Consider the following 72,089-nt stretch of genomic DNA (forward strand, 5'->3'; position numbering starts at 1 on the left):
CGAGGCACATAGATCCAAATGACATGGAAAGTGCTTGAACATGAACTTGTGTTTTCATTAGAGCCAGTGCTGACATTAATCTGTGCACTTCAATGTGTGCTATTGAGAGAGCAGTAAATACACTACAGCTCTTCTGCAGTCAGGCTTTCACTTTCAAAAACAGCATTGTGTCAGCCTACCGAATCCAGCATTCGCTTTGTGTGTTTGTCCTAGGGCTGATTTGACATCAGTGCAGCAAGGTGCTGCTAAGGTGTGTCTGTGTGAATGCAGCTTTTGGCAAAATGGAGTATATATTTTTTTCTTCCTAACCCCTCTCCCCCCCTCCGCCCTCATGGGAGGTCAACTTTATTTTTCAATTTACAGTAATTATGTGCAAAAGCCTCTGAGAGGGAAAGGGTGTAACAAAACCAAAAACCAAATTAAGCAAACAAATTGTGATGAAACAAGTAGAAATGAGTAATCTCTTCTGGAATAGCCCTGTGGTAGAAAATGATCGGCACGAGGCTCAAGGGCGGCAGGCTGAGATAAATCACTATCGCTTGTTGCAGCGAACCACTCAACAGCCTGAAGCTGAATCATGCGTATCTGTGCCAAGGCTAACTGCGTAACGTCTTCAGCAGAAACACCAGTGTAGGAGTCTTCATACCATCAGCTGACACTAAGCAGATCGCAGTGGGAGCTGCCACTCTCAATCAGAAATAAGAGTTGAGGTGCAATAAATGCCTTGGGAGTCTGCTTAGCAGGCAACTATCACCAATGATCTCTGAAGTTAAAGCCTATTCTTCCTAGGGTTCTTGGGAAACATCTGCGATGAACCCAGCTGCATGGTATTGCATGTTAACATGAACATGAACATGAACATGAACATGAACATGAATGCTGATGCGGATGCGAATATGATTATTATTATTATTACTATTATTATTACTATTATTAGTAATTATTATTAATAATAATGCAAGGCTGCAATTATAGGGTTCCATGCATACAACCCAAAAACATGAACACAGACAAGACAGACAAATCAGCAGTGATTGTGTGAGGACCAGACAGACAGTTAGTAAGTTAAGGCTAGTCTTGTGTTAAGCAATGACCTTTGAAATGCTTATGAATCAATGACAACATAAATCAGCTCTTTTCCCCCAGAACCTCGGCAGCAGGATCTTTGTTTGTTTGACAAATTGCATTCCCTGTGAGCAACCATAAATATCATCCAGATTGCATAAAAATGGTCCGGATTACACTGACAGCTCCTAGTTAGCTGACCGCTCACATCTTGGAGATGGCAGCTTCAGGATTTGATCTGGTAACCTTGTGTTGCGATGGCCTGCTAATCATCCACTAAGCCACTCCCCAATTCAGCATGATGGAAGGTGGAGGTGGAAGTGGTCAAACAGGCAAAGTCGAAGGTCTCAGAAAGAAAATTATGTATTTTAATTTTATTATATAATAATATAAATATTATATTTTCACATTGTCAATTCATTAGGACAGTTCCATGTACTGTATGCTTGATTTTTTGGACAACTTTTGACATTTTTACGAATGGTCATAAATCATCTTTTTTCAACAGTTCAGGAGGACAATGCCCTGGGATCAAGTTTACCATTTGTGGAATCAATACAGTACGACTCATCTCTCCATTAATCAACCTCAAAATGGTTTTACTGACATAAACACCGCTCCGATTCCACCAACAGCTCATGACAGAGATGGTAACTTTAGGACCGAGACTTGCACATCAAAGGCCTGATCCTGAATCAAAACAATTAAGTAGTTTGCAACAATTATTTTGATTGGGTACAGTATGTTTCTGTATCATAGTCTTCTGAAGCCATATAGCAACTTTGATGCAAATAGAACCAATAATAAAAGCCTTAAGGGAAAAAAAAACGGGCAGTAAATCAAGATGGCAGTCCCAATGGCAAAGTTAAAGGTCTGGAACGCCTTGCGCTATGAAAGTTGTGGACCAAAACATAAATATACTGTATGCATTATCACTCCAATGAGATACCTTCCCAGAGAAGTGAGGGGCCATAGGAACCAAATATGGTATTTCGAGGAATGTAGTTTCTGAGCTATAGATACTTTTATTGAAGAAAAATAAATAATTCCAGCCAAATAAAGTAGGGTTCCAGCACTACATGCTTGGAACCCTAAATATCCTCCAGAGAAACTACCGTCTTTAAACATGATTTGAGATAAATTACCTGTTGTATGTAATCATAGATCTGCTGTACAGCCTGGGTTTTTGAAAGGTAATCAAAAGATGAAGAGACAACCATGCTAAAATAAAATTAAATTCTGGGAGTACATTTGTACAATCTGAAAGTAGTTCTGCAGTCCAACTTCATGAACAAAAGCCTTGTGGCCAAGTTGAATCTGAAGGCAGAACTTGCCACAAGGGGTCGTAATTACATCAGCTACAGAGTCTGGCATCCACACAAAACACTGCTTAAAACCCTCAAACCAAAGACCACAAACAAATGCAACACAAATTAATTTTATGTATTTTTTTATTTATGATTATCATCATTATGAAATATTAAAACAGTTTGAACAATCATCTGCAAAAAATCTTAAATCAATTTATAGAAACAAACAACCAAATATTTTTTAAATTATATAAATAGATGTTTTCAAACACCAGCAGTAAAAGATAGACTTGTGATTACTGATATTGTGTAGCCAATGCAAACTGATACAAACTCATGCAAAGCATTTTAAATATGAAACTGTATTTATAAACTCATCGTCATTCTCAGAAAAGCAAAGTTCAAACAAACCAAGAATAAGAACATGCGTTTTCATCATCACTAGTATATAACTGGTAAAACAAGGAACAGTATATTCTTTCAATAAAGCAAGCACATCATTTATTTTATCTTAAATATATCCTCAACTGTCTTCGTATTTTACATTATGTACAGGTTAATGCATATCAGTTAAAATTCAGTCATCATACAATCTTCTAGTCCTACGTTCAATATTTTTTACAGTATAATTTAGTTTCATATATTTGGCTTCTTTAAAGGTGCAGTGCCTCTTCCCTGCATTGCCAGACTGTAAACGGGACATGTCAACACCATTAACCCCCCCCCAAAAAAAAACACAATTTTATATTTACAGTATCTTACTGTGGACTAGATGGTGTGTAAACAAAGGATGCCTTTTAACATCCATTTTTTTCTTCTTTTTTTTGCTGTGAAGTTATTTTTCCCACCTGGGTTTGGAAATTCCTGGGGTAGGAAAGCAATGTGACTCCACACTATGCCTATTAGTGTAAACAGTACTAAATCTAAAACAGAATCTGGTATGACTTTTTTTTTTTAAGAAAAGAAAAACACATTTAAAAAGAGTCTTAGATGTTTTATGTACTGACTCTGACATGTCCGACAGACCTCTGCTCTCACTGTTAAGGGCATCGGCTTGCCGGCTATAAGCAAGAGTTTCGCAAGGCACTGCACATTTAAAAACAACTAAAATGATTTCTTAGTAAAAACCGCTCCCTTTTTTTATCCTCATCTGTGCATCGCACATAAGAACCTAATGATTCCAGAGGAACAGAGCGTTACGTCCCTCTTTCGAAGCTCCAGCTATGAAATGTGGGCTTGTAAAAGTGCTGAACATTAAGGACCTCGTGTTAGTGGCAAATTAAAACATTTACTCATTTGCTATAAGGGCCGTTACTCCTAAAACAACTGGGCACCAGGCTACAGTTACAATAGTTAAGAGAATTCTAGGGCCCATTTGACAGTGCACGACTAGCTAGCATATTCGCTATCCCCGCAAATTTGCTGCTATAACCTATCGTCGCTATACTGAAAATAAACATTTTTCCGAGAAGTCAGGCTGGACAGTTGTAGGGGTGTTCTGCTCCAGGCCTGGCATAAAGAGGCCTTGATTTCACATTGGTGCGTCTAATTACGCAATGGCACAAATTTAGCATTCTGATTGGATGATCTCTACCATTGTCCAATATGCCCCCGAACTCAGGGCCTTTGCGTCTTTCTAATCCGACCCTACAACCCTACCGGATCCAAATCACACATTTCAATTCCTTTTTTTTTTCCATAAAAACAAGGTTGCACAGGCATTTACACAGTATTACTGGGCTACAAAGGGAAAGCTGTTACACTTACATGCAGCCAACACGTCCTCATGCAAGGAGGAATGGTAAAATGCCTGATTTGGGCAATTCCTCTGAACAGCCCCGTATTCAAACCACAACCTCCCCCCCACCCCCCAAAATAACATATGACCACACTTTGAAAGACTTGTAGCCTTGGGCAGTTGTCATGATTATCACCAACGTGCCCTCAGTGCAGAGTAACTATACTGCATCAGCTCTCACTTCTGTTCTGAGTGGTCAAAGTCTTCCTCTCCAATTCTTAGAAGGGATCTGACCAACTCCACTACCACGCCCAAAAACGTGGTTTAGCTTCAAATAGAGGATAATCTGGGCTTGTGAATTTGAGTTCCATCGGTCTTCAGAAGGAGATTAAGACACAAAGACCTTTAAAGTTCACCTAAAAATGTAATTAGACTGAATGAAGTTTCATAGAGATTTGACCAGTTTTCTAGATATTCGTAGCAGCTTGCCCGGATACAACAAACCTCAAAGGGTCCATAGCTTTTTTGGCCTCAAAGTGCCAAAATTCATTCAATTTAAGGTCTCTTTCAAAATATAATGCCACGGTTACTAACAAACATCTACAGAGCTTAATTTGTGCACGTTATCACTGAAAACTACTTTCTACAAAGTACTGCACCTGTGTGTATATCCACGCAGTCTCAAACCAGCATTCTGGGGCAGTGTGTCAACATTTTTAAAACAGTGAACAATTTTGAACAATGTTTTGAAATAATATTGACAGAGTGTAATTTTTTGCTGCGTTGAGGCCACAAATGCTATGGACCCTTTGAAGTCCATTGTATGAGGGTGAACTCAAGCCAATACCTAGAAAAGTAATCAAATCTTACTGAAACTATCTGGATGGATAAATAGTACTCTGCATGAAAACATTTCATTTGTCCCTTCAAAGTTCACTGTCCCTTTAAGAATTCAGGGGAAGGAACATTGGATCTCTCTGTGACACGCTACTCAGACGTCTTGTTCCAAGTCCAACCCCAGAGCGTCGGCCAATCACCCAATTAACCCAGAGGAGGCAAAGAGCGAAGCTGAAAGTCAAAACTGTGAAGTACAGGCAGGAGCCCTAAACCCTGTTCATCAGACTCTGAACCAAGGGTAGCTGACCCTGCTCTGGGAGTACTGGTCTCCAGTGCCGCAGCACGAGGCTACACTGACCCAGCATCGTAATTCGGGGTGTCGATGGAAGATTCAAAAATAAAAACCAAACAAAAAGGCATTGCTGGTAGACCTGACCCCTGACCTACAGCTGAATTCTCAGCTGTCTGCGAATGCCAAGCCTCCGTGAGCCCCAGAGTCCTCTCCAGGGCGGGGCAGTTTGCTGGCCGTCAGGCCATCCCCGGGCTGTCAGCGGCGGGCTCTCACCAAGGCCAAGGCGGCAGCCATCACTGGACACCATCGCCCAGCATGCAATTCAAGTGGGAGCTACACAGGACCAGCTAACAGAGGCAGACATGAAGAAACCGCAAGGAACTTCCTGACCACCGTCAAAATGCCCTGCGTCTGAGATGTTCTGAGATGTTCCTCATAATTAATACATTGATATATTATCAAATGCATACTGCAACCAAGAGGACTGACACAGTTATTCCACCGATGCTTCCAAACAGAAAGCCCATTCATCTTGAAGTGCTGTGTGGTATTTGAGTGGTGAACTATCGCTGTCATGTTTCATGATTACACAGAAATCCCCCAAACAGTAACAACAGAGTGCTTGCTAACTACTGGCGTCGGTTTCCACTGAAAGTCTGTTTAAATGACCAGGAAATGTGTCCCTCCACACCAAGACCGAGATTCACGGTCGTTTTTAAAGATTTCTGAACTTTTACTTGCAGTCATGTAATAAAATGCCCATAGAAACAGTCTGATTGAGAAGCATTAAATCTTTTCTTTTCTTCTGTTGTGGGAATTAAGACTAATTGTGTTCTTCAGTCATTTTACTCAATGTGTCAAACGTTCAATTAGTGTCAGTCATTCATCAAAGTGAATTGATGTATTTTTCAGGGTAAACGTAGAGTATTAGAAAACATGCCTCAAAAAGTCAATTCAATAAATATATAATGTTAATGACATCAATAATTCATATTTATAGAATATATGGATATATAGGTTTGTATATGCATACCTCAAAAGTACAATACATTCTGAAAAAGCTGCGGTCTGGTCTTGTTTTGCGAAGCAAAAAAACAAAACAAAAAAAAAAAAGATTGTTGAAAATCCCAGAAATTAACAAATGTAATGCAAGGTGTAAGGAGGTCAGTCTTTTTTTCCCTGCTTTTGCGCTCTGCTCTGGATGAAGAGGGAAAACAAGGCTGCGAGTCTATTCCCTCTGTACTGTTCTCTCCCTCCCTGGGACAGGACACTGGTATGAAGGCAGCGGTGATGGAGGTGGAGGTGGAGGAGAGCGTGAGGGCACGTGCAGGTGTGAGGGGTCCCCTCTCCAGGCATGCAGGAGTGGAAGTGGGCCGCGTGGGCGGGTGAAGGAGTGTACGCTGGAAGGAGGAGAGGCGCTGGGGGCCTTGTGGTTTCGTGGTTTCATGGGGAGCAGAGGCAGAAGGACGGGGGCAGAGAGGGGGCTGTGTGGTTTTCAGTGCAGTCGCATGGAGGCAGCGGGCCAGCTATTTCTGTGTGTGTGTGTGTAAATATACATGTCAGTGTGCATGTGTGTGTGTATGTGCGTGGCCTCAGCCTTCACCATCCTCTGCTCTGCGGTCCCTGGCTGAGGATGGAGGGATGCAGGAGGAGAAGGAGGAGGAGGAGGAGGAGGAGGGGGGCTCTAGGTGGTGAGGCCTCTCTTCTGCATTCTCTCCAGCTCTTTGCTCTGCTTGAGCTCCTTGATCCTGAAGAGAAGAGATCAGCTGACCGTTAGAGGCCCTCCACACAAAAACAACCTGTATACTATTCACACAAACACGCCAACAAACCAGCTTTCACAAAAACAACCTGTATACTATTCACACAAACACACCAACAAACCAGCTTTCACAAAAACAACCTGTATACTATTCACACAAACACACCAACAAACCAGCTTTCACAAAAACAACCTGTATACTATTCACACAAACACACAAACAAACCAGCTTTCACAAGAACAACCTGTATACTATTCACACAAACACACCAACAAACCATCTTTCACAAAAATAACCTGCTTACTATTCACACAAACACACCAACAAACCATCTTTTACAAGAACAACCTGTATACTATTCACACAAACACACCAACAAACCAGCTTTCACAATAACAACCTGCTTTACTTTTCACACAAACACACCAACAAACCAGCTTTCACAAAAATAACCTGCTTACTATTCACACAAACACACCAACAAACCATCTTTTACAAGAACAACCTGTATACTATTCACACAAACACACCAACAAACCAGCTTTCACAATAACAACCTGTATACTATTCACACAAACACACAAACAAACCAGCTTTCACAAGAACAACCTGTATACTATTCACACAAACACACCAACAAACCATCTTTCACAAAAATAACCTGCTTACTATTCACACAAACACACCAACAAACCATCTTTTACAAGAACAACCTGTATACTATTCACACAAACACACCAACAAACCAGCTTTCACAATAACAACCTGCTTTACTTTTCACACAAACACACCAACAAACCAGCTTTCACAAAAATAACCTGCTTACTATTCACACAAACACACCAACAAACCATCTTTTACAAGAACAACCTGTATACTATTCACACAAACACACCAACAAACCAGCTTTCACAATAACAACCTGCTTTACTTTTCACACAAACACACCAACAAACCAGCTTTCACAAAAATAACCTGCTTACTATTCACACAAACACACCAACAAACCATCTTTTACAAGAACAACCTGTATACTATTCACACAAACACACCAACAAACCAGCTTTCACAATAACAACCTGCTTTACTTTTCACACAAACACACCATCAAACCAGCTTTCACAATAACAACCTGTATACTATTCACAAAAACAACCTGCTTTACTATTCACACAAACACACCAACAAACCGGGTTTCACAGAACAACCTGCTTACTATTCACACAAACACACCAACCAGCTTTCAAAGAAACAACCTTTGTACTATAAACACAACCACACCAACCAGCTTTCAAAGAAACAACCTTTATACTATAAACACAACCACACCAACTAGCTTTCACAGAAACAACCTATATACTATAAACACAACCACACCAACCAGCTTTCACAGAAACGACCTGCTAACTATTCACACAAACCAGCTTTTGCAGAAACAATCCACTAGCTATTCACAAAAACACACCAACTGGCATGCATGGGCCCTCCACAGAGGAGAAAGCTGCTTAAAAATACAGTTCACACAAGCACAGGCATCTGAAAGTGCATGACCCCAGAGGCGGGCCAGCGGTTACCTGTGTCGACAGCGGCGGAGGAACCTCATAATCTTGCGTGCCGCCTGGTCCTGCTTCTTCGTCAGAAACGATCCCCTGAAAGAGGATGACAGACAGAAAGAGATTGTTTAGCTGCACTACAGCTGCTGGGTAACACTCTAACCAGCGAAGGAGCCGCCTGACAGGCTCGGCTTTAATGAAACGTGTGTTAATCGTGTCTGCAAAATCTCTGGACTCAGAAACGTTGGGGGATTTATGTGTGGGATTTGTGGAGAGACTTCGCAGTGTAAACTGAACACTGCCTAAACCGGGCTGGCTTGCATTCTGAGGCTTGCCCCTCTACACTCGCCCCCCCCCCCCCCCCCCCTCTCCCCTTCCCCCTGCCCTCTGCTGTCTGTTTCCATCCCCTCTTCCTCCTCCAGGGGATTTCCTCCACGGAGAAAACTTTGGCGAGCACCATAATGCAGAAATATCCGAGCACTGAAGAGGAAAGCGGGGGGGAAAAAAGGGAAAATGGGCACTAGTTCAATGCCAACAACGAGGGGTGACCCTACGTGCGACCGCTAGTGCTAGCCCAATAATGGAGAGCACCAAAGACCCTTTCCATGCCAGGAAAAACTCTGCTCTCTGGGTGTGGCTGCTCCTGCTCCCTTTGTGTTTGTTCCAAGTGCTATCAGCACATTTGCTGTGACTGAACTCTCTCCCTCCCTCAATTAGCTGCGCTAGCCCATTCATTTGCTATGTGACCCACCTTCACTGTGCTAGCCCATTCATTTGCCATGTGACCCACCTTCACTGTGCTAGCCCATTCATTTGCTATGTGACCCACCTTCACTGTGCTAGCCCATCCATTTGCCATGTGACCCACCTTCACTGTGCTAGCCCATTCATTTGCCATGTGACCCACCTTCACTGTGCTAGCCCATTCATTTGCTATGTGACCCACCTTCACTGTGCTAGCCCATTCATTTGCCATGTGACCCACCTTCACTGTGCTAGCCCATTCATTTGCTATGTGACCCACCTTCACTGTGCTAGCCCATCCATTTGCCATGTGACCCACCTTCACTGTGCTAGCCCATTCATTTGCTATGTGACCCACCTTCACTGTGCTAGCCCATTCATTTGCTATGTGACCCACCTTCACTGTGCTAGCCCATCCATTTGCCATGTGACCCACCTTCACTGTGCTAGCCCATCCATTTGCCATGTGACCCACCTTCACTGTGCTAGCCCATTCATTTGCCATGTGACCCACCTTCACTGTGCTAGCCCATTCATTTGCTATGTGACCCACCTTCACTGTGCTAGCCCATTCATTTGCTGTGTAACTGCCCCCTTCACTGTGCTAGCCCATTCCTATGCTGTTTGACCCACCCTTCACTGTGCTAGCCCATTCCTATGCCTTTTGACCCACCCTTCCCTGTGCTAGCCCATTCCTATGCTGTTTGACCCACTCTTCCCTGTGCTAGCCCATTCATTTGCTGTGTAACTGCCCCCTCCACTGTGCCAGCCCATTCTTTTGTTGTTTGACCCCCCCCCCCCCCCCCCCCCCCAGTGGGCCCATTGGCTGTGATGCTGTGCAGAGCTGAGCACGCTCTGTGGGTCTCCCTCACTTGATCTTGGTGTTGAGGGCGCTGGGCCCGCGGTGGCCCTGCTTCAGACGCTCGTACTCCTTGTAGCTGCGGTAGTACTGCTGGATCAGCACCGCTGCCCGCCGGGACTGCTGGAACTTCTTCTGCTCGTAGTAGCTGCGGAACTTGCTCTGGATCAAGATGGCCGCCTGAGTCATCTTCTTATACAGGGCATACTGAGGCCGGGGAGGTGGGTGAGGGGGGAAATCATTAGCTAGCACCCTACACAGCACTACGAGATCACACACTGCCATTCTCTGCTATCCTCTCGTTCTGTCCATGGAGTATGCACAAGCACGCACGCACACACGCGCACACACACACGCACGCACACACAGAAACACACGTACACACACTCGCGCACGCACACACACTCGCGCACGCACACACACTCACACACACACACACACAAGAAAGAACACATATACTCATGCGAAGAACACGAACGCAAAGAATGCCAAGGCATCGAGAGAACAGACATCATAGAAATCAGTGCCTTTAGGTGACTACCATTCAGAGCATATTGTATGAACATAAACAAGCTCTCACACATAGAACCATATGTACAAGAGGCAGTTAAAACCACTGCAAAAGATGCTAAAGAAGGCAGCACAACCTCCTACAGGGCCTACATCAGGGGTCGGCAACCCTGGTCCTGGAGAGCCACAGGGTGTGCCGGCTTTCGTCTCCACCTTAAAATAAGCGACCGATTCAGACCCAAGAAACCAGGTGAGGTGAGTTAACTGTGTAATCAACGGCTTTCATTGATCAATTAATGCCAAGTAACAACGAAAGCCAGCATACCCTGCGGCTCTCCAGGACAAGGGTTGCCGACCCCTGGCCTACATTATAAAGGACCAGAGCAGGGACTCTTTGGGGCACAGTTAGGACACTGTGTACGGTCCATTGCCGCGCACCAGTTTGTGTGTCTAAGCCAAGCACCCTCTAACCCTGCAGTTCACAGACAGCTGAGGAGGCAGAAAGCGGCTATAGAGGTCAGACATTACCTTCAGTGCTATCCATGTTAGCTAGCGAGAGGAATTAAAGAGGTGGAGGGGAGAAAGAGAGACAGGGAGCGTTAGTCTGGGTTAGTCGCACACAGAGCAACAAGGTGTTGGCGAGCGCAGACGAACACCGAGCTGAACCGGCAACCGGCCAATCAGCAGCATGCAGGCAGAGAACAACTCTTAACACCCCGTACACCGGACTGAAAAATCAGAGGTTAATGCCTAACATAAAAAGGGTCATTCCATGAATGGGAGTTGGACCATTCCAATTTTGCTCAAACTTTGTGTCAACGTTCTCTATATATTCAAGAAAGAACATCCAAAGTATTAGCCTCATTGGATTTGTCATTTGAGAGATATTGGTATCGGATATTTGTCTGTGGCAAACAGTCATTCTCTATAAAAAAGACATTTTAAACCTAAAACAAACCGCTTATTTGAATATACACCTATACTCTTAGGCTGCCTGTTACCTAAAACTAGCACACAGTCCTGCTAACAGTTTCAGAAGAGAATTGAAAGGACTGCAGCTGACTAATCTTGGAAGAACGTGACTGCAGTAAACACCGTACTTACTCAAAATACACCGCTCATTCAAATGCGCTGCTTGTGTAAAGTCCTTGGGGATAATGCGCGAAACTACGGAAAAGGAACGGGAGAAGCTCTATCCTATTTGGGAACAATGCGGAGGACCAGAGAGGAAAAGTAATCCTGTGACGGAGACCTTGCGGAATGAATGTGTGGCTGAGCGGAGCCGGGGGGAAAGAGCAGCGCAGTGCTGCGTTATCACCAGCAGGGGGAGATAGAGAGCGCGCTCAGGTTCACAGAGCGAGCGGATGAGCGGGAGGCTGTGATCTCACTGCACCTGTTTGTACTTCCTGTAGCACCTCTGAATGACCGCCGCGGCCATGTCCTGCTGTTCCTTCAACCTCCGGCCCTGGAGCAGAGAGAGGGGGAAGAGAGAGAGAAGGAAGGAGGAGGGACAGAGAAATGGGGGAAGAGTGAATGGGAGGAGGGAGAGGCCAGGGAGAGGGGGTGCAGGATAAAACATTGCATTAGAACTTATATTGTTATATTTGACCATTAGAAGAGTATGTTTCTTTTTAACGTTTAACGTCAAAGTCAGTGTTTTACTCCAGTAACTCCATAACTTTCAATTACCAGTAGAGATTGTTACCAGCATTCAGTTAAGACCATTCTAATCACCTATTTGTGATCTCACACCTTAAAGGGTTATACAAGACTTATATTTCTGCATTTTTTTTAGACTGAAGCCGTATTTAAGTTATGCCTCTATCGTGTGAACTGAATACTAAAATGCACATATAACATTTGCTACAGCACACACAATATTCCATACTGACATCTTTGGGGTATAAGAGCATGAAGGTGCGGTTGAGATTATATGCTGCTCACATGGGCGTACTGGGCAATAAGATGGCAGCCTCACCATCAGAGCACTGAGTGGCTGCAGACGACTGTGCTGCACTTTGGGTTTTTTTAAGTCTGGGGCAAACTTACTGGCCAGCAGCCCTGGGGCTTGCGCTTCAAGGATATCCCGGAAACCACATGACCGGATTACTCTATGACAGTGTTTCTTAACCTATGGGCGGTGGCAGTGTACGAGGTGGGTCCTGAAATGAGTCTGTAGTCTGTAGTCACAGAGACGTACGCTAGTATGTCTACGTGACGGGTCCCTGGAAGGTACCGAATTTCACATTTCGGTCTTTTCTAAAATGGGCCCGGATATTAAAGCGTTTAAGAAGCAGCAAGTCTGGGAAAACGGAGATGTGTCCGGACCTTGTATCTGCGGAAGGCGTTCTGGATGATGCGGGCGGCCTCGTACAGCTCCCTCTGCTCGCTGTCAGTCAGGGTGAGCAGGGCGAAGTCGCGCTCCATGCGGCCGTTGGCCGAGGCGTTGAGGAACTCGGCCCAGGCCGCGCTGCTGGGGGGGCGGAGCCGCTGCAGGGCCAGGGCGCTGAGGGGCGAGGGGGGCTGGGGGGAGCGCGACGACGGCGGCGGGGTCGGGCACACACACCTGCCCCGCCCGGGGAGAGGAAGAGAGGCCAGCTGGGTTACGCGCCTAGGGTAACATTCACACACGCAAATACATATATACAGACACACAGACAGACACAGACACATATATATACACACACACATGCACACACGCAAATATATACACACACACATAGACAGACACACACACACACACACACACACATATATATATATATATATATATATACACACAGAGAAAAATGTGGGAAGATTTGCACAAAGGTGCAATGGGAAGGAAGAGACAAAAAATCAGAGGGCCCAAACTAGGCCCCTGTGGAACCACTGCTACAGAGAAAATAAGTAGATTTGCAGCAGGCGCACATGAAAATGGTTATGTCTACTACCACAAACCCCACATTAAAAAGATACATGCTACTCTTGCAAAAGAAATCTCATTTTTGCATGTTAAGCTTATCCGAGGGAATAACAAAATATATCAGAGTAAAACACAGAGATGAAGTGATTACTACACATACCAGGGAAAAGCACAGTAAGAGTAGGGCTGATTTATACTCCGTCGGGTGACCATCGCAGCGATGTGATGCACAGTGACACTTGGTTTATAATTAATTAATTAAATACATTTACAATTAAACCATGAATATAGTCAATGTCGGGAAATGTTAAGAATTCAGGAAAATTCTGGGATTTCAGTCAAGCGACAAAGTATAACCCAGCCTTCATACAAAGACACATAGGGAGAGGAACAGTGACACCTAAAGACACAGCACCAGATGGCCAGTACCTGGGCGGAGACAGGGCGGGCAAAGCGTCCACGGTGTCCAGATACGTGGCCAGCCAGGGCATGGTGTCGTGTATGGCAGTGTTGTCTCTCCTCTCCCTCAGTGGAGACTCCGGCCCTCTGGGGAACTCCTCCTGCTTGATCCGTTCCGGCGTGGCCTCGATGATCTGCTCAGCTAGGGTTGCCATGTCAACCTGGGATGGATGCAGCGAGTATTGCTTCATACGGCTGGAGTGTACATGTATCAAATGAGTGTTTATGTGTCGGTATTACTGCAATTTCTTGTTTGTATGGTTCATATGTACAAGCATATGTAACTTTTACTGAAAAGCAGTATGTCGGTTTTTACTGGTGGGTATGAGTGTATGAGTTTGTACAGGTGTGTATGAGTTTGTACAGATGTGTATGAGTTTGTACAGTGAGTGTATGAGTTTGTACAGGTGTGTATGAGTTTGTACAGGTGTATATGAGTTTGTACAGTGAGTGTATGAGTTTGTACAGTGAGTGTATAAGTTTGTACAGCATGTGTATGAGTTTGTACAGGTGTGTATGAGTTTGTACAGGTGTGTATGAGTTTGTACATGTGTGTATGAGTTTGTACAGGTGTGTATGAGTTTGTACAGGTGTGTATGAGTTTGTACAGGTGTGTATGAGTTCGTACAGTGAGTGTATGAGTTTGTACAGCATGTGTATGAGTCTGTACAGGTGTGTATGAGTTCGTACAGGTGTGTATAAGTTTGCACAGGTGTGTATGAGTTTGTACAGGTGTGTATGAGTCTGAACAGGTGTGTATGAGTTTGTACAGGTGTGTGTATGAGTTTGTACAGGTGTGTATGAATTTGAATAGGTGTGTATGAGTTTGTACAGGGTGTGTATGAGTTTATACAGGTGTGTATGAGTCTGTACAGGTGTTTATGAGTTTGTACAGGTGTGTATGAGTCTGTACAGGTGTGTATGAGTTTGTACAGGTGTGTGTATGAGTTTGCGCAGGTGTGAATGAGTTTGTACAGGTGTGAATGAGTTTGTACAGGTGTATATGAATTTGTACAGGTGTGTATGAGTTTGTACAGTGAGTGTATGAGTTTGTACAACATGTGTATGAGTTTGTACAGCATGTGTATGAGTCTGTACAGGTGTGTATGAGTTCGTACAGGTGTGTATAAGTTTGTACAGGTGTGTGTATGAGTTTGTACAGTTGTGTATGAATTTGAATAGGTGTGTATGAGTTCGTACAGGGTGAGTATGAGTTTGTACAGGTGTGTATGAGTTTGTACAGGTGTGAATGAGTTTGTACAGGTGTGAATGAGTTTGTACAGGTGTGTATGAATTTGAATAGGTGTGTATGAGTTTGAATAGGTGTGTATGAGTATGTACAGGTGCGTATGAATTTGAGTAGGTGTGTATGAGTTTGTACAGGTGTGTATGAGTTTGTACAGGTGTGTATAAGTTTGTACAGGTGTGTATGAGTTCGTACAGATGTGTATAAGTTTGTACAGGTGTGTATGAGTTTGTACAGGTGTGTATGAGTCTGTACAGGTGTGTATGAGTCTGAACAGGTGTGTATGAGTTTGTACAGGTGTGGGTATGAGTTTGTACAGGTGTGTATGAATTTGAATAGGTGTGTATGAGTTTGTACAGGGTGTGTATGAGTTTATACAGGTGTGTATGAGTCTGTACAGGTGTTTATGAGTTTGTACAGGTGTGTATGAGTCTGTACAGGTGTGTATGAGTCTGTACAGGTGTGTATGAGTTTGTACAGGTGTGTGTATGAGTTTGCACAGGTGTGAATGAGTTTGTACAGGTGTGTATGAGTTTGTACAGGTGTATATGAATTTGTACAGGTGTGTATGAGTTCGTACAGGTGTGTATGAGTTCGTACAGTGAGTGTATGAGTTTGTACAGCATGTGTATGAGTTTGTATAGCATGTGTATGAGTTTGTACAGCATGTGTATGAGTTCGTACAGGTGTGTATAAGTTTGTACAGGTGTGTGTATGAGTTTGTACAGGTGTGTATGAGTTTGTACAGGTGTGTATGAGTTTGTACAGGTGTGTATGAATTTGAATAGGTGTGTATGAGTTCGTACAGGGTGAGTATGAGTTTGTACAGGTGTGTATGAGTTTGTACAGGTGTGTATGAGTTTGTACAGGTGTGAATGAGTTTGTACAGATGTGTATGAGTTTGAATAGGTGTGTATGAGTTTGTACAGGTGTGTATGAGTTTGTACAGGTGTGTATGAATTTGAATAGGTGTGTATGAGTTTGAATAGGTGTGTATGAGTATGTACAGGTGCGTATGAATTTGAATAGGTGTGTATGAGTTTGTACAGGTGTGTATGAGTTTGTACAGGTGTGTATGAGTTTGAATAGGTGTGTATGAATTTGTACAGATATGTATGAGTATGTACAGGTGTGTATGAGTATGAACAGGTGTGTATGAGTATGTACAGGTGTGTATGAGTATGTACAGGTGTGTATGCGTTCGTACAGGGTGTGTATGAGTTTGTACAGGTGTCTATGAATTTGTACAGGTGTGTATGAGTTTGTACAGATATGTATGAGTATGTACAGGTGTGTATGAATTTGAATAGGTGTGTATGAGTTTGAATAGGTGTGTATGAGTATGTACAGGTGTGTATGAATTTGAATAGGTGTGTATGAGTTCGTACAAGGTGTGTATGAGTTTGTACAGGTGTGTATGAGTTTGTACGGTGTACGTATCTCACCTGCAGGTCTTCCACAGCGGGCAGGTAATCCTCGTTCTCGGCGTTCTCGCTGTAGCTCAGGAGCTCGGCCTCGAAGGTGGAGTGTCGGGACAGGGGGGCCCCGGGCGGGGGTGGAGAGCAGGCGGGCTCGTACTCCATCAGGAAGGCCGGCTCGTGGGGACTGGCTGACAGGCTGGGGTCCCCCTCATCACAGGCATCGCCCCAGGGGGGCAGGGAGAGGGGGAGCTGGAGAGACGGGGACGGAGAGGAGAGGGGGAGGGAGGAGGGGGACGAGGAGGCCGACAGGGAGGGGTCCGAGGTGTCCATGGGGTCCGGGGGGCTGTACAGGGGCGAGCCCAGGGGCACGGAGCCGCTGGAGTAGGCCGAGCTGGGAGAGGGCGAGGGGGGGTCGCTGGGGGACGGGATACTGCTGGAGGAGCTCAGGCCTGAAACGGAAAGAGGAAAGAGAGAAGGACGATAAAGGGATGAAGCGGAGGGAGAGAGGGGGGTGTAAAGTAGTGTTAGTAAAAACAGAAGGAAGGATAAATTGAGAAGATTGATTCTAAATTTCCTTGTTCAAACTGTCCAGAATTCATATGAGAACGTCATTAAGTGTATTGGCAGTTAAAATTGGGGGAATGAGGGTAGCTATATTCCAGATATGTAACATGAGGATACTGGATAAACTTGGAAAGGAAACTCATTTCATTGGTAGCCCGAAAAGAAAATTACAACCTACTCATATATTACCCATATTTCTGTTCTTACAGGCCTATATCATCTCATCCAGTTAAACTGAGGTCTTGACTCACTGTGGTCAAATCCCATGACACTCATCGCAAAGAGTAGTGTCCTGGCTAAATTCCATACCCGGCTCTCTCAACGGAACACCTAATCATCCCCCAATCTAATTGGCTTAAAAAAAAAGTTCACTCCCACTCCATCTGATGTCTGGTGAGTGTTCTGACACAAAATGGCTGCCGTTGCATCACCCAGGTGGATGCTACACATCGGTGGCAGAGATTTTGACTTTCCCCCTCATTACAGTAAAGTGCTTCGCATGTGAGAAAAGCACTACATAAATGCAAGGGATGATGAATTAATTATTAATGTATTACCAGTGTCGGGGCTGGTGGAGAGAGGGGAGGGGGGGAGGTGGGGCGGTGGAGTAGGACGAGGCTGCTCCTGGGTGTTGGTGTGGCCCCAGTCAGCCCCCTCGGCCCCCGACCGGCCCCGGCCCTCAGGGGCCACGCCCTGGGTGTGCAGCTCCTCCAGGCAGCGGGCCAGGCGGGTGTGGCCCCGCGAGCGTGCCACGGCTAACGGGAGGCGCCCCAGAGAGTCCGGGATCCCCAGTGCCAGGCTGTTCCACCGGTACAGGAGCACCGCTGCCCCCTGGTGGCCCAGAGCGCATGCCCACATCTGGAGGAAGAGAGAGAGAAAAGGAATATTGGCAATGGGAAAAGGTAAAGGAAATACAGAGCGGGAAGGAAAGATTATGGGAGAGGAAAGAGGGACTAGAAGTTAGATGGGGTAAAGAAGTCATTAAATGTAATGAGTGCTGCAGGTGAACTCACCAAAGGAGTGCAGGAGAAGTGATCCACGTTGAGAGGGTCCACCTCTTGCTCAAGATCCAAACTGTCCGAGTTCACGGTCCTGACAGGGAGAGAAGGAGCCTTCACACATACTGTATTCTTTGAGTTCACTTCCTCAATCCTGTCAAGAGCTCAATCAGCCGGTTTCATATAAACACACATATGAATGTGTCTGTGTCTATGTATGTACGTACAGTGCATTTTGGACAGTTGGTACAACTTCTGTCCTTTTGGCTCTGTAGTCCAGCACATTGGATTTGAAATTAGACAATGGCAGCAAATGTGAGGTTAAAGTGCAGACTGTCCCCTTTATTTATATCCATATCGGGTGATGCATGTAGGAATCCCTTGTTATACAAAGCCCCCCCCATTTGAGGGGATCAAAAGTAATTGGACGGTTGGCTTCTCAGCTGTTTCTGATTTGCCAGGTGTATGCACTGGATCATTGCCTTGCAGTGGGATGAAGCATGGTTCAATGACATTGGAGGCGTTCGATTGAACTTGAGCAGATAAGATGCTTCTGTACACTTCAGAATGAATTCTGCTGCTGCTATCAGCAGTTACATTATCACCACTATATTTCACAGATGACAGAGGGGGCTTTGATTCTAGGGCAGTTTGTTTTAACCTCCACACTTTGCTCTTGCCATCACACAGAGAGAAGTCAAACTTCAAGTCTCATCTGTCCGCGGTCATGTTTCTTTTTATTTCTCAGCCTCACAATGGCTTCCTTGACTGTCATTGATAAATCCCAATAACCCAAAGACTACAAAGGCAATCAAAACAGCTGAGAAATGAAAGGGATGAAATTCCTACACGGATCACCCGATAAGAATGTAAATACCCTCAAATTAAAGGCGAGTCTGAACTTTAGCCTCACATTCATCCATTCTTTTCAAATCCAATGTGCTTGAGTACAGAGCCAAATGAACAGAAACTGTTCACTGTATTGGTGTGAGCGCATATGCATGTGTATGTGTGCGTGTGTGTGTGTTTGTGTATATATATGTGTGTACACACCTCCAGTGTATAAGGGTGTGTATGAGCTGGGTGTGTGTGTGTACGTACCTCCAGTGTATGAGGGTGTGTATGAGCTGTGCGTGTGTGTGTGTACATACCTCCAGTGTATGAAGGTGTGTATGAGCTGTGTGTGTGTGTGTGTGTGTGTGTGTGTGTGTGTGTGTGTGTGTGTGTGTGTGTGTGTGTGCGTACCTCCAGTGTATGAGGGTGTGTATGAGCTGGGTGTGAGTGTGTGTGTGTGTGTACGTACCTCCAGTGTATGAGGGTGTGTATGAGCTGGGTGGGTGTGTGTGTGTGTGTGTGTGTGTGTGTGTGTGTGTGTGTGTGTGTGTACGTACCTCCTGTGTATGAGGGTGTGTGTGTGTGTGAGTGTGTGTGTACGTACCTCCAGTGTATGAGGGTGTGTATGAGCTGGGTGTGTGTGTGTGTGTGTGTGTGTGTGTGTGTACGTACCTCCTGTGTATGAGGGTGTGTATGAGCTGAGTGTGTGTGTGTGTGTACGTACCTCCAGTGTATGAGCTGGGTGTGTGTGTGTGTGTGTGTGTGTGTGTGTGTGTGTGTGTACGTACCTCCAGTGTATGAGGGTGTGTATGAGCTGGGTGTATCCCTGCGCAGCTGCCAGGTGTAACAGGGTCATTCCTCTGTGGCGGACGGAGCGGAGCAGTCTCTCCCCTCCTCCACCCCACCGGCCTCCCGCCATCATGCGCTCACACAGCCCCACGATGCGCCGCTCGAACCAGGGCCCCGACTGAGAGAGGAGACAGCCATGGCGCCCGCCGTGAGCACAGGAGACACCACAATGGACACGGAGCCAGTGGCCAAGGTGCGTGACCGGACCCAGCCCCAGTGAAGCCACAATAAGATCCGTTCAGCAATTAACCTAAATTGGCCCCGGCCTAATCTAATCAAATCTAAGTCACTTTGGATAACAAGCATCAGCTTCTGTCTGCAGAACTGCTGCTGACTAAGTGTTTTATGTTTTTGGCACCATTCTCTGAAAACTCTAGAGACTGTTGTGCGTGAAAATCCCAGGAGATCTGAGATACTCAAATCACCCTGTCTGGCACCAACCATCATTCCACGGTCAGTCATTTAGATCACATTTCTTCCCCATTCTGACACTTGGTCAGAAAAACAGCCAAACCTCTTGACCATGTCTGCATGCTGTTATGCATTTAGTTGCTGCCACATGATAGGCTGATTAAAAACTTGCATTAACAAGCTGGTGTCTACCTAATAAAGTGCTCAGTGAGTGTATATTACAGTCTCACAGATCAGCATGGAATCCTTGTGATCATATGCCAAAAGCATATGCCATATACAGGCAGCCATTGATTCAAGGCTGTGTCAAATTCACCCCTGTTTCTCAATCTTTCCACCCCCCCCTCATATCATTTCATTTCTCTCCCTCCCCTTCCCTATTTTCAGCCCCACCCTTTTTCACCCCTTTCTTTTTTTTCTCACTTACTCCGCTTTCACTCACACAGTCGGATGAGTAAAGGTAGTTTTCCACTGCAGACAGCCTGATGGGAAACATTACATCTCCCCCCCTCTCCTCCTCCTCTCCCCCCCTCTCCCCCTCCTCCTCCCTCCCGGTTTTCCCCTCCCTCCCGGCTCTGGCACACATAGCTCTTCCGTGTTCCCAACCCTGCCATCCGCACCTCTGACGCATGAAGAGGCGGCTAAAAATGTTCAACCGGCGGAGGGGTGGCATGGAGGGGGGGCGGGGGTAACTCAGAGGGGGGGCAGGGAATGCCAGGCGGAGAGAGGGAAAGGGTGGAAAATATAATGGGGGCTGAAAGGGGGAGGGGGGGGGGGTCATGCACAGGGGGGCAAGTTATTAAGGGATTTGAAAGGGTTTAAATTAGCCATGTTCTGGAGGCGGTGACGCTAGCACACTGACCTCTCAGTCCGCCCCTCCCCCCTCCCCCCTCCCTCACACGCTATTTTAACACTTCCACTTGAGGTCCGGTAGCACTCCCTCACAGCGAAATTACGTGGAAAACTATGGGGACGGATTGGGAGCGCTATCTCGTTCAGGGAAACGGACCCATGGAAAACCACGGTGTTATCTGTATGGAAAATGCATTTCAATGTCCTCTGTCAACCAGGGCCGAGCAAGGCTGTCTCCTTCTGCATATGGAGTTTCTTCTTGTTGTAACCCCGTACCAGAACTGTGGCCTGTCTCACAAACCAGGATTACAGAGTCAGCTGGATAACCACACAGAGTAAAACCCAGAATCTGGAACATGGACTGAAGTAAAAAGAGCTGTTCCGGATTTTACTCCGCACAATTATCCAGTTAACTCGGTAGTCCTGCTTTGTGACACAGGGCCTTACTTTCCTCCTATCAGCTCCTTCCTGAATTTCTACTCCCCAATATCATATCAGTGCTCTAAACCTGTCCCGTTCACATCCCACACGCAGTGTGTTTCAGTACCTGTGTCTGAGGCCGGTCCTCTATCCCAGCCGCTGGCTGTAGGGCTGTGTTCTGAGAGCTCTGTTGCTGGTGCTGCTGTTGTTGGTGTTGTTGCTGCTGTTGTTGCTGTTGCTGCTGTTGCTGCTGAATGTTGGCTGCGGTCATTTCCGCCATCCTCTTCTCCATCTGCTCCAGACGCTCCAGTATGGACATGCGGAACTGGTTATCTGAAAACAGCCAGGTCAGTCAGAGAGGGCAGAGCTAAGGCATTCAGGTGTCAGACCACAACTACGCGACTAGAACCTTCTTAACTGAACATTCTCACTTTAATGTAAGATTCACTATTAGTCTGGTCATTGAAAGTAATTCCAGAACATTGATGCACAACTTTGAAAGAACATGAAAAACTACTCTTCAAAGCACCATGACATCTCAGTCACGGAAAGGCTGGCTAAGTTTGTACTTGTACAAGTTTGTTGTTATAATTTGGCTTCACAGTGATCCGAGTGAGTGCATGATCACAGCAACATGCAGGGTTCAAGGTCACAGGTAGACCCCAGTTACAGTCAGATAGCACATGGCCATCTTAACCACAGACACACAAGTACAGGCTCACTGTATGGGACACAGTTAGTTAGTTAGGGCATATTAAGGGTTTATAAAATGAAAATCTTTTATGAACTATCTAAAAATAAAAATAGTTTTTGCTAAAGTATTTTGACACAATACGAGGGAAGCCCAGTCAGTTGGAAAGTGCAGAGCTGACTAGAGCCACAGGCTCCTCAGAGACTGAAAGAGCCGCAGTCAGGAGACGCACAGTCACAGTCTGAGAGAAGCAGAAGGCAGGGTTACAGTCAGAGGATGCAGCGTCACAGCGCGGAGACAAGTGACAGACGCATTTCAGTCACACTTACCAGCGCTCAGCCTGCGACCGATCAAGCTTAGCAGCACGCACGCTAACACCAGGCTCCGAAATTCACATAGACCTCCACACAGACAGCTCAATCAGAGGCTAGCCCTCCGCTATGTATCATTTCAATGCCCTGCTTGAATGCCAAGCACATATTGGCACATATGCTACTGCGCCTAGCGAGGCTGCCAAAAACACTGAGAGGACTTCACCACTAATGGAAAATGTAAAACAGGAACCTCCGCTCAAAGATCACAGCAAGGTAAAACATCTGATAAAATGTGACCTTTCTCTGCTGTGGAAAAATAACAGGTGATGTGATCTGAGCCACATCTTGGAATATTGGCACCCATTGGTATTCCCCATAATACACCCATAATATGTAGTATATATGCTGTGCTGTATTCTATTTGTGAAGTGCATTTATATTTCAGCCATTTAGAAGATGCACTGCAAAAGCAATTTTAGGGTTATATTTAGACTTAAAATCTTATTCCTAAATAAGACAAAAAATATTGCCAATGACCAGCAAAGAGATGCAGAGAGAAAATATTGCCAATGAGGAGCGAATTTCAAAAGATTTACCAACTGGGTAAGAAAATGTAATTTGTTAAGCAAACAGTAACTTAAAATAAGCTATGTAATATTGCATGTTCTAATAATTGTGAGAAAAATAAGACTTTAAGACTCCTTATAAGACTAAAACACTTAAGACTGACTTCTTTTTTTCAGTGTGCTCTAATCTACAGAGGCTTCCGGAGCGCATATTATTTTACATATAATCCATTTATACAGAAGCAGCTCATGTTTACTACCTTGCTAAGGGACACAATAGCAATGCTGCACCTGGTAATGGCATTCCTGTCCTTTGGGGATCTGGCAGACACCCTGGCTTCTCTGGGCCCGAATTTAGAGTGAAGGTCATGATGAATATTGTATTAATGCTGCATGGTGGAAATGCTGTTTGATGTGGGGAGGGGCAGAATTACATTTCAACTGGGAGACGGTATCAACAAATGCATCATTGGATTTACTTCTACTGATGAATTATTTGATAAACGTACTTAATTTGGGACTTAGCTGAAAATATGGGAATTTAGTAAGTCCGATATGCTTAATACGATGGTGTGTGTGACCACTGTCCATAATTTTATTAAGCAGTCACTTTTCACAGGTAAGGAACTACATCAATAGTTTCAGTAAGTCAGAGACCATTTAACTTCACACCAGCAATTCATTTTTCAGTTGCCATTCACCCTTGGATAACGAGGTGCACTTGATGCATGGTTTTATCCATTTGACTATACGGAAGGGTTGCTGTCTTTGCTTCGGCCAGAGGAAAACGCTTGGACATTCTAAACAGAAGACCGAGATATCCCCTTAAAGTACTGACTGATGTATTCAGGTGTACGTTGTGCATGGTGTATTTCTAAGTGGTATAGGGTTTGTGTGAGCTGAACAAGCATAGAACCACTTGCTGCTTTGGACACTGATTTACAGAAAGGGATCCCAAACACAGCTCCTCTACCCGATCCACTCAAACCCCCTCCTGGGCTCTCACTCCGTAGCATGGAGACGGAAAATATCTCACAACCCCTCCCCACCCCGGGGCCAACCTCAGTCACTCCTCATCCACGGCCACACGAGACACTTGGGAAGGGGGCTTCCCAATATAACACCAAACCTGGAGTCTTCTGGCTCACAGAGCGGACCAAAGCAGAACCTCATCACCCAGTATGGCACTCAACAACATCCACGGCCAGGCGCCTGGTGATCGGACCCTTAAATCACAACCTCACAACGACCGGGACAAAGGTCCACTGCACACACAAACTTGGACAAAGTCACTCAAACCGACGTCGGTCATGCCTACCTACGGCATCTTTGTCTTTTGCCTTCTCCATCTCAGCTGAAATCAATCCTGACCCCCAGACTCCTCTAATCGAGTGTTTTAAGCGATGAGGGAGGGTGAGAGGGAGGGAGGAAGAGAGGGGAGGGGATGGTGGGGTGGGGTTGGGAATCCCAGAGCAGTCCCAAAAAGACGCCTTTCAGTTTACTGCCACATCGTGTCTCTATCCTCTTTGTCGTTCTCCTCAATATTTTTCTCGCTCTCCCTTACGACCAAGTATTCAACTGTTTATGGATGCTGAAACATGTGAAGATCATCTCGACAGTGAGACGTCAGGGCAGGACCAGAGGACAAGGAAAAGGTACATGGATCTGTGGTTAACAAATAGTTTTGGGGGGAAATAGACTCAGTTTCGGTTATTGAGTCCTCAATGGGACGTAAATGGGACAGAATGCGTATTCCACAATTAGCGCATTTTGCAACACTAATTGTTCTGCACTCTGTTACATGTGCAGCTGCGAGCTGTTAGTACATGAGCATTATCAGGGCTTGCGAACATTTTCTAGCAATGGGGAGAGGGAGGGAGGAGTGGAAGGGATAGATATTAGACCACAATGAGGTGAAAAAGACATATAGGTATAGGATGTGAGAAGCAGGAAGATGAGAGCCGACAGGACAAGGGACAGCACGGACTGGAACACCTGGGAACAAAGAACCAACCGATCTCAGCTGTCTTCCCCAAAATCTGGAATCCCCTTCAGACCTGCCCTGCCCCCATGGCCTCAGCCCGGAAAGACGCGGAACAAGAACACGCGTGCCGGCATCCCGGCCAACCAGCACAGGCAGGGCAAGCACATGCGACCGGCACGGCTCAATGGGGCAAATCCCTCGGCTTAAGGGGGAATGGGGCAGTAGAATCCGTCTGGGAATCCCGACCAAACAGAAAGAGAGCACCCCGGAGAGAGAAACAGGGAGAGGGAGAGGGAGAAACAGCTGAAGAGGAGGAGGTGGCGGAAGGGGACGTGCCAAAAAGTAGAAAAAAAGCTCCGGAACAAAGTAAGAAAATGTCCAAAAAAGCAGTTTCAAATGGGTATTCCTGCTGGCTGGTATCCGAAGAAAAGGTTAGTTTGGATCCAATGGCGACAGCTCTACCAATTGGAAAGTCCCAACTCTGGAGGCAACTGGAGACTCTCCCCTGGCCCTGAAGTCGGTGTGGCTCAAACCTGACCCACTAATGCATCTTACATTCCTGGCAGCCGGGGCTTGGACTGAGCTGGGAGGGACGGGACAAGGGACAGCCAGCAGGGGATGAAAGACAGAGAGAGAGAGAGAGAGAGAGCGAGAGAGAGAGGGAGGGAGGGAGGCAGAGTGAGCAAGAGCGAGAAACCACGCGAGAGACAGTGAGAGCAAGAGAGAGAGAGGGCGCAACTGCACGCACACACGCAACCCCACAACCGGAGAGAGAGGGAGAGACAGAGGAGGAGAGAGACGGAGATTGTGAAGGAGAGACAGTGTACTGCTGGGGGGCCCTGAGGAGGTGTCGGCGGAGTAGAGGGATTTAGGACTGAAAGGGTTAGCGAAGATAAGAGTGAGACAAAGGGGGAAAAAAGCAGAGGGAGAAGTGTAAAGATATCTATGGTGCATTCAGATAAAGCTAGACGCTGACGTCTTTGGCCCCTCTCCACCCCCCCACCCCCCTTTCTCTGGGGTTTAAATAGGTTTAGCGGTGGGTCAGGAATAGCAACAGGCTGAGCTGTACACTTCATCTACACACACCGACATACCTGCCACACTCACTGACTCCTTCTGACGCGTGCGCGCGCACACACACACACACACACACTCAACAATTCAAATCAAATGCATACACTCAGGATGTATCATAGCATTAGAATTAGATAAACTATGATTCACTCCAGTCCAATCATAGCATTGAAATAATTAAACAATTCTGAAGCTATGAATAGTATGGTTTTAAACAACAACCTTTCCATGTATTAATTTGCCATGGTTTACCTCTCTACTCACCCCAACTAGTGAAATTTTTTTTTTTGCTGGTTTACCTGGAGCAATATTGCCATTTGCAATTACCTTTCCTGAAATGTAAAATGGGTCCTTAAAAAAAAGTACCCATATAATCAACGAATGCACAGAGAAGTCTTTCTCCCCTGTCATACAAAGAAAACACAGGCAACACTCAGGCCTTTTTTTCCCCTGAAATCAGAGAGGTTTGTGCACAGAACATTCCCGCCGCAGTTCCCCTATCGCCTCTGTGGAAAATCGGGGAAAAGGTGGCTATTGATGTAATAAGAGCCCGAGGGAATTCCCAGTAAGGATAGCTGGTTAAACCGTGTGTGTGTGTGCGTGTGTGTGTGTGTGTGTGCGGAGCGCGTGCCCGGCAGCGGGGGGTGATGACAGCGGAAAACAGCTCCTTCCCATCAATCACGAAGGACGGGGGGGTTAAACTCCGCTTCGGAAAATTTAATCCCCCTCCTCCTCTCACTCCCTCATCAACATTCTCAGATTTAGTCAATCTGTCCCCCGCTCCGCATTCATGGGCTGATGGGCCCACTTTCGCCCATGTTTGGACAGGAAGTCCGCGCACCTGTGATTCCGGGGCCACGCGGCGGTGCCAGGGCCGCTCGGACAAGAGCGGTCCGGCGCGTGAAACCGGATTCAGACCCCGGCCTCCGGCCCAGAAGAGGAGGGTGTAAATGTTCCAGGCGTTCAGCGCTTTAGCTGAAGGGAAGCTAAATCTGTCCTGTTTGGCCATACCGAGTATTCACCAGGCTGCCATGCAAGGCCCACAGTGACACGGTGTGCGCTTGGTCTAACGCCATGGGGGTTCATCTATCAATCCTGTTTCCAGGAGCTCCACACAAAAACACTCTAAGGCAGATGAAACCCGAGGTGCAGGTTTTTTTGGCGTAAACTAGCCACCACACTGAAGGGCCCGACGGAAGGGCAGGATGGCAAAGCCCCAAACTGGGCCAACGCACAAAGGGAGAGGGGGGGCATAAAAGAGAAACAAAATTATGGAGCGAGAAAGAGAGAGAGGGGGGTTAATGAAAGCATGAAAGCTGGAGAGATGACAGGAAACAAAAGCGGGGCCTGAAATAACTGCCCCTCTCCCCTGCCCTCCACTCTCCTCCCCGGAATCCCACTTTATCCCCCAGCTTTCGACACGCTCCACGCAGGGGCCTGGCACTCTAATCCCCCCGCTGCTCCTCTCCATCTGCACCCACCCCGGCCCCTCTGCCAGGGGGAGGGAGGGAGGGATGGCCGGCGGAGGCTAGCGCTAACGCCGCGGCTCCACTGTTACTGTATCTGCGTCTGTAGGAGCACTCAGGGCGATTCAGCGGAATTCTCTGGAAACCGCTCAAAGCTTTGTCCGAGTGCGAGTGAGTGAAGGGGTGAGTGAGTGAGTGAGTGAGTGAGTGAGTGAGAGAATGGGCAAGTGAGTATAGGGGGAGAGTGAATGTGAAAGGAGGTGTCTGTTTAACACTGGTCTCAAAAAATAAAGAGGTTTATGTGTGTGTGTGTGTGTGTGTGTGTGTGTGTGTGTGTGTGTGTGTGTGCGTGTGTGTGCGTGTGTGTGCGTGTGTGTGCGTGTGTGTGCGTGTGTGTGCGTGTATGTGAAGGTGTGTGTGTGCTTATGAAGTTTGTATGGCAGGTAAATGAGGGAGGGAACATCAGCATGTGAATGGGAGGGTGTGTATGCTAGCCTGCATGTGCGTGAGTCTGTGTGAGAGAGGGAGTGAGCGAATGTCAGCACACAAGTGTGAATGAGAGTGTATGTGATCCTTCCTGTGGCAGCAGCAGTCAGGTAATCTGAAGCTGATGTGATAATTAGCTCTAATTCAGCCACTTTAATCAGGGGGACAAGAGGGCAAGAACTGAGCTTAATACAACTGGGTCACCCAGAGCTGCACTGAACACACACACACACACACCTCAATGGCATACGCGCACACACAGATAAGAGGCAGTGATGGTCCTCCACAGCCGCAGGCTCTGACAGGCTGGAGGTGGGAGGGGAGGAGAGGGGGGTGTTGAGGTGACTTGCAGGCCTGTGAGAGGAGCCATCCTGCCTTCAGTCAGCACTTCAGGCAACCTCCCCAGTGCTGACATACTCCTCCACTTCCCAGCAGCCTTCAGGAGACGGGTGACATGGGGAGGGCAGAATGGACAGGGGACGGGGTCTGGGAAGTGGAGTTCTTCTAGGGCAAACCAACGTACTGCAGGAACATCCTTACTTGCTTAACGTTACTGCATGTATGGCAGGGAGCAGACAGTCCCTGCTTTCAAAGGTCACTAGGCAGGCCCTTTAAAGTTGTTCAATACACTGGGATCGACAGGTATAATAATTAGGACAAACACACTTTCATCAGCAGCTATTGAATGCATGAAATGATTGCTTGAGAGAAATGTGTTACCTCTCCTCCCGAGATATCTTGTAGAAAATACTCACAGAACGCACTGTACAGATTTATTTGATCGCCTCCTACCCATTTTAACATGGTAATGAGAGAAAAATGAAGCAGACTTCAATCCAGACTATGATTGTGAATGAGAACGTGGAGCAATCCTGAATGTGGTCAAAGAAATTCTTCTTCACATGGCACACAAACCCATCAAATTTAGAAAATAGATTTTGATTGAATGGTATCCACGGAAGATGAATAAAGTCTTTCCGATGGAATTGGCCACTTTTACAAATATATTTAAAAACTGTCATCGGCATTTTGAGGAAATGAATATACAGTTGGAGAAGAAAGGGAGATATTTAAGGGTATAACATTTCAAAGGTAAATGAATGAATAGAATAGTTTGTGAAACTCAGGCCAGGCAGTAGTAGATATGCTCAAATACAGGCTGGTGAAAAACTGGGGAAAAAAATCCAACAGACCCTGATGGCATGTAATCAAGCATTTTCAAACAACTAGGAAAGATTATGCACATTTCACGAACAAGAGTTTGATGCAATCTATATAAAATCCATTCATAAACTGGAGAGCTTGAGTTGTGATAGCTGACTAGCACCTGGTTGAAGTGTTCTAGTGTATGACCACAGTATACAACAGGTAAAAATAACTTTGAGCACAGGAAATAAATAGTATACACTAAACAAGACAAAATATATGACATCTACAGTATAAACCTGCCAGCCACAGCATGTAACAATCGATAAAGATTTGCAATCTTATCTCCTGTGGTCTTGCTTGACAGTATACTAAAGTTTATTCTGGGGAGATAGAAAATGGGCAAGGCAAATCTTCTGGACTGCTTCAAGGACATGACAAAATGTTTTCTGCTGAACATGGGCTTAGAACATTAAATACGTTTGAAGTAAAACATTTTTGAAGCACGCCTAAAGTGACTCAATATCAAAAATAAATTAGCGTTAATTCAAATTAGTAATCTCAAAATTGCTTCAACGTGGCCTTCAGGATAGAATAGTGATCAGAGGAAACGTGTCATAACAGGATGTAAATTGTGCGTGGGAAGTAACTATTTAAGACAGGATTATTTTAAATGAGGTGCTCAATTATAGTGCTCTGTCAACCTGGATAAGTTTACTGAAGCAGTAAAAAGATAAATTGGGCGCAGGAGTATTTGGCAAAAATGTACCAAATAATATAAACCTAAAGAGGATAAAGGTTATGTAGCTTGGTCATCAGACTAAAATTTAGAGGGGTAATGGGTCAAATGTTGTATGTCCTGATGCCTGTAAATATGATGCTAACGACAATTGCTTTTGATAGTTTTTGTTTATGTGCACTCTTATCTTTTGCAGCGATGTTTTCAAGAGAAGTCACGTTTTCAAGGCAGGATCAGAGACGCTTATCTGCTAAATCTAAATCTTTTCACTGGGAACGCACAATGTTTTGTTCTTCTCATCCCTGCAACACACTGGTTTTAGCCTAAACGCCACCTTTAAGCTGTTTCTCATACATGATTCTGCACAGCTCTGCAGACAGACCTCTTTTTCAGATACAGTGGCTTTCTCTGTCTTGTGTGCGTACTACCTCAGCCACAAGGCTATCAGTGGGGCAGTGTGCCACCTAGTGGCTCAGGTGGTTTATGCCCTGGTGCCGCCACGATCTGCACAGCTGTTGGGCCCTTGAGCAAGGCCTTTAACCCCACATTGCTCCAGGGAGGATTAGTCTATATATATACTAGCATAGGTCTCTGGATCTTTATGCATACAAACCTCCTCACCAAAAAAAAAAAAAAAAAAACTTACCTGGAAAGAACTGTAAAACAGTAGTTTTGGATACAAGACTCCTGAATTGTGTGCACACAGTGTATTATTTTCAATTGTTGATAACACAGACAAACAAAAATGTATGATGCCGATGAAATTGGGCATTGATTTAATAGCAATTGGTGCTCACTGTAACAGCGACAGGTAGACTGGTAGTCAAATTGGGCCATAATGTATGCAGAATGTGTTCTCTAATCCTGTGGGTAACACTGACTCCTGAACACTGCTTAACACAGGAGCAGCTCCAGGGTAGCCGGCCCCCAGTGGACCCTGATTGGACAGACAGCATGGGGGCGGGGTTACTCACCGTCCAGGGAGAGCCAGTCTAGCTGGGAGCTTGGCAGAGAGGAGGCATTACGGGCGCGGTACTCAAACAGCACGGAGGACGACACCCCGCCCGTGTCCTCCAGCACCTGCAGGGCCACCAGCCCGGCCTCATGAGCTGAGAGAGGGGGAGAGAGAGGGAAAAGAAAGAAGGAGGGAGAGAGAGAGAAGGGAGTTATGAAAGAAAAATAAACTGAGGACAGACAGTTGTTTGAAGCTTGTGCAGAAAGGCCTTTAAAGACAATGAAAAATCGTTGATAAATCAAATGCTCTGAATCAAATAACAAAGCATGCAGCTACAAGTGACTGTACAACAAACTACAGTCAACTTTACAGTTATGTGAACTACTGCTGGACATGAATGCCCCCTTGTGGCCATAATGATTATCGCAAACTGAATTCTTACCCTCATATAACTCCTCCAGTGTGCTTTAGTTCCACACTAAAATGGATAGGTCGCCTGTCTCTTTGTAGCAACATAGAAACAATGTGAAAATAAATGTTATTGTTTATGTATCTCACCAGGGCAGTAGCAGCGCAGAACTCCAGGTTGGATGAGCGAGGCCGGGACAGTGCTCTGGTCAAAGACACAGGAGTACCGCCCCGTCGCCTCTGTCCAGGGTCCCGTGATCAACACCTTCACCCCACCCTGGGAGAGCACAGGACATAATACATTGCCTTCTGAGCAGCCAGGACATCACATACACACGCCACACACAGCCCCTGCAACATGTCTCCAACACAAACACACACACTCATACCGTTCCCTTTTCCATTACACACCAGCCCCGACATCACACAGGCACAACCATAAAACATAGACAAATAAAACCTCCTGATTGTGATTCAAAGGCAATGTCAGTTATTTAAATCGGCCGGATCAATGGGTGGCACACGACAGAACTTATCTTCCTTTGAACTGCCTTCTCATTGAGCTCCCTGTTCGGCAGAGTTTTAAAATATGTTAAAATATGTATGCTTTATGGACCTGGACAATATTAACTTTAGCATCCAACTAGAAATGACAAAAGTTGGAATTGAATGTTTGCTCTACGCTTACTTAACCTCAACTGCATGAAGACTTTAATGCAAGTCTTAAATATCAAACCTCAAAACACACAGTGCCATGAAAAAGTAATTGACCCCTTCCTTTTTTTCTAGAATCCTAGATACTAAAAGCTTTCTTATACCTGCACTAAGAAAGAAATTGAATACAACTGACAATTCAGAAGCAACCGAGAAGCCAACTGTCTAATTACTTTTGGTCCTCTAAAATGGGGGGACTGGAGCATGATTCCTACACGCATTTAAATTAAAATTCTTAAGGAGAACGTCTGGTCATGGGTCAGTAAGCCACAGCTGAAGCAAAATTGGGTTAGGCAGCAAGACAATGGTCCCAATCACAAAAGCAAGTCCACAACTGAATGGCTGAAAAGAAACAAAAGTAAAGTTTGGGAGTGTCCTAGTCAAAGTTCTGACCTGAATCCAATAGAGTTGTTGTGGTAGGACCATAAACAAACATTTTATGCTTCAAAACCTACCGATGTGTCTGAATTAAAGCACCTGTAAAGCAGACGTGGTGTAAGTTGAGCTCACCGTCACAACCAGTGGTGTTGGGGTCGTCTAATCTGGCTAGTCTGTTTGGATGAAAATTAGTAGCCTGCTGGCGGACCATAGAGCACTCAAGTCAACCACACCTCCATGTGGTCACACTGGAAGCTAATCACATTAACAAGGCTCCGGCTAAGGGAAGGAAAAATGAACTAAAAACAAACCAACTGCGGTGGGCTAACAACCCACCCAGTTCCAAGTACATTGTTACAGAAACTGCTATGAATCGATTAATAACCAACACCCCAAAGTTACTGGCAGTATGACAACTTCCAGGAAATTATGAGTGTGAAAGATGGCCTAATTAGGCCTAAGACTGAGATCTGCCTTGGGACACAGAACGTTTGCAGATGAGGCATCAAAGTCAGCTCAAGTCATCAGAGAAATTAAGAGATACCAATTTGACATTCTGGGCATAAGTTAATGCCGCTGTACTAGTTCCAGACATCAGCGGACTGGTGATCCATCAGCTATTCTGTACAGAAACATGGCATAGCTCTTATTCTTTCCAAAGAGAATGGTAGCACCCTAATGGAACAGGAACCAATCAGCGAAAGATTGATCAGAGTTCGCTTCAACACAAAGCACTACAAACTTACAAAAAGAAATACTATACGAAGAGTAAATAGATAAACTGGAGTGGCAGGAATGACAAGAGAGCCTTTGTGAAAGGGTTAGCTGATGAAACGCAACAGGCAGTAGCTAGGGGAGATGAGAGCTGTGTATAAGAACACAAAACGCCTTGAGGACATAACACCAAGCATTCTGCCCCTGTGAATGACAAGGATGAAAATGTTTGGTTCAACACTTCCAAGAAGAACTTAACCTCCCTGAACCAGAAAATCCTCCACTGTCAAATATTGTCTTGACATCAGTCCTTCCAAGATGGTGAAAGTGGATTCCAACTTCGCTACCAAACTTCTGACAGACCTCTTCAACTCCATCTGGGTGAATAATGTCATCCCTGGTCAAAGGGTTTTATTGTCAAGTCCCTTAAAAAAGATGACCTCCAGAATTGCGACAACTGGCGAGGAATCACCTTATTCCAAGTAAAACCTTGAAAATCCTTCTGAGTAGAATTGAAAAAGCTGTTGACAAGGGAAGAACAAGCAGGATTCAGGATCTTGACAAGATCTTTGTACTGTGGAACATCATTGAACAGTGCTTGGAACCGAATGCCTTGTACACCACCAACATAATGTACATCGTGAAACTGTGGAAGATCTTATGGAGTAAGAGCTAAGATCGTAACATTAATAAGGATGCTTTACAACCACTTTGAATTTAGTGTCATCTTGGATAATATTCTCTCGGGCTGGATGCCTGTCTCTGGAACGAGACAAGGATACATTATCTCTCCCATCCTATACCTTGTTACCTTCGACTGAATCACAAGGATGACAACAGATAAACCAAGGGACTCTTTTTCTCTGGAATAGAATATCTTTACTTCCAATGACTTGTGGATGATTTTACCTACCTGAGCAATCTCATCAGTGGGAACAGTGGGGCACATAAACAGATTAAGGCAAGACTTGTAAAAAGTGAATTGTGCATTTTCTCAACAATACGGTCTGAAAGTCAAGATTAGACTCTACAACAGCAATATTACGTCTGTTGTATGGATCAGAATGCTGGCGAGCTACCAAGTCGGACAGGAAAAGAATCAAGCCTTTCCATAACAAACGTCCCCGGAGGATCTGCTGCATCTTCTGGCCTAATAAGATATCCGAGTACTCTACAGGAGGACAGCATGCAAAAGTGTCATCAAGGAGGATCAAATGCCAAAGTGTCCGATGGCTTGGTCACATGCTCAGAATGGACCAGTATCATATCCTCAAAGCAGCCTTGAGATGGACACCACACCTGGTAAGAGGAAACCTGGAAGTCCAAAAGCCACTTGATGGAGGACTGTGATGGCAGAGCTGGCAGAAATCTCACAGGGTGCGAGACACGGCACATTGCAAAGGACAGAATCAGACAGAGGAAGCTCATTGAGGCCTTATGTCCCAGCAGGAATGGAAAGGACTAACTGACAAGTCATAATCCTGACCTCAATGCCAGGATGAGCAATAGAGATGCTGTGGCAGGACCTAACAATTTGTCTGAATTAAAAAGGTTCTGCAAAAAAGTCAGATTCCATCAGACTGATACTGTTTTTTTTCTCTCTAAGAATCTGAAACCATTCTGTGTGACAGATATGAACTAATAGGGGAAATCAGGAAGGGGCAAAATATTTTTCAAGGCACTGTACAGTAATAACCTTAAATACCCAGACTTTGCACGCTTGTAGACTTAAGTTCGAATACTGACAATACGAGGTCATTGAGAGTGACAGGAATCCGCCCCCCTCTGGGTCGCTGGCTCACCTCTGGGTAGGACCACTCGGGGGAGAAGTCGGTGATGGTGGCCAGGCGGCGCACCTCTTGCCCTGGGCCAGCTGGAGGGCAGGCGGGGGTGAAGGTGGGGAAGGGCAGGAAGGAGGAGGCGGGGGAGGGCTGGGGAGGCACCACATAGCGCACCCCGGTGGGGAACAGGGGTTGAGGCGGGGCTTGAATGGAGGTGGCCCCACCCTGGCGCTCGTCCTCGGCGATGAACTCCGAGATCAGGTCGGGGAACTGGCTGTCGAAGGAGATCTCCAGGGGGGTACTCCCGGGTCCCGTCTCCTCGACCCCACCCACGCTCTTCTGAATCATGACGGAGAGGTCCAGGTCCTCCCTGCTCATTTCGCCACCCTCGCCGCCGCTGTTGGTGTCCATGGGCGTCTCCTCCGCCTCGTAGCACCCCAGGCCGGAGGACGAAGAGGAGGAGGAGGAGGAAGAGGATGAAGAGGACGGCGAGAAGGGGGATGACTGCTCCTCTTTCACTCGCACGTGGGGCTCCGGTGACGCGGGCTGTGCCGCTGCGCCCTCCTGCCCGCCCGCCATGAAGAGGAGCCCGCCGTTCAGCTGCAGGGCCTGGGGCTGCACCAGCTGCTGTGGCTGCTTGGGCTGCAGGAGGACCAGCTGCTGCCCGTGCTGCTGCAGCTGCCTGTGGTGGTGGAGGAGCAGCTGCTGCCGGCTGTCAGTCTCCAGGGACGGCTCCACCCCCTGGGGCGGGACCAGGACCAGCTGCTGCCGGGGGCTCTTGGTCTCGGGGCGAGGCTGTAGCTTATTCTGGAGCATGAGCAGCTGCTGCAGGCTGTCGGCCTCCTGCCGCTGTACGAGCTGCTCCGGCTGCGCAGTCGGCCGGGCCTGAGGCTCCTGCGGCGCCAGCAGCAGCTGTCCGTTGGTAAGCACAGAGGCGGGGCGGGGAGAGGCCGGTTGTGTCCGCGGGGCCAGCAGCAGCAGCTGGGGCTCGTGGTGCGGCGGTCTGGGGCTGCGCCTCTGGGCCTCATTCTCCGGGCTCGGGGAAAGCGACCGGCCCATAAGCCGTTCAGGCCCCTGGTCCGGGCCATCAGCCCCAAGCACACCCAGACTGTCCAGCCCTAGGGTGGACTCCAAGCACAGGGGCAAGAGGGGGGTTGTGGAGTGGGAGGGGGAGAAGGAAAGCGAGGGGGAGAGAGGGGCAGAGGAGGGCGTGGAGGTGGAGGGGACGGCCAGGGAGTGCGCGTCTCTCTCTCCGTTCTTCCCTCGCTCCGTCTCGGCAGAGAAAGAGGAGAGGGAAGACGGAGGGGAGGAGGAGGAGGGAGGAGAGGTGGGCGAAAGCGACAGAGCAAGGGAGGGGGCCTGGGGGGAGGAGGAGGAGGGTGGGGAGGGAGACGAGTGGCCATGGGAAGAGCAGGAGGTGGAGAGGGGGAGGGACAGGGAGAGGGAGTCCAGCTGCGAGGGCCCCCCGTACGTTTGGCCCCGCTTGGGGCTGTTGAGGAAGGAGTCAGGGTCGAAGGTGGGCAGGGCGCAGGGCGGGGAGACGGAGGGAGAGGGCGGGGCGCAGGAGGGGCTTGGGGTCGAGTGTGGAGGGGCCGGCAGGAGAGAGGGGGAGGGGCAGGTAGACGGGGTAGAGGAGCGAGGGGGGAGCAGGAGGGATGCAGGGGGGTCGGCCCCTGAGATGAGCCGGTCGGTCAGCAGCAGGCCCCCGATCACGGGGCTGGAGAGGAGGGTGAGGCTGAGGGTGGCTACGCCCGGGGTGGGGGAGATGGAGTGAGAGGAGGCTGTGCTGCTGGCAGGAGGGAGGGAGCCGGGCCCGTTTCCGGAGACGGTGGCAGTGATGGTGGTCTGGGGCACGGAGGCGGCCAGGGTGGCTCTGGCGCCCGCCGTGGGCGGGGAGGGGGTCTCGGGTTTAGGGGGAATGGGGGAGAGCACCAGGCGGCCCGAGTGCGTGAGCGAGAGGTGGGAGGCGGCCGCGCCGCTGCCGCTGAAGCCCAGCTCGCTCTTGGAGTCCTCGGCACCCGGGCCGATGGCGGTCGTCATGACGATGACGGCGTTCTGAGGGAGCGCCACGGTAGCCAGGCCCCGCTGGTCGCTGTAGAAGCCGTTGCAGGCGGCGCCCCCGTTGCTGAGGGTGAGGGGCGTGGCGCGATGGGGCGGGCTGCAGGAGGAGGATGAGGAAGAGGCAGAGCACGGGGAGGAGACCCCAGTCATCCCCACGCTGTCCTGGGGAACCGCCGGACTCCGGATCTCCAGCTTCGTCACCACGGGCCCCGGAGGCTGGGCCTGAGAGAGGGGGCCGGGCCCCTTCCTCTCCCCTCCCGCGTTTCCCCCTCCTCCCTCTCCTCCCCCATGCGTCTCCCCTCGGACCCCCTCCTGCCCGCTCCCGCTGCCCCCCCCCTCGCCCGCGGCCAGGTTCTGGACCTCGGTCAGGGCGGGGTAGGGCGAGGGCCGCGTGGGAACTTTGGGGGAGATGATGCGGTGTTTGGTGCTGTTGCAGCGGTGAGGAATGTTGGCTCCTGGTGAAGCTGGAGGTCAGGAAGGAGGAGAAGGAGTCAGTCTGCTGTCCCTGCAAAATGTCCGTCTCGCCCCATTAACTACAGTCATTTCCACTTCCCTGAAAAATATCAGCCTCTCCCACTTCCCATTAACTGCTGTTATTTCCACTTCCCTGGGCTGTGCAGCCTTGGCAGGCTTAGGTCAGGAGTTGCTAACCTAAAATACATTTCCCATGGATTAGGAGTCATCATCCAGTGAACTGTTTGTAATCACTTAGTATGTTGCATGTGACACGTCTTATGTTTTGTCTTGCGTATTCTTTTCTTTATGAGTGCACTGCAACAAATTCAAAACAACCATTTCAGCAAACGTGGAAAATAAAATTTTTACTCAACACAGGTGAGTGGGCCCACTTCTCTTCCTCTCTCTCTCCTTCCTCCCCATTACCTTAGTGCACCTCACTCCCTTCATCCCCTCCTCTGATCCCCCCCCTCACCCAGGGTGCTGCTGCAGAGGCAGGCGTGTGTACGCGGCTGGGGTTTGGTCTGCTGCGAATCCAGGATGTGCTGCACCAGCTGCTCGATGGAGAACTCAGAGGTGCCGTTGCTGTTGCTGCAGGACCACTTAATGCTGTGAACTGCGCACACACAAACACACACTCTCAGTAAACATGCTCTGTTTGAGTACATGTAAATCATTAAAGTCTACTGAACAGATAACAAATACAGCAACTGAAGGAAATTGTGCTGAAGAGTGAGGGCCAGCTAGCAAGTGCCTGAGGGTCAATTAGCGAGCGGCAGGGAGGAGGGTCAGTTAGCGAGAGTCTCAGAGTAACACATGGGTTTGAGCTGAGACAGCAGCTCTGATAGGCTGGTACACTCACACATGGGTTTGAGCTGAGAGAGCGGCTCTGATAGGCTGGCACACTCACACATGGGTTTGAGCTGAGAGAGTGGCTCTGATAGGCTGGCACACTCACACATAGGTTTGAGCTGAGACAGCGGCTCTGATAGGCTGGTACACTCACACATGGGTTTGAGCTGAGAGAGCAGCTCTGATAGGCTGGTACACTCACACATGGGTTTGAGCTGAGACAGCAGCTCTGATAGGCTGGCACACTCACACATAGGTTTGAGCTGAGACAGCAGCTCTGATAGGCTGGTACACTCACACATGGGTTTGAGCTGAGAGAGCGGCTCTGATAGGCTGGCACACTCACACATAGGTTTGAGCTGAGACAGCAGCTCTGATAGGCTGGTACACTCACACATGGGTTTGAGCTGAGACAGCGGCTCTGATAGGCTGGCACACTCACACATAGGTTTGAGCTGAGACAGCGGCTCTGATAGGCTGGTACACTCACACATGGGTTTGAGCTGAGAGAGCAGCTCTGATAGGCTGGTACACTCACACATGGGTTTGAGCTGAGACAGCAGCTCTGATAGGCTGGTACACTTACACATGGGTTTGAGCTGAGACAGCGGCTCTGATAGGCTGGCACACTCACACATGGGTTTGAGCTGAGACAGCAGCTCTGATAGGCTGGTACACTCACACATGGGTTTGAGCTGAGACAGCAGCTCCTCTCGGGTCCAGCGCAGACTGTCCCGCCGGTCAGCCACCGCACACAACAGTGGCCCGCATGCCTTCCCACAATCCTCCAGGGACGGCACGTTCAGGTAGTGCACCAGCACGATGTCGGGATTCTGGGGCAGCGCAGACACCGAACACAAAAAACGCACACACAGACACACACACAGACACACACACACACACACACACACACACAACAGAGAGATACAAACAGTCAGACTACAGAGCAAAAATTCTTCATATGGCCATGTATTCTAAGCCAATCAATGTGGCACTTACCTCCTACTTAATGGGAATTTCATAATTGTCCAATTTATTTTTATTGTCTGTCTATAAGAACAGATTCTGTACAAAATGTCATTATGAAGCCCCCTGCTTTCCTGGCTTCCCCAGAACAACCCGTTTCTAGATACAGTATGTCTCATTAAAATGAAAACAAAATTACCTGACAGACCTGATGTTTGAGTTGCATATCTATAATGGGATTATAAATAAACCAAGGCAAACAAATGAGGTAACTTAGCTATGATTAATAGCCCTACATTTACAGAAGAATGGGAATTGTTTATAAAAAACGAATCTGCCTGTTAGAATGTTCGGCCACATTAAATCCTCAAAATGTATTTTACAGCAGCACTAGAAGTGCATACTTCATAATACAGTACTGAACAAAATGTAATGATACAAGGGAGGCACAGCTATCATATTTATCAGGTACTGTTAAAAGAAAAAGGTATATTGTTGCGCATGCACAGAACTATAAAAAAATTACCTACTATTACACCAACACACCGTAAATGTCACAATACCAAATTAATCAAATCTCCCAGCTTTAGATTGCATAAAAATGCAAACACACTTACCAAGGATTTGCCAACAAACCAAATCAAAACTAATCAATCTACAGCTAGCTGAATATAGTAAAACATTGCTTTGTGAAGCCAGGAGTATGCAGTTTAAAAGCAGGATGAATGGTTGTAGACAATTGCATGTTTCACATGTGCACTAGACGTGAGCAGACATATGAATTAAGCACAAACCTGCAGCAGCCAGTAGCACCTCCTGTGGAATGTTGGGACGATGGAGGAATGAACATAGCAACCATAAAGACACTGAGGGCAGGGAGAGAGAGAAAGAGAGAGAGAAGACATTAGTCAGACTGCTATTGTCATTAGTGACTTCCATCTATTTCAGTGAACAATTTGAGTCCATACTGCACATAGCACACAGAAGGAAATTACCATTTACATTTTCCGAATCAGATTAAGAAACACATTACCCTAAATGTAAACTATTTCAACTATTTTTTTTGCCTGGGAGAATATATAGCATTTATCACAAATAATAAGGAGAATTCACACACCATTGATCAGGTATGTCAGCATCCAGGCCTGCATCATAGTCTCAATTGGTTATTGCCGTTTCTGTACTCTGTGATTAAATGAAGTCACTGTTTGGCTAACGATTCAACATCTCTGGTTTCCGAGGACTGAAATGGCTTCTGATTAAAAGCAAACAATAAAAACCAGCAGTCACTGTGACCTTATAAGACCTGACTTTGAGGCCTGCTGTAGACCATGAGAGTAATGGCAGTTAGAAACAATAACCACTTTGGTTTCTGGGTATACATAAGCGTGAAATTAATCAGCATCTTTTGGTCACCATACAAAGGCAGTTTTACTCTGACCTAGTCTAAATAATGTATTTATGAAGTATGGATTCAATAAATGATTCACTCTTTCATTACTGCACATATTCATGATATGTTCATCACATTTTGAATATTTGAAGCATAAGTTCAGTTATTTCTCGCAGATTCCAACTCGTACAACCATGTACAAGACATGCCTGGGTTATCAGGGGCCATGTTTGCTGAAAAAGGCGATAAGGGAATTTCCCAATGAAATGTCTGGTAAAGTTTAGCACACATATGTATAACGCATCAGAATTGTTGGCCTATAAAGCTGACAATTTTCCAGACTTGCCCAGCAGGGGGCGCTCACCTCCATGCCCTGAACCTTCAGCTTCATGTGATCCTCTCTAGTAGTCTTTCCATCTTTTCTCTTCTTCCAGCAGTACCCGTCTTTCCGATACTTCACCTTCTTTCTGTTGTACAGTATGATGGAGCCATTCAGAGGCCTGGCGGAAGAGGGGGAGACGGCATAAGGAAAGGCGAACATCAGCACGTATGTGATCCAAAGAAACGTTCGCTTCATCAAGAGTAAATAATTCAGCTCTTACAAGGACTGGATTCCGATAAGCTCAGCAATTTGCATGTGTTATTGCAAGACTATTCTTATCTGCGATTCTTTTCGGGAGGTGGCGGTACAATCACATTTACATAAATACATATGCAGGTGACAGTGCAGACACAGGCAAACTGACTGAATCGTGTGCGCACACACACGCACGCATTCTTCTTTATCCTCCAATAATTTCAATTTCACACAGTTTACTTCTGGGTTAACCCTGTAAAGGCCCACACGCATATTTCTCAGCTTTTCATATCCTGGATTTGTATCCATACTGATCCAAGTAAAGCAATTCATTATTATTCCTTTCTTTTAAAAGATGGTCTCATTGAAATCAAGATCTCTTTTCCAAGAGAGACCTGTTACAACAAAAACAGACAACAAAAATGTCAAGCACAGACAGAAAAAGTCAAGAAAGTCAAATAAAACATGTACAAGCAAGCATCACTGAATTAAATGAGTGTGTCCAATTTCAGAGACTGTTGCAGGTCATTCCATTTATATGGAGCATAAATCCAGACTTGCATAACTCTTACGCAAGGAATATTTAATATTTATGAGATTATTATTAATTTCCCGCGTGACAAGATGTTTTTGCATTTTGCATAATTATCGGATGATGTTGCTAAATGTTAACGCAGAGAGCTGACCACAGGAGGGGGAGGGAGAATTGGGCTCTGGGGGAACGGTTAGAGACTTAACACCCTGCTCTTTGTGAACGTCCTTAACTAAACACTCTAATCCTGATCCTGATGCAACAATAACTACTGGCAACTGAAAGCAACAGAGCTCCAGAACACCAACTTACATTTTTGGAAAGCTAAAATAAAATATATATATTTTAAAAAGCTACTCTTCAAAGAGTGTGGGATTGCTAAGAGCGCAGTGCTTTTGCTGTGGGTGAGGGAACACAATGTGCCACTTCCACTGGAGCGGTAATACAGAGGACAGGTGTGGCCCGCCTCCCTGCTGGACATTAAAACGTTTATGCGCCATCACGGGGGCCGTGTCTGGCTCTGGCGTAAGCTTCCTTTGCGGAAAGCAGATTAGAGCTCATAGCAGTCCAGCGGTGCGTTAATGTTATTAGCTGTTCCGATGCAGTCGTTCAGACGACAGAGTTTCTCTCCGAAATTCTGCCGGTGACGCGCGGTGTTAAAAATGAATCACGATGAAACCCTGCCACCGCCCTCGGAGCGAGGAGACGTTAAGGATTAATGGAGCCCGGGGTGACGGGGAGGGAGGGGGGCAGCCGAAGTGACACGGGGCAGGAGGCGGGGGCAGTCACCTGGTCTTCAGCGTGCAGGAAAGCCACTCCTCGTGTCTATCGAAGGAGATCAGGTACGACGCGATTTCCTGTGAGAGAAAAGCGTCAGTCTCAAAGTCCTATTCTCCCCCGACATTCCTTTGCTATTTCCTCTCTGCCTGTGACACTAATGGGGTGTGTCCTGATTCCCCATACAAGTATTGGGACGCACCCATGTTTTTCAGCTAAAAACTAATAATAAGTAAGCAAAAACTAACTATGAGTAACTAAAAGTACGCAATTCATAACAATAGGGAAAAAATAAATCGCCAAAAAATAAATAATCGGCATAATTTGGCCCTTAACATTAATGATCATTATGCAAGTGCATTTTCCTTAGAATATATTATGTCACTGAATGTATTATAACGTGACATTTGACTTTTGCTCGAAATCAGAAGTAAACTCATCACATTGGTAAACTAATATCACTACATCTAAAAATTAAGCCATTACCAATGCTAAAGTCATTAAGCAAACAACATTCTTCTTTGAGCCAATCATATCACTGAACAATAAGAGGTTACTGAGGGGTGACCTTTGCCCTCCCCGGTAATCATCTTCAGCAGGATATCACTCCGCCAGGCCTGATCACCTCACTTGCTCTGCGCCCTTCGCCCTTCCCTCGCCCCCACACTTCTCTCTAATCAGGGCTCAACTGTTAAAGCACATCCACCTGCCCTCCTTCTCACATGTCAGTGGCAGTGAAACTGCATGCCTAAAACACCACCAACCGTGAGGACACCTGCCCCCAGGAGACGCCCATTTCGTGCTTTTCATTCCAACTCAGGTGATAATTGCCTAACGGGCGCTCCCCTGTGGACAAGCAGCCCAGTCTCCTGAGAGCCCAGGTATGAATTAGACGCTAATATGCAAATCTGTGAAAGAAAACACATTTGCATCCCTCGAGGGCGACAAAGGCCTAAGTGCCCTGTCCTCACACAACCCTGCTTCAACCTCATTGTGTATCGCTTCAACTCTTCTCCCTCTCTTCTCCCTCTCTTCTCCCTCTCTCCCCTCCTCATCCCCGGCCCCAGTGGTCTGTCCTCCCCCTCGGGGGCGGTCGCTCCTGCACCTCATTGGTGTTCCAGCGCAGTCTCTCCTTGGGTAAGGTGGAGGTGCGGGGGAGGCACTCCAGAAGCTTGTTGGGTAGGAACACCTTCATCTGACTGTTATTCTCTGCAGCGGGACACAAGAGGCAAACACGGGGGGGAAGAAATGAAGCGTGTTGCTGTGTACACGGCTGTCTCCACGGCGATGCGGCGGGTCTCTGCACGGGCGACGCACTCTCACCGGACTCGGTTGTGCTCTCCTTGTTGTTCATGGTGAAGCTGCAGCGACGACGCTCAGCTCCTCCAGGCAGCAGGGGGCGCTCACACACTCCAGGGCGGCCCGCACACCGACACTGCCAGATACAGAGAGCGGGAAGCGGTCAGTGCTCACCTGCGGCTCTTACAGAGACCGGTTTGGCATGTTGTTAAAGGGAGAGAGATAGGCTCCTGTATAGCCACACTCCCTCTTTTTGATGCTCTTGTCTGGACCCATAATAACCATGTTACACAAGATGTGCAACTGCTTACAATGAGTTATGACAAGCACGCAAATTCAAACGACAAAGAAACAAAGTACGAAGGCATAACAACTGAATTATTTTGATTTACATACATGCATGTAAACATATATAAATATATATAAGCATACTATGAGCTACAAGCATAATATAGATTACAAAAAAACATTATACAGACTAATTTGCATCAGTCATACAGAATTCTGTTTCAAACTGTTTAGAACAGATCCTGTGAATGTAAATGCAGGGAATTTGGAGCCTCTTCCTGCCAATTCGGAGATGAGTGGAAGTAAGCCAACTGGGCTCTGCGTTCTGTTTCTATACATATTTCCCCCCTCCACTCCCTCTCCATCGTCCTGTTGCCTAGATACCACACTGGTAGGTGCAGAATCTTCCCGAGTTCTCTCCCACGTCTTCACAAGAGACGGAGAGCGAGAAAGAAAGATAACAAAATACAGGCAGGGAGGGACGAGGAGCAAAAAACCAGGGAGGAAATTATAAATACTTCCACAATCTCACAGAACAAATGTACAAGATGGTATAGTGATATCTCTGTTCCGGTGGCCAGTTATAGGTCTGCGTATTGTTCTGTTAACTATCAAAGTGCCCTTAGAGACAGATATGCTATATCAGTGTGCATATCACATCTACAGTATGTGTATCTAAGCAGTGTTGTTTGCTTTTCAGTGGAAAAACTCACTCTCATTCCATACAGAAACAGTATTGTAAGTAGAGCGTGCAGTTTACTTAATACACACTCCATGCTTATGGTTCACAGATTCAGTAAAGGCACAGCTACAATATAGGAGTCCACTCACATGCATTCTCTTTGGAAAAACAAATGATTATAAATGATTATTACACAATTATTATATATAATTACGTTTTTAGGAATTAGCCTTCTTTTCAAAAGAAACCACAGTAGGCAATTAATGTAATTACTGGGAAAGTTCAAATGTTCTATAGAGGTCCATTGTATCTGAATGTTCCATTTTTAAGTGCACAAATAATGTGTTGTGTACACGTATCTTTCCCTTCTGAAAATGACCAATGATGTTCAGAGGATGAGATTAGCGGAAAAAATGATAATTATGAACTACTACATATGCTCTGTACAGGCACAAACTTTAGTTATGATACAAGTCAATCTTTGCTATTGTACATGGAGGAGTCCAGACAGACACCCAAAACAGCCCTGGTGCTGCCTGCATCAAGATGTCTTCCTCCAATAAGCAGAAAAGACAACAGGGCTAAAAGCATAACCTTACCAATAACCATGACAACAGCCTTCTTCCATAAAATAAAATTGCCTTTTAAACTGATATTTGCTCTATTAGCCAGTGTGTGTGTGTGTGTGTTTCAGAGAGAGGATTATGTGTGGGCAATAACACCGCAATCAAACTTGAGAACTCTCTGTGCACCGCATTTGCAATTCAAACAGCAACCAGAGAGTAAGGACAAGCGGATGCTAAGAGACTATGGGATACAGAGGAGTTGGTGGCAGAAGTGGGCTGCACAAACGTGAAGGCAATCTGCGTGAGGTGGTTTTGAAGAGGGCGCAGTCATCCCATTATCTTCGCTGTGATGTCACATGCATTGCTGCGGCCTTATCGTTTCACCCGATTCGGCAACGTGAAGGTGCCCTGGCCGGGGCGATAAGGCCCATCAGAAATTTGAATGGATTTGAATGATGTTGAGACAACAGGAGGGCGAAGCGACTGAGAGAAGAGTCAATGGTCAAGTGATACAGAGATACGGCGACAACAGGGAGAACATGAGGCCAGCTCACAGAATCGGCACGCGGAGACAGAGCTCCGAGTCAGAACCTGAAATCCAACCTCACCGATAACACACCCAGGTCCAATTACCCGTATTATTACAATGCTGTCACTAACCGTGCAATTACCTCACAGACACGAACATTCGGTCTTGCGCTGTGCTCGTCATTCATCAAAACCCAATTACACCCCTCAGCTGGTGGATGAGCATGGGGTATATTAGGCACAATAAGTGCAGGCATATTATGGCCGTAATGAATCAATTTCATCAATTATAAACCCCATCTTTAAAAGTGCCTCTTGGTCAGGGGCATTTGTAGAAGCAGTGCTGCTGTCCATCATCATTTTCCACGTCTTACTTCCCCCCCCCCCCCCTAAGCTAGTTGCCAACGGTCTGCTCTGCCCATGAAATTCAAAGTTCACACTCGATAGATTTACAGAAAGCACCACGTTATGGGAATAATGTATGAAAATGTTCCGAGACAAATATGAAATAATGATACAGCTCTTGATAACATCAAAAACTACACCATTTATCAGTTTATCTCTTCTAATTAGTACTGGACTGAGCGAATCAGCTATTTTCTGTTTACCTGTGTACTTTGGGCAAGGGGGGGTGGGGGGCATTACAGCGAGTTACTTTTAATGGAAGCAGGAGCAATAGTGGTGGTTGTCTGACTCCAGCATTGGCAGTGCTCCAACAGCCCTGTGTTAAGCATAACTTGTCCACCATGACTGCAGATATGCTGTGTGATATCAACTCACATTCCGGACCATGTGCATGCAACTCATGGCCAGTCCCAGCTCTGTGTACATCAGGAAAGTTCCCCTTTTCATGTGAAGTGGATAGCAACAAAAGCACCACTCATCAACTTCATGTGACCAGGGAGTGGCTTCTGGGACACAGAGAACCTTGGGACAAAGACCCTCCAGGGCCAGATGTGGACACCTCCGATTCACAAGGTCTCCACAACCAGGATGGAAGCAGCAACACACTACAAACCAGTTTGTCAAATGACAGAACAAGAGAAGTATGTACGACTACAGTTCAATTTGTTCTTGCGTTTTAAACAATGCAAGAACCATTTCTAGAAAGAGAGATGGAAAGACAGATCCATATCACCAACAGTCCTGACCTTCTCTCAAATCTAGTGTTGTCTTTTACTTTGACCTAGTCCTATTCTGTGTCGTGACAAATTTGCATTTGTGCACATGTACAGGGAAAGACAACAGCCTCATTCACACACGACGCGACACACGCACAAGCATGGGAGCAGAACTTTTTCTGTGAACATTTTTTTGGGCACTGCTTTAATTCCAGCCTCCGCTGCCATCTGATTTATTAATGCGTTTCATTTTTCATCCGCGGTACAAGCCGTCTCTTTAAATAGCATGGCGAACCGCTCACAAGATAACTGCATCACACTCCCGCTCCCATATTAGATTAAATTTTCATCTCAATAAATCCGGCCCTTCGCCATTTCTGTTTGACAGAGGATGGAAATGAGTCAAACGGGTTCAGAGACTCTTCGGCTGAAAGGGGGAGTAGAGGAGGAGAGAGCACTGGACACAGGATTCACACTACAACTCGCAGAAGGGACGCTGCACTTGTTGTGACTGGTGAGGCACTTCAGCACAACCCCCCTACTTAATACAATGCTGAACAAATCGATGACAGGATGAATCACTGTGAACAAGTTACCTGTTAAAAGAACGTGTAATGCAACATATTTTTACATTTGGTGTCCAATTACCAGAACTATAATGCCACAGAAGGAAACCTACAAAGTGCAAGCATGACCGTGGTGGATTTTACAAGTCTACTTCCATCTCCTTTACCTACTCCACATTACAAATATTGCAGCACTGTTGTTGCTGCAATAGGTAGGTGGATGTTAGAATATCCTTATATTACAGACTGATGCTTCACCCTCTCTGCAGGAGCCCACTTTCCCCAGTACCCCCTCTCTGTTTTGACTCAATTACAAAGAATGTCATTGGATATTCAATTCAATGTTGTATCTGGTCTGCAAGCAAATGCTCTGATAATAGAGCGGGACTTAACACAGTGTAGGTACAAGAAGTGGATTTAGCAGAGGAGGTGTTCACAGGTGTAACCATTATAGCACTGTATCCTTGTGTCGGAGTGAATCTTTAATGAATGATGAACATGATCTGCACCGACACCAAACAACAATGACCTGCACAGAGAACGGTTCCTTCAAAGCTCTGTAACTTAACCCTCTTTCAATTAGCTAATGCACCGCACATATACATTTGACGTCAATATCCAACAAAATTAATTAAGTCCGACATATCTGTGCAACCGTATTACCTTTGAAGTCAATTACAGAACTGTTGTTCGCTGTGTTTTAGTCTTTCTGAATAACAGGAAAATCATTTTCCAGCATTAGTCGTTTTAGCAACCACTCTGACTGGAGTAAATTGGTTGTGCCTAGGTACATGTTTGCAAATTCTAGCAGACAGATGTGGCAAGATTTCAAAACATTACATTCGCAAATGTTGGTTGTGTTCCTTCTTCAGGTATACCAAGAATAACTCATTAAAACAGCCTTCTTTTACAAAGATTTGTGTTTGCATTAACAGCTTAACAACAACAGAGGTTGAGCAACCTCTAACTTTATAATAGGATGGGGGGGGCAACAGCTTGAGGACGGGCAACATAAAAAATATATTCAAACAAGGGTTGCAATAGTAACTTAGTGGTGTTATCACTAACGTGTGCAGTTTCTATGCGGTCGCTTTTTCGAAGTTAATATTTAATCTTGAAATATATTTATTGAGCATCATTGCTACTCCTTTCAAAATATTATCGTGCGATCTCATTCTCAAGTCTCACAGTATACTTGTCACACAGTCACGACGACTGCTTTTCAGACAGATCACAAAAACGACTCTTATCTTAAATGTTAAGCCCGCAGAAGCACACCAAAACATGGTTGCTAGACAACAGGTATAATTTATAGTGAAGTAGCAAGATAGGTAGCTTAAAATTCCCATTTCCTGGACGTGATTACTAAACCGGATAATTTAGCTAACGTTAACTCAACCGGTCAAGTACTGATTGTTTTCATTCGGATGGGATAATGTAATTTAACGTCACATACCCCGAGCGACCCTTCCAGCATCTCAATGAAAGTGCCGACTGAATAGGCTAACGTTAGTTACTGTAAATACATTTCATTCATGCTAGCTAGCTAGCTACCGTACATAACGTTAGTCGCACAGCCCGATAGTTATCTAGCTTAACTAGCTACGTTCATCCAATGTAACTTAATCGTTAATACGCGTCATAACTTGGGTAGTTAGAAGTATAGAAAATCATATAAAAGATACTTTGCCATGTTGCTTAGCCGGCTAGCTGGCCAAATATAATTTGGCATAACGTTAATATGAAGCTCATTTACGACAAGTTTGCTCGCTAACCAGTAGATGATCAATTACTGTAGCTCGCTAAATCAAGGCGTGATTATGTATACTCGCTACCATTACCATCTATAGCTATAACGGCAGGCTAGCAAACAAACTGCATAATATGAACTAGCTAGCTATGGTCAGCTCACCGTCTGTCACTGTATGCTGGGTTAGCTAGGAAGCTGGAGTGTACTTTACAAGAACGATGTCACTGTCCAGCCAGTTAATTTTTTTATATACCTGATAATTTACTCACACATTGCAAGTTACTTTAAACATTAAATGTCGTTTACATGCAACTGTCAGGCTTACTCGTCGTTCACGCAGGCCCAATCCGGCGCCTGTCGTGAGCTGTGCCCCACCGCCCGAAGCCCCCATCTCTGGTGGAGAGGGGATCAATTCACCTACCCACAGTGGACTGACAGAAACCATTTTAAGTATCAGCTAGCGAGCAGAACCAGATACATCTGACAACGGTCTGCACGGGGACGAGTAAACGAAATAATTCACTAGAAAGAACGTGCATAGCTATAACAATACACATTATTTAAATGTATTTGAAGAGGGAACTCCGACTGTCCAGTTGAAATTATCATATTTCATTATTTAAATAGCTGGCTGGCTGGCTAGCTAGTTAGCATATTCAATATTGTATAGCATGTCTTTCCCTAAAGCGAAATCGTACGGAATTCCCTTGTGGTCGAATATAAATACACATACAAGCACGCTCAACACTTGTTTGAAAGAGGCATGGTAATGATGGAAGTAAATATAAAGGGAAAGCAGAAACACAGAAGCGCTATGAAACCCTGAATCCTCCTCACCTTCCGCCTTCTTACACGCCGCCATCTTCTTCTGAAGACTGACGTCACTGCGCAGAGAGAGAGAGTGACAGAAGTGAGAGAGGTAGGAAAGAGAGATTGTCGGATTAGAGAGAGAAGAAAGTGGGATCGCGAAAGCGACGCGCGGTCCATACAGGGATATTGAAGCGTCTAGAGGGAGGCAGGCAGGCACAGTAGACAAGAGGAAGAGATGCAATTCGGAATCTTTAAGGCAGAACAAATTAAAACATCCATCCATCCATCCATTATCTGAACCCGCTTATCCTGATCAGGGTCGCAGGGGGGCTGGAGCCTATCCCAGCATACATTGGGCGAAAGGCAGGAATACACTCTGGACAGGTCGCCAGTCCATCGCAGGGCACACACACCATTCACTCACACACTCATGCCTACGGGCAATTTAGACTCTCCAATCAGCCTAACATGCATGTCTTTGGACTGTGGGAGGAAACCGGAGTACCCGGAGGAAACCCACGCAGACACGGGGAGAACATGCAAACTCCGCACAGAGAGGCCCCGGCCGACGGGGATTCGAACCCAGGACCTCCTTGCTGTGAGGCGGCAGTGCTACCCACTGCACCATCCGTGCCGCCCAAATTAAAACATTCTTAAGAAAATTAATAAGAGAAGACAAAAATATTGTGACAAGGGAAATAAAAAGGCTAGTAACAAGCTATTTTGATGACAACACACATTTTCTCCCCTTCTGCCACATGGCCGTTTATCAACGTTCAGGTTTCACTCCTACATGAAAACATCACATTTTCAGAATGCAAAAAGTTTTAGCCAACATTGTTTGCCCAGATCCACCACATGTTTTTGAGATGAATGAATCATGACCAAGACTTCAGCATATAGCCTCATTATTTGGCAAGTAGGTCTATAGCAATTCAGTGCTGGATGTGGGCTAAAAGACTAACACAACTGAGGGGGCACATATTGGACATGACTGTGGTATTGTTAGTTAAATTGGAGTTTTGACTGGCTTTGCTCCAATTAAGAGAATATGGTTGAGATGGACTGACTGCAGAGTCAGATTTATGTATCTATGCCTCATTTAATAAATAATTATTTATCTATTTTATATTTCAGCATTCACACAGTTCCTAGGTGCTCTGTTTCAGCCTTTACTGGGGGGGAAATGGAGGTCCTGTGTTACTGTTCAATTTGCTTATCTTGTGTGATTGTAATGATTTTATTGTCTAGTGTGATTGTAATTAGTGTAGTAGTTTCCATGTACTATATTGTAGTGTATATAACTATATTGTATATGTCCTGCTTATTCCAGAAGACTAGCCTGTGACTGCCAGAGGCAACAGTATTTATTTCTGCTGTCTAAGCTAAAGTTACCTGGTGTCTGTAAGAGGAACAGTATTCTGAATGCTGGGATCCTATGAGCAGCTGAGCCAAGAAAGTTTGCTTATGATTTATTTCTTAAGTATAGTACTGTCTGTAGGTGCACACGTTCACCCAAGAGACATGTATTGCCAATGTGCTGTAATTTCTCAAATGGAAAACAGCATGATTGTATAACCTTGGCTAGTGGTGTGTTCTGATGTGCCTGAAGCATCTGTTGTGGTGGAGAGTGCATGTGTCTGTGTAACTAAGTTAAAGAAATGTAACCCATTTTTTAAACGGGTTTTAATCCCTGGTTCAATAATCCTCATTTGGTCAACATAAAACACAAACGCATGCACACCCACATGTACACGCACGCACACACACACACACACACACACACACACACACACGCACCATCTGGCTACAAATAAAATGTGACATAGAAATACCAATATGCTCTTACAGATAAGCCCTATTCTGTCTTAAAAACAATCCAACAACATCAGCCTTCTGGACACATTCAGACAAAAATACCATCAACAAATAATGATCAATTTATAATTTGTTTTAATCCAAAATTTAGAATTCCCAATCATTAATCTAAACCTGTACTACTGTGGCAATGCTGTCAGTTTGGGAGCATGCATTGTTATCGTGCCTTCTGGATGTGCCACTGGAGAGTCTATGAGACATTTCAAATGCCCAGATCAAGAATGTTAAACAGATACATAGAGAATGGTGGCAAGCAGCACAAGGGTATACAGTGGGGTGCAGATTTAATTGTCTTTTACAATGAACCCTTTTGGATTTTTCTTTGTTACTTTTTAAAGATCATTAATTAGACTCGGACCCAGGTAATTTATTCGTTAGGGCTTCTGTGAGTCAGGTGAGTATAATTCCAGGGCTGAACTTTTTATTCTGAAGTAACTCAATGCCTTCTAAACTATCCAATTGCAGTGGATGTTCTGTCTGGTGTTAACAACCATAGGTTCCTCTAAACAGTTGTCCAAGGATTTCAGAATGAAGATTGTTCATTTCCATCAAGAAGGAGAAGGCTACAAAAACTCTCAATGTACCTATGTCCACTGTCAGAAACATTATTGGAAAATGGAAGATAAATGGAACAAGTCAAGGTAAGTCAAGCTAAGGTCTGGAAGGCCAAGAAAGATTTCAGATAGAATTGCCTGAGACCTGGTGAGAAATGTTCTGAAGAACCCACATATCACTGCAAAAGAGCTGCAAAAAAGAGTAGCAAACACAAGCCTAGCTGTTCGCAGGACAAAAATAAACGACAAAGACCTACATAGCAGAGTTGCCAGAAAGAACGACCTCAACGTAAAATTAAGCATCTGAATTATGCAAAAGAAAACATTGAGAAGCCTGAAGCCTTTTGAAACAAGAGGAACACCTTGCAAACTGTGAAGCATGGAGGCATTGTGTGGCAACTAGGGGCACAGGAAATATTGTGCGAGTGGAAGGAAGAAGGGATTCCTCCAAATATCAAGAACTTCTAGAGCAGGGGTCTCCAACCCTGGTCCTGGAGAGCTACTGGGTCTGCTGGTTTTTGTTTTGACTTTAAAATCAGCACCTGTTGAGACCCAAGTAACCAGGTGAGGTGAGTTAATTAATCAATTAGAGCAGTTGATTACAGTTAATTGCTGGGTAACAAGGAAAACCAGCAGACCCTGTAGCTCTCCAGGACCAGGGTTGGAGCCACTGTTCTAGAGGCTAATGTTCAAAGGTCAGTCCAAACATTGAAGTTGAAGAGAGGTTGGGTATTCCAGCAAGACAATGATCCAACGCATACCTCGAGTCAACCAAGAATTACCTCCAGGAAAGACGGATTGGCTTGCATGGTATTGGAATGGCCACCACAGTCCCCAGACTTGAATATTATTGAAAATCTGTGGAGAGATCTCAAACATGCCATACATGCAAGGAGGCGGAAGAATATTTATGAGCTAGAAGTGTTCTGCCAGGAAGAATGGGGAAAGATTCCAAAAGCGAGAATGAAAAGACTCTTAGCTGGCTACAGATAGCATTTACAAGATGTTATGGTTTCCCGAGGAGGAGTTACAAAATACTGACAGGGTTCCCAAACTTTTGTTCCCAAAGGCCTTTTTCCTTTTGTTATTATTTTGAAACTATAAAAAAAGTTTTAATAAAAAGTTATCTTGCTTTCAAATTTGAACAAATGTTTAGAGGTCAGGTTTGCTTCTGTTCACTTGTATTATAAAAGGCTTTTTGACCAGGGGTGCCTACATTTTTGCACACTACTGTATTTCTTTCTCCAAGACAAAATGTACAGATAGCATGTGATAGGTGAGGTAATATGAGCATGGAATTGATTGGAAAGTTCATCCCAGGAACAACAGAAGACCAGCAACCAGTCATGTGGTGACTGATTGGGTATCACCTGTCACACCCTGGAAACCATGTGTCAACAGTGGGTTGCACCCACGAGTTAAAACATCCAAGATAGCAAGTGTAAGTTAGCTGACCACGTATCTTCTACCTATTTATCTTGTCCTCTTTCTCATGCTCTCATCCTCTTTAAATGGTAAATGTAAAATCAACATTAAAACCACCAGCAAATTAAAAGTATTGATTGATAGTGTATTACATTCATAGAAGTTATTCCCTTGCAAAGGCTTTTATATATGTTCTTCGTATAAATACCTGCATGTGTTTAATTAAAAGTATTGATTTCCTACTTCATATTTTATAGATTTTTTTATTGAAATAATTTTTAGATGTTTTCCTCTCATAGCCCAAACAGATATTAGGCTGCAAATTGTCACCTACTCTTTGTCAGTTAGTTTTGTTTTATTACTATGTGCTGTACAAGTAGCAAATATTTGTTAACTTCGCATTACATTTATTCATTGTGTTTAATGAATGATTATGAAATTCAAGCCTATTACTTTGCCTTCACAAATACACAACATATGGCACTGTTAGACTCCTAGTTTTCAGATAACTGAATGGTATTTTTGGATGCTGTGTTTTGCTTGTGGTGCTGGCAATATCCATTGTTACAACATGAAATGTTTATAATCCATTTCTTCTTTCCCTCTCTCCAACTACAGGAAACTCAATGGACCATTAAAGGTGGTAGCTTAAATAATTACATGTTGGCTGTTCTACAATCACTGAAGGGTTTTATTATATCTATGTAGGATCACCAAAAATAAACCGGTAGTGCAGAAGCAGTAAATATTTCCCCTCTTGCAGAACAGTTCAGTATGTTTATACCTCACCTATGGTTGAGAACACTATTGCCTGTTTTGAGTTCCCAGAAGTCTGAATGGCCTGGATGTCCCCAGAACTCACAATAAAATAAAAAGTGTGTATCAACTGATTATTTTAATGTAAGTAATGGTTGAGGCTTCCAAGTTAAGTATCAGATAAAAAGCTCAAACGTGTGTCATTCTTGGCTTTGGCATATCGTAGCAACATTCTTTACGGTATGGAAATTCACTGTAGGGTGGCCATTGCATTTCTTACTTGCAATCATCATCTCTATCAAAAACAGAAGTATCCTTTCAGTTTTTGTTAACCTAATTTTGAGTAGCTGAGATAACAAGCCTTCATGTAAGAATATCACAAGGCTTAGTGTTTTAGCTCAGCATCACCCAATCAGGACCAGTATCGCCAGTGCCTACTGGGTGAAGGCATTTATGTCAGAGGATTAAGGCCAGATAAGAGGTAAAATAGTATTTTTCTTAGTTGTGTTTCTTCTTTCGCATTGTGATTGGCTGTGTGTAATCCCATCCCAATTTTCCACCTGCTTGCTTGTGTTCCTTTTTGCAGAAGTTGGAAGTTTGGAGATTGGAATTCAATGGAGGCAACGAGGCAGAAGCATTGCAAAACAGTGAGATTGAGAGAGGGGATGAGAAAGATGAGGTAAAGCCAGAGGGCAGCCTTATCAAATAGGGGCACAGCAGATACTATGCCAGATGTAATGCCATGGCTTTACTCAGGAACATCCTTCTGTTAAAACCCAGATACTCTAAACCGTAGCTCTAAACCAGAAAAGAAGAGATTACAGGCCCATGAGGTTGTACTACACACTGCTCTAGTGATTAGTTATGCAACCTCCTTTCCACCAGAATCACATAATCCCCTATTCCTGCAATCTTCTGACACCCACCAATCCATATCCTAGGTTCTGCACTACAAGCCATGGTCTTTATTTAGTCTTGGGTGTCTTTTTTAATCTACAATATCACCATTATACTTGCTGCTCACCATTAAGCTTAGTCTATAGCAACATTATTTAAGATCAGTTTCAATACTTGAACAGACGAACAAAGGTTTGAAATTGATGTCGATTTTATCCTGATGTGGTGTGTAAGTGTATTTTAAAATTGACTTTTAAAATTGCCTTTATCTAAATAGATAATTGTGTCAAGCATAATAAATTAATGAATATTCTTCAAAATTAATATTTTGGATCATGTTGAAATGGCTTGGATTGTGGAACATATTTGACTCTTCAGTTTCAGTGCAGCCAGTAATGAGAGTATTCTTCCAAATACTTCAAGCCATGCTAGGAACTAACAGTTGTCGATGTGCTGCTTAGTAGGACTCAAAAATATGCAGTGCAATATCATGAGCAGCACAACAGTTTGTGCGAAATGCAGTTGGGCAAATTGCATTTCGATGAAGGGAGCCAGCCATCTGTCTAGTCAGCTTCGGGTACAATTTTATTCAGATGATCTTGCATTCTAATGGATACTTCAAATGGTGCATGGAAAGTTGATTGAGGGAAATGTCCAGAAAAATTAGGACAGCAAAAATGTTTTGTTGTCTCTCCTGCTGTGTTGAGATCGTCACCATGGTGATGAAAAAGCCATCCTGTATCCACAAACTGATGCTGAGAATAGTGTCATTAAAAAATGGTTCCTCTGCCTGAAATCTTCATTAATTTACCTTGCTTATGGACATTAGTCACACCTGAATACCATTTCATATTGTTGCATGCTGTCTATAGTACATTGTGTATTTGTACACAAATGTCTTTGCTGATATAGAAGCAGAATATGGCGTGTGCTGGATGGTACATTATATGGAGAGGTCATTAGATCTGTAATCAGGCATTATTTCTTTAATGTCAAAATTGTATGTTACAATAGTTCCTTATGTCACATGCACATATACAACCAATGAATTCAGCACATTTCATTGATGTGTGTTTGTGTTTATATGCATGAGTGCGTGTGTAAGTGTGTGTGTGTATGTGTGTGTGTGTGTGAGAGAGAGAGAGAGAGAGAGAGAGAGAGAGACAGACAGAGAGAGAGAGAGTGAGAGAGAGAGAGAAAGAGGGGTCTTGGAATAAGCATTCGCTTATAAAGAGATTTTTTTTACATGAATGTGCTGTAGTTTATACATGAATATAATCAATGCAAAGCTGTGTGATTAAGACAAGAGGCTATAATGTACCATCTCAAAAAGGCACCCTGTCGAAAGTTTATTGTCAAAGGTGTATATGGTGTTATTGACAGATCGGCTGACAAGTTAAATTTACCTGGTCTTTCAACTGTACACGTCTTACTGATCTACAGCTCCACATCTTCTGAGAATGATGGTGATTGATGCTTGTGCTGTAACCCCACTGGGTTACAGCACTGAGATTCATAGCATCACTCTTGTGTGATCTCACACTCCCACACTGCCCTTTCCCCTCCAGCTGGTCAGATACTAAAGGTCCTCCACCATTGCCTGTCATGGACTGACTCTGCTCTGTTTGCTCTGATGCCGTCCACCTATGTGCACAGCAGCCAATCACAGACAATGTCCATACAGGTGGCACTTAGACGTCAGCCTATCTCTGATCAAAGTGCATCGCATCTCTTCACTGTGGCTTGATGGCAGGAGTGTGACTGAATCACACCCATAAGACACAAGTTGTATAGGTGCAGCAAATGCCAAAATTGCATATACAGTATATGCAAAAGACTACTTGGTTGAATAAAATGTTGGTGTAAAGGAACTGGCTGTGGTGTTAGCAGAGCTCCCAAACTCCAAAATTCACATTCTCACCCTCAAGGAGGAAAGAAGGACTGGGTGAGCATTTAAGGTATTATTACGTTCTGGGCTATAGCAGGTGGCCTAGCCTGAAGAAAATAAAAAAGCAATAGAAGGCTAAGTCCTGAGACTGGAGACTGGACAATGTGTCCAGTCCAGGTTAGTCTGTGAGAGAAAACCTGATCGCATTTCCATCTGTCTCCTCGGAAATCGCTTGCTATGTAAGAGTCATCCTTGTTTTTTATTATTGTAGAGGAGGTGTATCTGGGGGTAGTTACACCTGAGAGAGAGATGGAGAGAGAGACAGAGATAGAGAGAGCGATCCTCCTGAGCTAGCCTAGCTTAACAAACAGTCCTTCCCATACACACCCACACACACACAAACACACGCACACAGACATATACACACACACTATTTGAACAGCATGTACCCTTCAGCTTAATGATGTAAACACCAATGTTCTAGTTTTACTCTAATTGACTACATCATTCATCAGGGGAATGTCAGACAGTCTTAAGCAAAATGATGAGCATCATGCTGTTCTCAGCTTGACTTTCACTGTGCAATGTCGCCCCCTACTGAGCGTTGAGCCCACAGCCCACAGCCTCCGGACACACTGCTGTGTTCAGATCATGTATGTCTGACTTATTTACCCTTTTGCTTTTAATTCACTTGTTTATTTCATATATCATATATTTATTTTAAATAATATTCAGAAGACATTCATATTAAATGTATTTAGTATCACACAAGGCTTTACTGACTTTGTAAAAGAGACGTTTTTATTCAGATTGTGCTCCGTTAGTTTGCCTTTTAATTTCCCTTGATGGCCACAAGGCGGACACTTTTCACACTGAGCAAGACAGTGAACGTTTTGTATGAATTCATCTTCAATTGTGCAACAGAAAGTGATTCGAAAGTAGCCCCAAAATAAATTTTGTAGGCTGAATTCCCTCCCTAAGATTAAAGTATATTCAGTTTTGATCCATTACACTAAAGGCATTGCCGATAATGCCATTGAATAGTTTAACTATGTATGTTCCAAAACTGTCCTGTGATAATTCCACTGGTGTAATAAACTTATTTACATAGTTCATATGAACAATCTGAATACTAAACACTCCCTTAATCTGCAGATTAAGCTATGAAGACATTAAACACATGAAGACGTGAAGACTGGTTTAAACTGTTTTAAAATCGAATTAATCATATGTACTGTGTCACCTTTTTCTGTTTCCATTATGCATTTAAATGTTTGCCTATCTAGGTATTATTATTAAACAAAACAAAAATGTGGTACATCTGATAAAACATTCCTGTGGAGTAGCATGTATCCATTAAACTGGTATAGCATTTCACATCAATATACATGTACTATACCCACAATGTGAACAAAACGCATGGGTAATCCAACTGTGATATAAACCGGTGCATCATCACATTTACTCTCTTAAGCACTTGAGTAATGTGAATTCCACAAGGAGCTGAATGACTTAAAACGTACATTATTGTTAAAGACTTGGGTATGGTACTAATGAAGAGTGAAGAAACAATGTGGCAATTACAGATATTGAAGGTGCAGGAGCCCCTTTCCTTACAAGGAAGTACAGCTACCCAGAAAAAAATGTTTCCTACAGTTTGCTTTGAACAATATATTCAATGTAAAGAGTTTGCGATGCACTGTGATATCTTTGAGATATGTTTGCATCCGTTGCAGTGCTATCTGTTCTCCTCATCGCCCGTCAGTGGGCTTGCCAGTTGGTGCCAGGTTATGATGATCGGTAAACTGGCTGCTGGTTTTTTTTTGCCACCCTCTGTCTGACCCATGGTATTTGGAGCAAAAGACTTGGGATGCCTTCAACTGGCAAAGCACCAAAATAAGCTTATCCATGGGGGCTGAAGGGAGGTTGAGTCTGGAACTAGTCAAACACATTTGAAAATCCCCATTTTTAGACTCCGCTTCCCATCAACCCCTCCACAAAGTACCTTGTTGTATTTCCCATTGTGCACTTTTGTTGTGCTGAAGCATTTAGCCAATGCCATTTGGCATACCAGCATAAACCGTATATTTTGAGTAGGAAGCTGAGACTGGCTGAGAAACATGAACTGAATGTGAACCTTGAATGTATAAACTATACAAAAGCTTGGATTGTGCCCATGTACAGACAAGTGCGTTTAAGTGTGTTCTTTTAGATTGTTATTATTGTTATTATATACATTCACATTACAGTTTGTTATTGCAAATAATTTGCCAACCATGTGACAGCAACTAAATGCATAAATGGATGTATATGTTGTCAAGAGGTTCAGTTGTTTTTCAGACCAAATGTAAGAATGGAGAAGAAATTTGATCTAAGTGACTTTGACCGTGGAATGATTGTTGGTGCCAGACAGAGTGGTTTGAGTATCTCAGAAACTGCTGATCTCTGAGTTTGCAAAGACTGGTGTGAAAAACAAAACATCCAGTGAGCAGGAGCTCTGCGGGCCAGACTGGTTGAAGCTGACAGGAAGGTGACAGTAACACAAATAAACATGCATTACAACAGTGGTATGCAGAAGAGCATCTCTGAACACACAATATGTCAAACCTCTTCAGTGGATAGGCTACATTACATTATTACATTACGTGGCATTTAGCAGACGCTCTTATCCAGAGCGACGTACAACAAAGTGCAAATCAAACACAAGAACAAGTGCAAAAGTGGACCTGAGAGGACAGTACAGTTACAGCAGCAGAAGACCAATACGTCTAAAAAAGAAGTAATAAATACCTAATAAAGTGCTCACTGAGTGTATCATTTTAGAGGGGGGTAGAAGACATAGAATTATGCTCATACCCTGGTTTTTGCATTGTCATTTTTAGTTTTTATATATTAATCAGATTTACAACATGTTCTGTTGTAAATTCCTAGTTTTTGCACCCAGCATCCATCCATTATCCTAACCCGCTTTATTCTGGAATAAAGTTTAATCTCGTTATATGCACCTCCAATTATTTCAGTGTACCATTTGTTTTTACTTAAATGTTGTTTGTGCATACTGCTGCAGTGACAGAATCAGCTCCTTAGGGGGCGACAGAGAAACACCACATGACCACCCAGTACTCAAATCTTGTCAAAACAACTTGCGAGTTTCCAGTATTACAAGTAATTCATGGTATCAGAGACTTTTAGAAGAGTAGTATATTTTGATGCATGGGGTCAGGTATTCATTGACATGGTACAATATAAAACAGACAATCAGCAAAAATACATCTACCAAAATATCCAATAGTTTTTCCCGTTCCCAGTTGGAATCCAGCTGATATTAAAACCGCAAAACAAAATTTTACATTTTGTTCATGCTGTACTGGCTGTAAGTTAAAATCCTATACAGTGTTAAATACCCTTAGTGCCACCATTTGATTTGTATGATTCTGGTGTCTTTATTTTAATTTCTATACCATTTCAGTCTCAGTTAATGTCTCGTTGCCACGGCAGCTTAACATATCGCTCCTCATCTCTTCCCCTGCACCTCAAACACATTTCAGTGCCTACAGTACATGTTCTGATAGCAGGCTTTTCTTCATTTCTGCATATTTAAATGAACAAAAATAAAATATATATATATATGAGAACCAAAACAACGAGAGCCAGCATTCTCTCGTTGCATTACGTCATTCCATGGTAGAATTGGATCTGTGGATATGAAACATCAACACGCATACCTGCATTTCAAAGCTATTATGGAACCTCTCTGCTGATTTTAAAACTACAGTACACCATTACTGCAAAAACCTTACGCTATGTTTGTTCGAAACCTTTTTCTCTGTGGTTGGACTGGTACATTGCTTGCATTATTACACTGGCTTGGACAGAGTAATGTGTTACTGAGTCATAATAAGCCGGTTTGGCTAATGGAGAGGAATGGACAGGTCATTGTACAGGATCTTTTGTTTTGTGGGGGGTTGGAGTGGTGAAGGGGAGTGCGGAGGGTGGGTAACCGGGTCAGGAAGCACCTGGTATCCTGTCCGCCCAGGGGCTCCATAGAGCCACACACATTCAGACACGCACGTGGGCCAGGTCTGCACAATCACTGACTTTCAATCAAGTCTGAAAATATCCTTATCCAACATTTTTAAAGCAGTATGTATAATAATGAAGATGGCATTACTGTAGAGTGCAACAGAAAACAAAAACTTAGTTAGCAGTTGTTGTTGTTTTTTTTACCCCTCCTATTATGTTCAGATTTTATGACTGGTTCTACATTTGGGATGAAATTGAGCCCAACAGTTGAAATAAACACTGAAATATTCTAATAGAAAAATTTGGACATGTAGTGTGTCACCTTCTTATTGTATCCCAAATTACTAGCCTTTTATACATAAATATTAAAAATCTGTGAGAGACATCTAATTTTAGAGCCTAAGGAACAGTAAGTGAAAGTTGTGAAAAAGTTGTGAAAGCACCTGTTTGGGAAAGTGCCACCAGAATCATCCGCAAAGAAGTCTGAGAAAAAAAAATTTGAATGGTTGAATATTTTCTTACATTTACAGAGGGTCAAAATAACACTGCACGACACATTTGTATGCCAAGTTGGTACAGGACTTCACATAGCATTATGCTTGTTGCATTTTTACTATTTAATCCCACAAAATTAGAAAATTAGAAAAATCATACAGTATCAATATAAAAAAGGGTCAGCTAGTTTTGAAGAGATATCAAACGCTGACTAGGGTCAAATTAACCCCAAACATAATCAGAGAGTTAAATATATAGATGAGACTTTTGTATTCCGCTTTGTGAAGTCTATGCTATTCTTATAACTTGATGTAAACAATACCAACCCAACATCAATTAATAATCTTAACAAGTCATTGTTTCACCCACGTGTATGCTGGACTTGATGGCAGGGTTTCCTCAATTTAGGCCCTACTCTCACTGCCTGAGTATGGCAAACTGGGGTCAGGAAATGTAATTTGTTCATATTCCTCAGCTGATTGTGGAGCATTGTGCATTGCAACATTTGGGGTGACAAGCCCAGCCACAGGACCACACAAGCAGGCTTTCATACGGCATCTCTGGGTAGAAGGCAGGGATTGACAGCAATTACATTTACTCCCACCTGTGCTGGAGAGAATCTGCCTTGTGTTTAATAGCCATAGTCTGTCTTGTGTTTGATTATATTACATTTAGCACTTCATTAAGAAGTCTAATTGATGCATCTGCTAACATCCTGGAAACAGCAGGATTGAAAGGACCATAACTTTGAATGGATTGGCATATTTACAACTCACAGCAATGTGGCAACTCACAAAGATAGTTTGAAACTATTGTTTTCTCACACATGTGGGTTCCTTTATCATGTTTACTATGATGAAGTTGTCCGCACACAACAGTTCAAGATAAAAAATAACCATTAATTCTAAATGTATTCAAAAATGATGATCATGTTCCAGATATGCAAATGACTTAAAAACACTTTATTAGGAACATTTTTACTTTATTACACCAACATATTCATGCGATTATCTAATCAGCCAATTGTGTGGCAGCAGTTCAATGTATACAATCATGTAGATACGGGTCAGGAGCTTCAGTTAATGTTTACATCAACCATCAGAATTGGGAAAACATTTGATCTTAGTGACTTTGACTGTGGAATGATTGTTGGTGGCAGACAGGGTGGTTTGAGTATCTCAGAAACTGCTGATCTCCTGGGATTTTCATTCACACTAATCTCTAGAGTTTGCAAAGAATGGTGCAAAAAAATCCAGTGAGCAGCAGTTCTGCAGAGAGAAAGGCCTTGATAATGAGACACGTCAGAGGAGAATGGCCAGACTGATCAAAGCTGACAGGAAGGTGACAGTAACGCAAATAACCACACATTACAACAGTGGTATGCAGAAGAGCATCCCTGAACACAAAACGCATCATAACTATAAGTGGATAGGCTACAGCAGTAGAAGTCTAAAAAAAAAGTCTAAATACCTAATAAAGTGCTTGGTGAGTGTATATTAATTCAGTCATGATGGTCCTGATATTTGCAGTTGTGAACATTTTTCCCAAAATGATATATGCATGTGTCATAAATGAGTAATTTCCTCCTCATTTCAACATTATTTATATTTATATTTCTAGACCTCTCATGACACATCCTTCCTCGGACAGTAAGCACACTTCTTCCCCAAATATTTTAGATAGATAAAACTAGTTGAGCGCATATAATGTGAACGCTTCCCCTTTAAAAAACCTCCTTCGGTTCTTGTTGACGTCACGCGGGAGATGGCGACCGGCTCCAGCCGCTGAGTTGAGAAGGGGGGGGCGCTAGGCGAGGGAGACAGACGGGCCGCACGCAGACACTGCGGCTGCCGGCAACTTTTTTTTCCTTTATTTTTATTTTAATTTCCATTTGTTATCAAAACTACCCTAAATTATTTCACCAAACTTTCTTTTACTCTGTCAACTCACTATAGAAAGAGGCGCGGTCACCAGTCGCGTTAGCCTGTCCGGAGCGAGAACCGGAGATTGAAGATTTCGTCCGACTTTTTAGAGGAGACTCGACTCCCTGTCCACCGCCGCCGTCAAGTTTTAGTATGTTTTTTCCATTTTGCTTTAAACTTTAGACTCCGCGAATCCCGGGACGTTTGTTTTGTTATCATTTTGGTTTTAGAAAAGTATTAGGCTATTTGCTGTGCGAGGATTTTTTTTTTTTTTTTAAAGACAGCGCCCCCACCCAACTTTTTCCTTTTTACTACCCCCTGCACCCCCCAAAGCCTGGCATTGCCGTGTCCCGTCCGTCCGAATCTGATGACAGGGGGTCAGTACCAGGTCACTGAAAGGGGTGGCTGTAATAAGTTTACTTTTTGTTTTCTATACTTCATACTGGTTAGATAGGTTCAATTAACTATAGCGTACTGGACATGGGCATTATTAAACCGGATTGAGTGTCAGAAGAAAAGTCAAACAAAAGAAAAGAGGCTGTCCTCCATTTCTGAGAAGGTAAGTCGACTTCTTGCCAAGCGAATAAGTTAGCTAGCTAGCTCTAACTGTCGGACTACAGGTATCTTGGGTGACAGAACTAATAAGGTTAAACTACGTGAACAAGGTTTTATTAAATACAGTTTTGTTACCACAGGTAAAAGCACTTTACCAGTTACTAGCTAATGGAACGATCAACTTAGTAACTTTTCCCATGTACTTGCCACTTGCTATGTTAATATATTAAGGTGCGCGTAGAGTAGTCTGGCTATGTTCAGAGACTGGTGGATTTTTCCCAGATTCCCAGAGATTCGGGTAAGTTCGAAAACTAAGTTAGTTGGTTCAACGACCAATATAAAGTCCCAAAGTCAAATTGTCCATGTGGTTTTGCGCCGCGTTAACATCCAATGTGTAATGTTTTCCGTACTGTGAGATCCCAATAATGTAACGTTATTTCCGCTCATTTCTGTTTCCAACACAGGTGGTAAAAGTTGTTCATGCGGTCCCTAGAATCGAAAATGTGAAGATCACTTCGTAGTTGCCGTTGGTGTTTTGATAAATCTAAATATCTAGCTAACCCACTAGCTAGCTGTGCTGCATCTGGCCTGTTGTAAGGGAGAAGTGCACCTATTTTTCTGTTGGAAGACACGTTTCTTTTTGCGTTGTGCCATCTGTTCATTGAAGCATCCAACTGTCGTTTGCCTTTACTTGGCAAAAAATGTTATCGAGTTGCGACTTTTGAAGCGATCAGATGGTAGATATGATAGCGATTACTTCGTATTGACCATTCGTGACTTCTGCGTTTTAGGGTCTGTATGTTTTGTGGTGGTGGGCTTTTTTTAAAGGGTGGATTGCAGTCTGCCGCTATCTTTAGCAAATGAAGAAGGAGAGAGGGTGTAGGTATGCGGTGGAGTGACGAGTTCCCGATTGTGTGCACAGCGCAGGGCGTTACAGACCGCAGGCGGATTCTGGACTGACTGGGCCAGCATTGTGACAGCTGGAGCGGCGGCCGACAGGGAGAGAAGAGCATTAATTTTCACATTCCATGCCGGGCTCTCTCTCTCTCTCCCTCTCTCCCTCTCTCTCCCTCTATCTCTATCTCCCTCTCTGCAAATTAAAATATTGCTGTTTCAAGTCTCAAATTGCAATCATCTATGAATCCAATCACCTATATACGAGGCGTTATAGTCTTGGTTATTCATAGTGGATGTCTTCTGTGATGCTAGATTAACGGTGGTCTAATACTACATAACATCTGATTACATAACAAGGGGTTTTCGAAGAACGTGGCATTTGGCATTTCAGTGTCAAATTTATCTGCTCCTGAGAAGCAAGATCAGCCGAAAATCCAAGAACTACCAAAAGTGTTGTCAGATTACGTGGTATGTGGCTGTTGTGGATAGGTTTGCATTTATGAACGGTCTTGTTTAAAATGCTTGTCTTCTGATGTAACCACGACCCCCCCAAGCAGTAACATTCCAATGTTTCCTGAAGATTGTCTGAAGGGATGACTGGACATTTACAGTCAACACGCACCCTTCTGAGCACGCTTATTGTGCGGCTGTTGATATTTGGGTCTAGATTAAGACTAGATATCTAGTCTTGACATAATGACTTGAGTGAAGGCTGTGGTTTTTTCAGTCTGCATCATAGTGGTCTATGAAATGTACTGTAAAGGAAACCGGTTTGTTGTCTTTGACCGCTTGGCACTGCTCAACTGAAAGGAGTCCGGTGGGGGTGCAACCAGCAATAATGTTACTATAAACAAAGGGGGACCGAGCTAGGGACCAAGTGTGTGTTTTTAGTTTGTAATTTATCGGTCATATTCGTCGAGTGTCGAGTCGTTCCGAGACTTACTTTTGATGACAAGCAAATTCCACACAGATTTATTGACAGTGGAGTGAAGCCAGAGTTTGTTGATGAAGAAGAAATGAAGAAATGAAGAGCTGCAGTGTCTACTGCTTTGTGGCTTTCTCACATCAATCGACAGGACCTTGGGCCTTGGGTGGGGGGGCAAGAAGTATGTCAACTCTTTAGCCTATGTCTCACTTAAATTAATCACATAAGTGCTGAAATGCACTCTGCGGCCCTCTGGATGCGTCTGACACCCGTGATGTAGCTAAATGATTAAGCATGTCTGAGGCAAGCTGGTATTGATCTAGTCAGCATCTCTTTGCTCACACTTCAAAGCACATGAGATAACTCTTGACAGCAGGCTTCTTTTGTCGTTCTGCTGTAATCTGGCTCTGATATGTCCAAGTGAGGCTCAGTGATGCTGTTGGCCTCAGTTAGTTAGTCTCTTTACTTTTTGCCTTTTTCCTCCTACCCCATGTTTCTTTTGCATACTGTTCTTGTTCACTTCGCAGTTCCTTTGAGCTGTGTTATTGGTTGTTCTGGCTCTCTTTCTCTGTAGTGTATGTATGTGTGAGGGTAGTACCATGTGACCTATCACATGGTATACAAGTCCCACTGAGCTGTGGCTGGCCTGTCCGCACCAACATCAGACACTCGTAACACAAACAGACCATGATCGACTCACTTTCTTCAGGGTAGTAGACTAGAGTATCTGCCTTAAAGTCTTTGTAAGGGTTCCACTGTCCTTTGCAACATGGTTGCATCTGACCTACTTTCCAATACTTTATAAACATAAAACTTAGTTTCTGTTTCATTCTTTGCAAAATAGATAGCGGTCACTGCTGTTAAATCACGGTGTAACTCAAAGGTCCCATGTTTACTGCTCTGTGCATAGGTGTATGTCACATATCACAGTGTAATTCAGCTGTAGAGTTGCTGATTTAAAGCAGATTAGTAGTAATTACATTACATTGTGACCATCATAGGGCACTGGTCATGGTAGACTGACCCATTTCCAACTCCATGTCTGACCATCTGATTGATCATACGGTATGTTTGCTTACTGTGACGATGCATTTCAAATGCATTGATTCTTCTATTTACTTGTTAGCAACTTTTTAGCAATAATGTTGTTTTAATTTGAGATTTAGTGTTCAGGGTTATCAGCACCTGCAGGTGTACTTGTGAATACTCCATGGTCATTATTAAGCCCAAACTGTAATTACTGACACCAGGCTTACCAGGTCCACCTGTGTAGCCTGGTTTTTTTTCTGCTCAGGCTTGGTTTTCACAACGGCCTATTTATTTCCTGTTTTCATTATATACCTTACAGATGCAGTCAGTAATGAACTCACTCAGTGCTCCAAGCATTTGTTTGGAGTTTTGCATGAACTAAAACCTTGTGGTGGTTTGAGAGTAGGTTTGTCTGAGTATGTGTGGGGTGTCAATGGGGAGGAAAAAGGGATGGAATTTAGGCTCTGTTTGGAAGTTTTATTCTTGGGATAATGCATTTAAACAACATTTCAGTGTAGGATCATGCTGTCTCAGGAGCACTTCCTGTAACCCCCATATTCAGATTATTCTTGAGCTGGCTTTGAAGGGTTGTTTTGTTATGCTTTGCACTAATGTATTACAGTAGCCTATATAACATGGGAATCTTGCACCTACCTTCAAATGTACAATACAGCAACTTGAGTAGGAATGTTGTAATCATCGTTTAGCTTAATTGGCCCTACTCTGATGCTATGCTCATCATCTTGTGAAATGCTAGGCATCCATAAACCACATCAGCTGAATGGAAATATACCTAATCAGCCGCCGAATAGCTGTTGACTACTTCTTAAAGCAGAAAGAGGCCTAAACACACCATTTCCTTAAATGTAAATAAGATTAACGGTAATGGTCTGAAAACGGCAAGCGTTTATAGTTTTATGAAGCAAAAAAAATAGGCCTATTGTATTTAGGATGTATTGAGGCTAACATAAATAAATATAAATTATTTTGCTTGCAAGCAAACTTCTTGATGGCGATATTATTTGGTGCTAAGTATTAGAGCTGGTTCATCTTTTTATTTGAAAGGCATTGAATACATACAGAATCTTGCTGAAACTTTCTCCCTTAAAGTATTTTGGCAGTTTATCCCTTCAAATGACTGCTCTGAAATTAATTTTGTAAGTTCAAACACTCAAAAGACTGTAGTTTCCGTCTTGGCTTGACTAAGTATGAATTTGCAGTAGCATAATTGGGAATGCACGCTAATACACAAATAGTGGTCAGTTCTGCCAAGGTTGAATTATATGTGATTTTCCAACTAAGGCCAATTAATTCCTGTGGATGCAAAAATTTGTACAGTGTTAATTTTTTGCCTTTTTAATTGGCAAGGACAATCAAGGGATTTGTGTCTATGCTAGAGTGTATCTGGGCACAGACAAAATTTGCATGGCCTTTTCCCAACAATTCCACCCTCAGATTGTTTCAAGTGGAACCTATTGCACAAATGAAAAATATCCTTTAAAATGGTCAAGTAATGAGAAATGTATCTCTTATCTCAAGTCAGGAACCGTGACATTAAAAGTCCATTACTAATCCCAGCAAGAATACTAGAATTTATTTTCCAAAATATTTAGTATGAAGGAGACTCAATCTGTGCAATTGACACTGCAGTGTAGGTCTTTAAGTGTGTGTAGGAGGTGGAATTTCCCATCCGTCTGAGGAAGGCTCCATTTAAAGGCTGTATAGGCTGAGACCACATTACAGGGGAAACATTTTTAATTATAGAGGTGCATTCCAATGCTTGGTCACAGAGAGGCAGTGTCAGCAGGACACCACGCCTCCTGAGAAGGGGACCTGACCACAGATGCTTAAGAGGACACTGTGCGGCTTTGCTTTCAGTTGAAGTTAAATGGGCAGCAACATCATGGCCCAAGTAAATGTTTAGACTTTTTTGTCTGTATATTAATGATCTTTTTAAAGATACACGATTCATTTGATAAACCCTGTCCCATGTACAGTATTCTTCATGTTTCATTTGAAATGAACTGTGCTTGAGTGCAGAGGCAATAATAACAACAAATTGTGTCACTGTCCTAATACTGTACTGTATATGCATCAACCTATAACTTATGTGTATGTCTTGCTGCACTGACGCATTGATTGTGTTTTAACAACACATAGAGGAGAAAAGGAATTTCTTAGAAATGCGCAACTGAACATGAAATCTTTATTACAATTCTTCAAATAAAATCAGACCCACACAAAACACTTAACTTGCTCAGAGGATTTGCAAATAGACCTGTGATTTTTTTTATACAGATCATTGTAAGGCAGGGGTGCACAACTCTGGTCCTCAAGGCTAGTCTGCGTACTGGTTTTTGTTCCAACCAATTGCCTTGTTTTTACTTTGCTGACGGCTCTATAAATTATGCTGGTTCAAGCCTGTACTTGAGCACAGTAAAATAGTCAGGATACACTTGCTGTCTGCAGCTGTAGCCGGTACTCATATACATGTCAGATAAGATGTTATTGACTCATTAAAAAAATTAAGACCAGAAATTGGCACAAAATCCTGAAACGAATCGGCCCTTGTTGTGCTCCCCTGTTGTAAGTTATTACAGCTGCCATGATGCGTTAAAGAACTGTTTACTAGTTGCTACCCGGGTCATGTACAAATGTTACTTTGCTCTTCTGCTTGGATCACACAGATGTCTGTGGGGTTAATGACCCCGAAAAGAACTGCAACGCTATACTGAACTGTTCATGTGGATAAGCACCAACCCTGCAATCCCCCAACATTATAAGTGGTACCGACACTGGCCGTCCATGGCAGTGATGAGATGATGAGCCTCAAGCCACTTCCCACAGCCGTCTTTCCCCGCCAGGAAAACGTGTTTTTCACGCTTTTCGCTTGTATTTATTCACCGGAGCGCGTTTGAAGCCGATGTTTCATAATTACGCGTCCTGTCAGAAACGGGGACTGGCATTGCTCCTCCTCTCATGTGACCGAGAGGGGCTTGTTTTTCCTGTATAGATGAGCCAGGACCCAGGCCGTCCACGTGAATGCAGCCCTCTGTGTGTCATGCTACTGTACGCTCTCTCTGTTTGTTCACACAAGAGGCCTGGAAGTGGAGAGTCTATTTGCTTACGTTGTGATATTTTCACTTTGAAGAGTAAACAAAGTCTGGCCTTCTTTTGGATGCTTTGGCACTGTTTTCCTTTCCACAAAATGTTAAACTCTGTTCTAATTTAGCTTTGCTCATACTTTTGTCCTTCAAGCATACCAACATGATTTAATCTATTAATCAGTTCCTTGCTTTTGTGATTATTTTTTCCCCTTGATTTAAAATTCTGGAAATGATCAATGATGAATGTTTTGGTTGTAATGTTTGTTTTCTGGAATGTGTAAGGTTGCTTAGTTGGTGCTTAGTATGCATAAACAGTATTTCAGTTTCAAATGCTTATTGAAAATTGATCATTCCTTGCAGTATGTTTGGTGTTGGTGCAATATGCTCCTATTTTTCTGTGAAAAGGTAAATTGGCTATTTTTGTTATAGTCATGAAATTTCGCTATTTCATGTCCAGTCGTGACCTTGCTAAAATCAGCTGTTGTCTTTAATTCGAGCAGTTAAGTTAAACTTTTGTGTGTAGAATGTGACAGCTTTGGCTTCATAGAAGAAAATGTATGGATTTAGGCTGTCGACTAGATCAAAAAGCATTTGAATGTTTTCGCAAAGGTTGCGTAACTATTTTGCTGCCATAAAATCTGTAGTATATACCTACTAACAAGCAAAGCCTGTTTACGTGATATACCATAAGTGGGTGCAAGAATGGCACAAAGGAAGATATCGATACATTGACTGAGAAAAATACTGTTTGGAACAACAACCTGAACTGAAAGATGGGAGCCTTTTTCGAGAGTAGGCCTGTTTGCCAAAAACACATGATGATCGCTATAGATGAAGGTGAAGACTACAGTTTTTTTGGGGGGTTTTTTGTTGTTTGTTTTTTTGTGTGGTTTTTTTGGCCATGTTCCCAATGTTTGCAGTGAGGAAAAACACACTTCCCTTGAACAGAAGTGCCAGGAATCCTCTCATATTTCTGCACTTGCTGCACAGTTTAAGGGAAGTGAATAAATACAAGCGAAAAGCGTGAAAAACACGTTTGCCTGGTGGGGAAGAGGTTAGAGGCTCTCATCTTGTCACTGCCATGGACAGCAAAACCCAGTCTCAGTTCATCTATCCATCCTGATTAGTTTTTCACATCTCAGCTACACTTTCTAGATTTTTAGAACTTTTTTAGAGGCAGTTCACCATGACATAATGGACCTCTGTGGACTCACCGACTGTGTGATTGCAGAAGCACACAAGTATTCCTGATTACAGGAAGAGGAGTGGTCCATAGAGGTCCATTATATCATGGTGAACTGCAATTAAAAAGTTGTGAAATCTCGGACATTTTACATCTCGGCAGAACTATCTGGATAAATAGATGGTACTCTGGGTAAGTGGAAACATACTTTAATTTCATTTTTGGCAAACTGCCCCTTTAAAACATGGAATGTTTTCAGTGCATACGTGATTAAGAAAAAACATT

General features: G+C 44.4%; 2 protein-coding genes across 2 annotated transcripts in view; one reads left to right on the plus strand and one right to left on the minus strand.

Annotated features, from left to right (window-relative positions):
* Positions 1 to 2,498: 2,498 nt before the first annotated feature.
* camta2 (calmodulin binding transcription activator 2) lies at positions 2,499 to 50,320 on the minus strand. The gene is given in 27 exon segments (XM_061234271.1): positions 2,499 to 6,990; positions 8,580 to 8,654; positions 10,175 to 10,368; positions 11,200 to 11,220; positions 12,065 to 12,136; positions 13,000 to 13,237; positions 14,006 to 14,196; positions 16,727 to 17,151; positions 17,824 to 18,124; positions 18,280 to 18,358; positions 19,887 to 20,065; positions 21,758 to 21,963; positions 31,071 to 31,205; positions 31,610 to 31,736; positions 35,068 to 36,832; positions 36,901 to 36,927; positions 36,929 to 37,299; positions 37,369 to 37,571; positions 38,039 to 38,179; positions 39,098 to 39,248; positions 40,176 to 40,247; positions 41,139 to 41,274; positions 42,673 to 42,740; positions 43,766 to 43,869; positions 43,984 to 44,095; positions 49,786 to 49,891; positions 50,298 to 50,320. Coding segments are annotated over 26 exon segments (5,523 nt in total). The 5' UTR covers positions 49,852 to 49,891; positions 50,298 to 50,320; the 3' UTR covers positions 2,499 to 6,926.
* A 13,672-nt stretch (positions 50,321 to 63,992) lies between these two features.
* Positions 63,993 to 72,089, plus strand: part of LOC133123954 (kinesin-like protein KIF1C) — a 44,677-nt gene continuing 36,580 nt past the window's right edge. The window contains exon 1 of the mRNA XM_061234699.1: positions 63,993 to 64,667. The gene's annotated coding sequence lies outside the window, so the exon portion shown is untranslated. The remainder of the gene's footprint in view (positions 64,668 to 72,089) is intronic.

This window comes from Conger conger, chromosome 3 (genome assembly GCF_963514075.1).
Source record: "Conger conger chromosome 3, fConCon1.1, whole genome shotgun sequence".
Lineage (NCBI taxonomy): Eukaryota > Metazoa > Chordata > Actinopteri > Anguilliformes > Congridae > Conger > Conger conger.